Source organism: Ctenopharyngodon idella, chromosome 14 (assembly GCF_019924925.1).
Source record: "Ctenopharyngodon idella isolate HZGC_01 chromosome 14, HZGC01, whole genome shotgun sequence".
Lineage (NCBI taxonomy): Eukaryota > Metazoa > Chordata > Actinopteri > Cypriniformes > Xenocyprididae > Ctenopharyngodon > Ctenopharyngodon idella.
The window spans coordinates 22,073,338-22,142,890 of NC_067233.1; the positions used below are offsets into that span (position 1 = coordinate 22,073,338).

At 37.5% G+C, this 69,553-nt stretch overlaps 8 protein-coding genes, 1 long non-coding RNA gene and 2 other non-coding genes across 15 annotated transcripts; 8 read left to right on the top strand and 3 right to left on the bottom strand.

The window, feature by feature from the left end:
• Positions 1–10,196: 10,196 nt before the first annotated feature.
• Positions 10,197–16,337, bottom strand: LOC127494103 (rab11 family-interacting protein 3). The gene is made up of 7 exons (XM_051859709.1): positions 15,321–16,337; positions 14,133–14,290; positions 13,396–13,664; positions 13,064–13,264; positions 11,852–11,974; positions 11,684–11,774; positions 10,197–11,593 (listed from the first exon to the last, which is right to left on the bottom strand). Exons 1-7 carry the CDS (start codon positions 15,409–15,411, stop codon positions 11,555–11,557), a joined length of 972 nt encoding a protein of 323 aa, XP_051715669.1. The 5' UTR covers positions 15,412–16,337; the 3' UTR covers positions 10,197–11,554.
• A 2,088-nt stretch (positions 16,338–18,425) lies between these two features.
• leprotl1 (leptin receptor overlapping transcript like 1) lies at positions 18,426–22,657 on the bottom strand. Of its 2 annotated transcripts, none has more exons than XM_051859714.1 (5): positions 22,513–22,657; positions 22,154–22,294; positions 21,635–21,710; positions 21,365–21,551; positions 18,426–19,683 (listed from the first exon to the last, which is right to left on the bottom strand). In XM_051859714.1, the coding sequence occupies exons 2-5, from the start codon at positions 22,167–22,169 to the stop codon at positions 19,567–19,569; spliced, it is 396 nt and encodes a 131-aa protein (XP_051715674.1). In that variant the 5' UTR covers positions 22,170–22,294; positions 22,513–22,657; the 3' UTR covers positions 18,426–19,566. The 2 variants fall into 2 exon arrangements, with proteins under 2 accessions (XP_051715674.1, XP_051715675.1); XM_051859715.1 differs by having other exon boundaries at positions 22,628–22,646.
• LOC127494102 (F-box/LRR-repeat protein 12-like) lies at positions 22,593–27,067 on the top strand. 2 transcript variants are annotated; one of them, XM_051859708.1, is made up of 4 exons: positions 22,593–22,706; positions 23,110–23,185; positions 25,747–26,417; positions 26,750–27,067. In XM_051859708.1, the coding sequence occupies exons 1-4, from the start codon at positions 22,651–22,653 to the stop codon at positions 26,943–26,945; spliced, it is 999 nt and encodes a 332-aa protein (XP_051715668.1). In that variant the 5' UTR covers positions 22,593–22,650; the 3' UTR covers positions 26,946–27,067. The 2 variants fall into 2 exon arrangements, with proteins under 2 accessions (XP_051715668.1, XP_051715667.1); XM_051859707.1 differs by having other exon boundaries at positions 22,636–22,798.
• A 197-nt stretch (positions 27,068–27,264) lies between these two features.
• On the top strand, positions 27,265–31,386 carry tmem107 (transmembrane protein 107). The gene is made up of 6 exons (XM_051859713.1): positions 27,265–27,860; positions 28,078–28,185; positions 28,331–28,398; positions 29,907–30,007; positions 30,319–30,415; positions 31,101–31,386. The coding sequence occupies exons 1-6, from the start codon at positions 27,672–27,674 to the stop codon at positions 31,153–31,155; spliced, it is 618 nt and encodes a 205-aa protein (XP_051715673.1). The 5' UTR covers positions 27,265–27,671; the 3' UTR covers positions 31,156–31,386.
• A 1,188-nt stretch (positions 31,387–32,574) lies between these two features.
• On the top strand, positions 32,575–38,004 carry aurkb (aurora kinase B). 2 transcript variants are annotated; one of them, XM_051859711.1, is made up of 9 exons: positions 32,575–32,692; positions 32,981–33,019; positions 33,156–33,195; positions 33,448–33,481; positions 34,272–34,460; positions 34,550–34,688; positions 34,764–34,912; positions 35,127–35,301; positions 37,500–38,004. In XM_051859711.1, the coding sequence occupies exons 1-9, from the start codon at positions 32,687–32,689 to the stop codon at positions 37,680–37,682; spliced, it is 954 nt and encodes a 317-aa protein (XP_051715671.1). In that variant the 5' UTR covers positions 32,575–32,686; the 3' UTR covers positions 37,683–38,004. The 2 variants fall into 2 exon arrangements, with proteins under 2 accessions (XP_051715671.1, XP_051715672.1); XM_051859712.1 differs by lacking the exon at positions 32,981–33,019 and having other exon boundaries at positions 32,623–32,692.
• Positions 38,005–41,293: 3,289 nt separating this feature from the next.
• On the top strand, positions 41,294–41,376 carry trnal-cag (transfer RNA leucine (anticodon CAG)). Its single transcript has one exon. It is a non-coding gene; the product is annotated as a tRNA-Leu (tRNA).
• Positions 41,377–42,282: 906 nt separating this feature from the next.
• Positions 42,283–42,365, top strand: trnal-cag (transfer RNA leucine (anticodon CAG)). Its single transcript has one exon. It is a non-coding gene; the product is annotated as a tRNA-Leu (tRNA).
• Positions 42,366–45,996: 3,631 nt separating this feature from the next.
• LOC127494159 (uncharacterized) lies at positions 45,997–49,830 on the bottom strand. Its single transcript, XR_007924811.1, has 3 exons — positions 47,997–49,830; positions 47,821–47,879; positions 45,997–47,223 (listed from the first exon to the last, which is right to left on the bottom strand). It is a non-coding gene; the product is annotated as an uncharacterized LOC127494159 (long non-coding RNA).
• Positions 49,831–49,963: 133 nt separating this feature from the next.
• LOC127494158 (glutathione S-transferase P-like) lies at positions 49,964–53,122 on the top strand. Its single transcript, XM_051859816.1, has 7 exons — positions 49,964–50,100; positions 50,822–50,857; positions 51,464–51,570; positions 51,715–51,802; positions 52,129–52,232; positions 52,534–52,635; positions 52,730–53,122. Coding segments are annotated over exons 1-7 (627 nt in total). The 5' UTR covers positions 49,964–50,099; the 3' UTR covers positions 52,919–53,122.
• On the top strand, positions 50,051–57,745 carry LOC127494157 (glutathione S-transferase P). 2 transcript variants are annotated; one of them, XM_051859815.1, is made up of 7 exons: positions 50,051–50,100; positions 54,846–54,881; positions 55,776–55,882; positions 56,018–56,105; positions 56,950–57,053; positions 57,142–57,243; positions 57,338–57,745. In XM_051859815.1, coding segments are annotated over exons 1-7 (627 nt in total). In that variant the 5' UTR covers positions 50,051–50,099; the 3' UTR covers positions 57,527–57,745. The 2 variants fall into 2 exon arrangements, with proteins under 2 accessions (XP_051715775.1, XP_051715773.1); XM_051859813.1 differs by lacking the exon at positions 50,051–50,100 and adding an exon at positions 54,245–54,375.
• Positions 57,746–58,436: 691 nt separating this feature from the next.
• fnta (farnesyltransferase, CAAX box, alpha) lies at positions 58,437–67,803 on the top strand. Its single transcript, XM_051859812.1, has 9 exons — positions 58,437–58,659; positions 60,200–60,285; positions 60,637–60,751; positions 61,273–61,377; positions 62,070–62,196; positions 62,278–62,426; positions 62,891–62,953; positions 63,248–63,425; positions 67,184–67,803. The coding sequence occupies exons 1-9, from the start codon at positions 58,526–58,528 to the stop codon at positions 67,349–67,351; spliced, it is 1,125 nt and encodes a 374-aa protein (XP_051715772.1). The 5' UTR covers positions 58,437–58,525; the 3' UTR covers positions 67,352–67,803.
• The last annotated feature ends 1,750 nt before the right edge of the window (positions 67,804–69,553 follow it).

The following is a 69,553-nucleotide window of genomic DNA, read 5'->3' on the forward strand; positions in this document are numbered from 1 at the left end:
CATTATGCAAATTAGTTACAAACATATAAATATAAAATAAGCTACAGACTGCAGTAAATGATGTTCTTCCTCAGTATTTTTGTCTTGTTTTCCAGTATAAATATCCAAAAATTCTTAAATCAGGATACATTTACTGGAGAAGCAAAATGAAAAAAATATCAAGATTATTTGAGTTTGAAAGAATAAATATCGTTCAGCGGGGTCACTTGTTATTAAGTTTATTTTTATGACCCCACTGACTGAATTTTATTGCACTGCATAACACATATTATAAAATGACTGACCTTTTTAAGCGCACCAGTGGCTTATTGTATTGGCTGATGATAATAATTCAGTGTGGATGTTGTGCGATTATTGTGCTTTTGTAGCTCATTAATGTGAGTATTTTTCCAGCAGCAGGCAGAGGGTAAATTACAGCGCTGGCTGTGAGACGACTGACTACACAATGTTCCTTTCAGCGGCTGGCAGCGCGTGTTATAAGACCCTCAGATCCTGCACATTAATCTTGGTGGTCCTGAATCTTGAGGTTTCCTTCATGAATTTGCTCATAAAATCAGTGTGTACATGAATCTCTCAATGGGGCGGCAGCAGAAGCACGTCAGAAACACTATTCTCAGACGCCATAAAGTGAACTCAGTAAATGCGGGAAGGTTTAGCTAATTCTGCATCTGATGGCGTTTCCATACGTTTGACTTTTATGACTCAACTTTGAAACTACAACACACACATCAGCGGGATATGCTAATATTTGCAACTTTAAATGTAGAGCTGTGTGATAATATAGTTACATTCTGCAATGATATATCAAGAAATCTGCAGCTGATATTTGCTATAACTGAAATGTTAAATCTACCGTCAGTCTGGCATGACCGACCTACACACGCGTGTGATTTCTGCAGGTCATGTCTCATCGAGGGATGAACTCTGTGTCACGGTAGCAGGTGTGACATCACCACAGTTGCAACAGTGTAACGTGGGAGGTGACCCTTGACCTTAAAAGGTCAGGAAAGCGGTCAGTAGGTCAATGAGCAACAGACAGCGTTAAACACGCTCACAGATGACCTGTGAGAAACTTCTGTCCGGTGTTTATACAATTCAGAACCGTTTGACATCCTGACGGCGGAGTGACAGCCAGCAAAACCTGATCTAGAGATGGCAAATGTACCAGTAAGTCAATGATAACATCTTTTTAAAAAAATAAATAAATAAATAAATAAATAAAATGCAACACTTTTCTGCAATATCAGACACCACAATAATACAAACAAAATTGGCTTTGGCATGTAAATAACTAATAACCACTGTAAATAAAAGTCACTGAGCAGCTGAAACATCAGACACCAGATAAAGTTAATAGACAAACTAACTTGTGAAAGTCTAGTCTGAAAGTTTAAAATGGTTTAACAAGCTGTAAGTTTGAAGATACGCTTTTGAAATAATTTTAAAAGCTTGACGTTTCAAGGTTTTCACTTTGAAGTAAGTTTGAAGTATTTTTAAAAGCTTAAAGTTTAAAAGACAGACAGACAGACAGACAGACAGACAGATAGATAGATAGATAGATAGATAGAACGATAGATGATAGATAGAACGATAGATAGATAGATAGGATTGATAGATAGATGAATAGAACGATAGACAGAACGATACAATGATAGAACAATAGATAGACAGAACGATAGAAGGATAGATAGATAGATAGAAGGATAGATAGATAGATAGATAGAACGATAGAACAATAGATAGATAGATAGATAGATAGATAGATAGATTCAGTTAATATTTTTATTTAAATTATTATTTTATTAAACCTTGTAGACCAAGTTGGAAGAACACTTCATTTCCCAGAATGCATCACCTGTGTGAAATTTCTTTGTTCAACTTCTTGTGAACGTGGCCAATTCAATCCAGATTTCAACTTACAAATGAACGAGAGACAATTCTTAAATTTTGAATGTTGCACAGATCAAAATCACAACATTTGAGACTTAAGATCATCTCACATATGATGCTGTGAGTGACACGAAAGATCAACTCCGTTTGTTATGATAAACCAGTTCAATCATACAAATATTAAAGTCCCCCTGTGGTAAAAAAAAGTTTTTAATGTTGTTTATATGTCTATGTGGTGTTTTTAATATGCTTTAAAGGGGACCTATTATGCAAAATTCACTTTTACATGGTGTTTGGCTATAAATGTGTGTTGGCAGTGTGTGTACACAACCACCCTATAATGATAAAAATCCAACCACTCCTTTTTTTTCATCCCCATAAATCATAAGCAGTGTCTCAGAATAAGCCGTTTCCAGATCCCTGGCAGTGTGACGTCACATTAGCCACAGGCCCCGCCCACGAATGTTGACAGACTCTGCCGTTTTAACATAGAACCGCCCTGAGCGAGTTCACAGCGAGTTGTACAGTCTGCCATTGCTGCACTGACGAGAACGCCTCCCAAGCGTTTTAGATGTTCTGTAGCTGGATGGATTAATCCACAAAGCTCTCTCCATTTACTCCCAAAATCTGAGCCGCTGAAGACAAGGTGGATTCATTTTGTTTTCGAAGAAAATGGTCCTTCAACTCTACCAAAATTCATCTGCGTGAATCATTTCACACCAGACTGCTTTGTGAACGAATGTCAATACAAAGAGACAATACAAAACAGAGATTGTGCTAAAAATTTGTTACTAAAGGATGGATCAGTACAAACTGTTCGTGATCCAGCTTACAGTCTCCAGAGTGATACTGGATACGGCAGTAATGAAGGTGAGAACACTTTATTACAGTTCATCGGAGTTGATTTACAGATATAAAGTTTACCAGTTTATTAAGCACCACCCGAAAAGGCATAAGGACTTTATATATTTGTTTACTGTTAGTTGTAACGAGTGTTTCTGTGTAATTCGCTGTGTATGTTGATGATAATGCAAAGGAGAGAGAGAGAGAGTTTATGCATAATATTTTAATGCACACTTGCACTGTTTTATTCAGCTCTTACAGAGATTTTCTAGAGTGAAAACGGACGCTTCAACTTTTGTGTGAAGTACAATAAATGTCATAAAACTCATTGGTAAAGTCGAACGGGTCCGGTACAGCAGGCTTGTGCTAATATAGTGGATAAAAACAAGAAGACAATATAAGTTATAACCGTAACTGAACTTAACTATACCTGTTCTATCTCCATGCAGCATATATTCGCAGTTTCTGACATTATAGTGCGTCCTGACTGAATCCTGACACAGGAGAACGAGCTCTTGAAGCTCCGCCCTCTTAGGCCAAGCGCAGCAGCTCATTTGCATTTAAAGGGCACACGCTGAAATGGCGCGTTTTTGCTCAACCCCAAAAAGTGGCAATTTTAACATGCTATAAAAAATGATCTGTGGGGTATTTTGAGCTAAAACTTCACATACACACTCTGGGGACATCAGAGACTTATTTTACATCTTGTAAAATGAGGCATAATAGGTCCCCTTTAAGACAAGCCATGTGCAAATTCATTAGTCAACACCATTGCTGAGTACTTTCTCATGCAGTGAACCAAAGACAGTCTCAAAAACACGGTTCGAAATCGCTGGTGTTTCTTACATCACAACCTACCTTGTAACCAATCACGTCAACGTGCCGGCGGGCTTTAGCATATCATTAACTATTACCACTCTGAAGAAGGCAGCTGAAATGGGAACATGGTTTGTGTAACATTAGCAACACATTATTAGCTGTTTGATAACGTAGTGAAGCAAAAGGCTAATCATATTAATAACCGTTACATGTCTGACCTTATAAAAATGATACCATTGTGCAGCGTTTACCTCAGTAAGTTGACCAAGTGGATCTCTGAGCTTGTGCGAGTGAGTGGAGGCTGAGCTAATTAGCATATTCATAGATCTGTGCATACTAAATGAAGCAAGGGTGTAGAGTTAGATTCAAGCTATTTTAAGGCATGAAAAAATTTATAGGAAAAAAAACATTCAAATATGTCATTTTGGTGATCAAAGATGAGTTTTAAGGGATAAAAATTATTGACTACAGGGGGACTTTTATATTTTCACTCTTAAAAATAAAGGTCCCAGTGATGCCATAGAAGAACTATATTTGGTTTCCCAAAGAACCTTTCAGTGAAGTTCTTAAAAGAACCTTTAGTGTAATAGAAAGATTCTATGGATGTTAAAGGTTCTTCATGGAACCATCGATGCCAATAACCTTTTAAGAATGTATTAAAGCAAAATACAGTTTCATGGCTGAAACAGAAATATTTCTGGCATCAGCCGCCAGTGGCAGGTGTGGCAACAAGTTAATTTTAGGCCCTGGTTCTGCCGTTACAGATCTTTACCAGCCCACAAAAACATCACAGAGGAAATTCTCCTCTTTTTCTCTTTGTCTCTCTCTGCGTCTAGCTGTGCGCCGCTGAAAGCCGTCAGCAGATATTTGAGCGTATGAACTTCAGCTGAGAGACGTGATAATGGATTTAAGAATTACCTGCTGTACAGAACACAGATATTTCTGTCTTTAACTGTGATACACACTCACACACATGCACAAATATTATCCTACACGCCGTCTGTGTTTGCTTTGCTCTGCGAGAGTGTGAGACGCAGGTTACGTGAATAAAATATTACGAGTTTCGGGGCTGAATGGAGCTTTGTTGTATTAAAACGGTAAAATGTTTCCGGTTCAGTCGTCGCCTTCATATTGAACTGTGGGTTTAGATTTGTGCGCAGCTATTTTTAGGGCTGAACTGGGCATGTATGTGAGATGGTCTGTCTGTGCCGAGACTTTAACGTGTCTATAACACTCGCTCATGATCTATATTCACACACTGACAGGTCAGTTAGTCAGAGCCCAAATAGTGAACCCAAAATGACCCTTTTACAAACTTCTATGCTTTGATATTAGTATTATGAGAGATCAAAATGTCCTTGCCCTTTTGAGTTCACTGTAAATTTACCATTTGTTCTTACTTAAATTGGGATGTAAAATCCACTTAGTAACTACTAAACATCTGTACTTTATTCGGCTGCACCATTTGTTTTTAAGGCAGAACTTTCTGTAATAGTATTAGGATTTTCTGTTGATCAGTGCCAAAAAAAGCCATGTTAAATCCACTGTGATTCACACATGCATAATCACAAAATCACAATCACTCCTTGAATGAATGAATGAATGAATGTCTCTCAGGGTCACAGATCAACAGCACACGCTTTTGATTAAACAGTTTCAGTGCAGGGATATGACTGAACATACAATATGTGACTACAAAATACACGTGATCACATCAACGAACAAAACGCCAAAATACTGAACTGATGAAACACTCACAAACCTCATTCTGTGTTTGTTGGGTTCAGTCCAGTAGTAATGTTTTCTGATTTTGTTTTCACATATTTCACAAACACAAACATCAGTTTGTTCCAGAAACTCTGAGCTCAGTGATGGATGATGCACATTTTGAGATATTGTTCTTGATTGTGCGTGAGCTAAAAGGAGGTGTTTACAGGTGAGGGACAGTCAATATATGATACACATCTACAATAAATATCACAAACACACAAGTTTGTGTACTTTGTTTCCAAACATAATCTGCTCTGTTCACAGTGTTTGTGCAACTGTGCTGATTTTCCTCAAACATTCGGCTCAGGGTTTGATCTAAACCTCCAGCATGAACTTCTGCAATTAATTAAATGTCAACACTTATCATCTGAGGACACTCAGGCTGGTAAACACTTTCAAACTATCATTGGTCCATGGTGATGATGTAATAGGTGGGTGTGGTTCTGAGGCCCCGCCTTCTTTAAGGTGTTGAGGCCTGTTCACACCAAGAACTATAAAGATAACGATAAAGATATAGTTCTAAAAATCGTTCTAAATATAAAACAATAGCAAACTGCATACCACAGCTATAACGATAATGATGATAAATGATACTTTCAGAACGATTTTTTTCCAGCCGTTGAACGATAAAAACATTGACAGCCAATCAGAATCCATTCTAATTTAAGGGCTCGCGCATTTAAAACGGCAGACGACATTGCGGAGAAGTTAATCGCCGAGGTCCAGAAAAATCCACCACAGTTTGACAAGTCAAACCCCCTTTTCAAGGATACTTTAAAAAAAATGGATATATGGAAAACAATTGGTCATACCCTCGCAAAAAATGGTGAGAAGTATTAACAATGAGATCATTATGCCAGGCTAGAAACAGTGTAACATAAAATGACCTCAGGTATCCAGCGCTAGTTTCTACAACATTGTCCTGCTTCCTTTGAAGTTGCAGGGAAAAAGACTACGTGTTGTTTTTATTCCACTATATTGACTTTGTGCTAAATTCACTGTTAGATTAGATCGATTACACTAGCTATTCACTCGAAACATAGCATGCTGAGGACATCTGCTGGTTAAAGCTGTGTAAATGCAACAAGAACAGCAAAAACATGTTGTACACAGTTTGAAACCGCAGCGCACGAACTTAGAATAAACAGACCGTTATCGTTCGTTGGTGTGGACGCAAATATAGTTATCGTTATAGTTATCTTTAATTATCGTTCTTGGTGTGAACGGGCCTTTAATCTTCTCCGGTTCATTCTGATCAGTCGGTCGAAAAACATGAACACACTGGAGAGCTGCTTTTTAGTAGAAACTGAAGCTGTGACTGGAGTGCCTTCATGAGTTATCAGAAATTTCCTACTTTCCACTTCTGAAGTCGTGATTACGTGATTAAGTGCTTTGTTGTCGGAAAGAACAGGAATCATGGTGGACACCAGGTTTATTCTTGCCTATTTATTGGGAAAATCTTATTAAAGCCAAAATTATATAGCGTCCCATTCATTGACATCCATATAAACATTCACTGCGCTATCTAGCTAGTCAGCTTGCTGACGATTCTGGAATTTCGGTCAAATACAGGCTATTTTCACTGTGTATAAAACATACAATACACTTCAAATGATTATTCATATATGTAAATATGCACTACTGTAACGACAAGACCAGGCGATGTTGCTGTTGTGGAAAAAAATAATAAAGAATACAATCACAATCGTTCACCCCTCCACCATGTTTAAAGTTTATGACATGCCCAACTCTGAAACTTGGGTATCAAAATTATACCCGAGCTTCCCACTGGTAAATACGACTTGAGAGGGTGTTCATGTCCAATTTCCAACTAGGAAAATCGTATTTAACAATTCCGATAGCACGTGAAGGTAGCTCAAACACATCCACCATGCTTTCTTAAATGCTGTTTTCTGACCGTTGTCATTTTTGTTGCGTGTTTATTTTGTTATTGAGACTTGAGAGGAAAGCATGCAACACATTCATCAGCGCATGGACGATGTCGGGATGTTTTGCTCACATACTTCAAACCAAAGACTTTATATATAGAAAAATGGTGAAACACACAATATGGCAGAATATGTCCCGCCTTCTAAATAATAGCCAATCGCTAATTGGTAAAGTCATCGCATCACTGCAGTGGCCATTAGAAGCTCCGGTTCCTATAGAAACAGTCAGACGCGCACTTTCTATAAAGACGCGCTTAGGACTGCGCATGCGCAATAGCTTGATCCAGCCTGAAAAATAGTTTTTTGTCATGATTGGAGCGTTTAGAAACAAAATTTATGATTGTTGTCAGATTTCACTGTTGATTTAAAATACGAAATTTAATCAAAAGCTTGGCAAACAGCTTTGGAGAATTTGATGTTTCCCCATTCAAAGAGATAGGCGCTGCATTTGCATGACCGAGAGGCGTTTCTAAGATGGCCGCCGATTCAAACTACTTGTGGACTTTGCTTCAAACTTATCGCTGCTTTACCATGTATTGTGGGGTTTCATGTGTGGTTTCAGTACCTTAGAGCGGCTGAGACATGAGCTGTGCGTCATCTGAAGGTTCTGGATCCAGTCACTGTTCTCCACCGGAGCTGCTCCTGTCAGTTTGACTGTTTGAAAGGGACTCAAACCTGTAGGTAAATGCGGTTACACAACATGAAGTTCCAACATCCACCAGCAGAGGGCGGGAGTGACGTCTCTATGACAACTTCATAACAGTCCGACACATTGATTGGATCGAAGGAGTCGCTCCAAACATCTGTTTGAGATGGCAGCTTTATTATTGATATAAGCGTGTGGAAGCAGCTCTCCATAATAATATTTTTGAATCATATACAAAAGTCCTGTTCCCTAAACACAAGAGACTTTGAAAATCCCTGACATCACCGGGGAAATCAGTCTTACAAGACATGTCTGTTTTTCTACGTAATGAAGGTAAGAGGCATCCAGACTCATTAACCCTTACAGTCCTGGACTCTATTCACATCTATACTATTACAGATTCACAGATGGAGAGGACAGCTAAATGTATATGTAAAGAGGTTTCAGCACATGATTTGTATTATAAATTGCCTTTGGAAAGGATTCTGTAGTAAATATAATGCCACATAAACAAAAATAAATGACTGAAACTGGTTATCCTGTACAGCGTAAAGGCCCCGTTCAAACACAACATGTTTTTCCATTTCACTGTGCTACACTTCCATTGTTTTTCTAAGTAAACACCAGCTAGTCGGATGTAATGGTGTTGAAGCAAACCTACCGCAGTTCAGATCCAATAGTCCAATGTGAAAATAGACACGTGATATGTCCTCATTTGCATAACTAGCCTTCTGATGGAAATGTTTCACATAACCCTCTGGTGTTGTTCAAAATAAAATGTTTTGACTTCATCGGAATGGTACGAAAATCGATGACTTTTATGGAAATAAAATCAATAATTCAGCCACAATGCAGTAAAAACACAGACACCAATGAAGGAGTTACACTCTAAAACATCGAGAGTACAAAACAGACAAACGCACTCACACACACACACACACACACTATCATACACGCACAATCTGGTGTGGCTGTAACAGTATGGCAAAATTGAGGCAGAAGACTCAAATAAGAGGTTGAAATCAGGTTGATTAACTTCTGATAAAGTATTCCTGTTCATTTTTGTTACATTTTGATGTTATGTGTAACAAAATGTCCTCCTTTGTGTTCAGGATTGACCAGTAAAATTAATGCAAATACGGACAAAAAAAAATCTAAAACTTTACAAAAAGTTGTCTTTAAGAATGACTAAATATATATCCAAATCCACAAATTAATAAAATAAGTATTTATGTCTAAAAACAAGCCTTTTTATATAGAGCTATATAGGAATCTTGTGGTTAAACAATGGGATTACAGAAGTTTTTCTTTTTTTACTCCCACCAGATGGCACTAATCTGCCTTCAAAAATTGGATTTTAAAGACATTGGGCCCTATCATACACCCGGCGCAATGTGGCACCAGGCGTTTTTTTTGTGTTTTTTGCTAGTTTCAGCCTGACGCAGTTATCATTTTCACGTCCTGCGTCATGTTGTTTAAATAGCAAATGCATTTGCACCCATCTGTTCGCCCATGGGTATGCAGTTCAGGTGCATTGTTGGCGTGTTGCTATTTTGAGGCAACTGAAAACGACTGCGCCATTGACCAACAAAAACCTGGTCTAAAGTCAATGGCGCAGTATTTTTTTGTTATCTAAAGAGCACGTTAGTAATATGCACCTATAGGCGCATAGACTCTGCTTGTTACACACACAGGGATGCACAGCTGCAAACAAACATGCCAAATATAAAAAAATAAAAGGATTACAATGTAAAGATTATTATTGTGTGCATAAAGATAAAAATGCTTTAGTGGAATCCGTAGATGGTCTGCTCTTGCGCTTTAACCTCGCACATGAGCAGATCTGTTTTTTCGCTAGACAAGCGTTCAATTTTTCCGCTCGCAAATTCCACCATGTGAATAGCAAATTATATGAATAGCAAAAACTGGCTTTTAAAGAGAATGGGAGATGAGACTCTGATTGTTTTATTGCACGTTACGCCCAAAACACACCCATTACTCATTAAGAGACTAGGTACAACCCTTTTGGACCGTGTGCCGGGCGCGCCAACCATTTTTTCCATCGTTAAACTAGCAAAAGTGGATTTGGACACGCCCTAAGTGCGGTTGCGGCGTGCGCTTTAGACCATGCGCTTAGATCGTCAAAATCTGGCCCATTGTCTCTATTTTAACATAAAAATACTGCTTTCATTGAAAAGTAATTAAAAAATATTTGAAATTTTTTAAAATTGCTTTCAATGGGGAAAAAAAATATAACTGTAGCATAAATATTAATTAGTACCATGAAATTCTCTCAAAATACAAATTAAAAAAATGAACAAAAATATATTACATTGATTTTACTGAAAATAAAAAAGTTACATTTCAGGTGTTCGGTCACAACTAGTGTGACCCCCAAAACTAACAATGCCAGAAGGTTAATCAGAATGGTACAAAAGCAAGTAATTATGTCTGAAAATACTTTTATAAGCAACTAGGGATTACGCAGCACTATTTGCATATAGGCTATACAGGCATCTAGTGGTTACACAGTGGTATTACATACGGTTTTCTTTGTCTTCCATGCATCGGATTTTAATAACTTTAACACAGTATTAAATAATATGAACGTCTGATGTAAGCGCTGACAGACTTTCCTATACACAACAGTAAAAGTGTATTGGAGACTGTGTGATGTTAGTGTTGAACGATGAGTTTGTGCTGTGCTTTATGGATCATTGAGAAACACATTCCTGCTGTCAGACACAGATGACGAGACAGTACGAGTCAAGATGGATCAGAGGTGACTTAAGGACAGTGACATCTGCTTCAGTCAGGAGCTCCAGCATTATGATGACTGTCTAGTTGTGCTCAGATATGGAAAGATGTGAAATACATTACAGTTCTTGAGCTGCTGCTTGAGGTTTGGTGTGACTGTCAGTGGAGGAACATCACCCTCTAGTGTCTGAACACTCTCACAACCACTGATAACTGTGTGCATGTGCTGGTGACTTCATATAATCTATTTAACAAACTGACACACACACACACACACTGTTCAAAAGTTTGGGATTTAAAAATTTATCAATTTTTAAATTTATCAAAATTTACCAGAATGATTTCTGAAGGATCATGTGACACTGAAGACTGGAGTAATGATGCTGAAAATTCAGCTTTGATCACAGGAATAAATTACACTTTACTATATATTCACATAGAAAACCGATATTTTACATTGCAATAATATTTCACTATTTTTTCTGTATTTTTTTATCAAATAAATGCAGCCTTGATGAGCAAAAGAGACCCTTTCAAAAACATTATTCCAAACTTTTGTATCATAGCTAAACAACTCCAACCTTACACTGGTCACTTGCATAAAATTAATAAACCTGATTTATCATTTAGGGTTTATAGTAATTCGTGTGACTTAAATTGTCACTGAACCAGAGAACAAACAGCAAAACAGGAAACTAGACCACAGAACAGAACAGAACCACTGACCGGATCATGATGGACTGCGACGGACACACAATAACAGGAAGAATAACTCGATCTGAACATCTCCCTTTTTTCATAAACCCTACAACAATGATTTAAACTGGACTACAGATGGGTCAGTGTGTGTGATGTGAAGCTGTCGTCTGTGTTTGGATCCTCACGGGGGTTTGAGGTGTCCATCTGCTGCCCACTGGCCCTGACAAAACCACATACATATTATAAAACTATGGTGTGTATTTCTTCAGACAGGGTTAGTGTGTGTGTGTGTGTGTGTGTGTGTTTGTACCTGCTGTGTTGTGAGTTTAAGCAGGTCTTCATACAGTCTTTTCCATCGGTCCACCTCAGCCTGGAGGTCAGATATCCTCTCATCATCCCATCTTTGAGGAAAAGAGAAAAATCATAGCACATTTATAATATAAAATAAAAAATAAAATAAAATAAAATAAAAAGTGACCTTCTGATGGGTTCTGTGGGACAGTCAGAGTTCACAGTCTTCCTGACAGCATCCAACTCCACCTGTAACCTGTTCACCTGCAGCTCCAGGGACTCCTTCTCACCTGACAGACAGTCCTTAAACCTGCACACACACACACACCTGCTCACCTGCAGAAAACATCTTCATTTCCCTTTTTGAGGGGGCTGTTCACAGTTCACACGCATTCTAGCATTCAAAAACAACTGGACGGAACACAATAAAACACAAGATGTGGGTCAGCAGAACGAAAAAGTGCAAGGTCTAGAGACACTTTTTTTTTTAAGTTGAACTTATTTTATCTTGAGCGGAATGTTTTTAGAAAGATGTGTTTTAAAAGACGTGAGCGCAACAGTGGAAGACGTCCGTCTAGTGCGTGTTTACATTGAAAAACAATGGAAAAGTAGTGCACTTGAATCTAAAAACGTGATTCGTGTGACATATGCTCATTTTCAGCAGTTTAAAAATGAGTGAAAAGTTATGGAAGGAATAAAACAATTTAAAAGATAATTTCTACTTTTTATCTCACAATTCTGACTTTTATTCTTGTAATTCTGACTTTTTTTTCTCGCAATTGCGAGATAAAAAGTTGCAATTACCTTTTTTATTTTTTATTCAGTCGCAGAAACAAGCTTTGCAAAACTTTGAATCATTTGAGCCAATTGCTTCGCAAAATGATTCACTGTTTCGAAACTCTCGAAAGGCCACAGGCTGGTCAGAACGGTATAAATGCAGCAAAAACTCAGCCCAAACATGTATAAAAACATCTTTTACAATCTATTAAATGCAATTAACAAATCATCTAATATGATTAAAGATTATAATGTGTGATATTTTGATCAGTTAATCAGACTAATAAGAGATTTTTAACTACAACTCTTCCTTTATATTATACAAAACCATCATAAAATTTCAACAAATTTATCCGAGATCAGGTAAAATCTTAAAGAGTCACTGGTTTATGGGTTCACAAAGATCATCGCCCCCTAGTGGCGAACCATTAAAATTTCGTAACAGTTATGATGTAACGAAGCCTCGTTTACTGAAATCACTTGACTTTGGCAGTCTGATATGTGCTCCGAATCACTGGTTTGAAACAAACAATGTGCAAAGGTTTCAAAGCTTCATGAAGCGTGTTTTGAAAGCGCCCATTGCTATGAGTGAAGTGTGTTTATGAAATGGAGCAAACGTAACCTCTTCACGCAGCTCATCCACCTCCGCTGCTGCTCACACAGCCACTCGAACTGTTCGGCCGTTTCACGGAGTTTGTCGAGACTCTCTGAATTCTCTCGCTGCAGTTCCTCCACCGTCCTCTGGTGGGCGCTGTGCTGATCACACAGATCCTGCCGCAGGGCTTCATGCGACATCTGCAGCTCCACCAGCTCCAGGGATTTACTGATCAAGCAAAAAATACAGGCGTGAGAAAATGTGTCTGTCATATGACACTGCTGTGAATGTCATGTTTTACATACAATAGCTGTGCGTAAAAGAATCAAGTTTCTTACACGTTTCATGCAGTGAGATACCTGTTTAGCTGCATCTCTAGGTCTTCTACTAGCTGTGCCTTTGACTGAGTTTCCTTGTGGAGCCGCGTCTCCAGGACCTCAGCTTGCTGGGCTCTGAGCTGAGCCTCCTGGTGCAGCTCGTCCACCATGCCCATCAGCTGCATCTCTGAGCCCTGCAGCTGCTGTAAATCACAGCTCACCTGCTCCAGCTGCAGACACAGAAGTGACGAGTCTCTCCGCCTGTCCTCCGTCACAGAGAGCACACGCTGCTGCAGGACATCAGCCTGTTCCTACACACACACACAGGTTATATATGGAGTGCTGCCATACTGCACAGTATTTACTGTATACTGCATACGTTTTAAATAGTATTGAACTGTGTAATATTGCTACAATAAGCTTTTAAACAAAATAACTTCCCCTCCTACTTGCAGCAACATCTCTTCTCCTATGACGTGTTTACTGGCGCAAGGGCGGGGCAACCTGTCACTCACATAAGCACCGATAGCAAACCACAACCATCCAATCAATCCCCGCCCTACATTTGTTCTTGTTTGAGAAGCCGTTTCACTTGGTATATGTCACAATAGGGAAGAAAAGACGAGTGCAACTTTTGTTTCATGAATTTATAAGTACATATTTTGTTAGTAACTACTTCATATACAGTGTACAATCTGTCACAGGAGCTCACGCGTTTCATCAGAGCGTGGCGTCCAGCGATCATCTCACATATTAATATGGTTTGTGTTCGGCTGTACCTGCTGCTGCTGAAATCGCTCCAGCAGTTGCTCGTATTTGATGCTCAGCTCAACGCAGATCTGCTCCTTATGACACACTCGCACTGACAGAGCCTCCATCTCCGCCTGCAGAGCCTGCTGCCGCTCTCGAGACACCAACAGCTCGCGCTGCAGCGCCGCTGCAACACACACGCGCGCGCGCGCATGCGCACTGCATTACTGATCAGAGATCGCTGCGAATCCGGGGAAAAACTGCTAAAACAACTGAAATCACAAACTAACCCTAACTAGTCATTTTAGTTGTGTGCATGACAAAACTGCTGAAGCATTTCAAGCACAGCTGCGCATAATGAGAAATTGTGTAAAAATAGTCAAGTAAAGAAAGTTATATAATGAAAATAAACAAGTAGCCGCCTAGCCTAATTCCAACAAAATGCTAACACTTTACAATAAGGTCCCAAAACATGAACTAACAGTAAAAATACTTATAAAGCATATATTAACCTTAGTTAATGTTAATTTAAATAACTTATCTGTTAATATTATTTAAAGGACCTGAGCTAGCATTAACATGAACTATCCCTTTAATACAGTTGTTCACCCAAAAATGAAAATTCTGTCATCATTCACTCACCCTTAAGTTGTTCTAGACCTGTATGAGTTTCTTTCTTCTGTTGAACACAGAAGAAGATATTTTGAAGAATGTTGGTAACAGTTGCTGGCCCCCACTGACTTCTAAAGTATGGAAAAAAAAATAAAAAATACTATGGAAGTCAATAGGGACCAGCAACTGTTTGGTTACCAACATTCTTCAAAATATATTCTTTTGTGTTCAATAGAAGAAAGAAACTCGTACCGGTTTGGAACAACTTGAGGGTAAGTTAATGATAACAGAATTTTCATTTTTGGGTGAACTATCCCTTTAAGAAATTTTAATAAATACTGCAACAAAAGTTTTGCTCATTGTTAATGTTAGTTAATGCATTGATGAAAGTTAACAAATGGGACCTTATTGTAAAGTGCTGCCAACAAAATATACCAGTGCTGCAAAATAAGTCAAAAAAATTACAGAATTAATACATTTAAACAAAAATGAATATGGCTGTTTTCAGCACACTTGTTAAGCTGATCTACCTGCATCATCGTAACTGGTTTGTGTCAGTCTAAAACTTGGTTTCCATCTTTGAATTTGATCATTTGGACACTTACCTTTCTCCTGAGACAGTCGGATGCATTTTGCAGTGAGATACTGAATCTGACCGTAATCTTCATCTCTGTAAACTCTGAAAAATCTCCTCATAACCTCCAGTGTGTTCTGGTCTGATCTGTTCGTCTCTCAGTCCTTTACTGCAGCTCTGAAACATGTTGATGGATCTCTTTCGCTTCAGGGGGAAGAAAATGCTCTTTCTTTCTCTTCAAATATTCAAATGTACACACACACACACACACACACACACACACACACACACACACAAACTCTCATGAAACCTGTCAGGAATGTGTCCCACTCATATTTCAGTGCAAAACCATTTAAAATAATATAGCTGCAAGCAACAATTAAGGGGCCTAGCATAAAAAAAAGCATGGCGAGTTATGCAAGCATGGCTGGGAGCTTCAGAGCAAAACAATGAGTAATTAAAGACATTTTTAGATTATTTTAGTCAAAATGGCTGAAAATTTACAAATACAATCACTCGTAATATGACTAAATTGTTTATCACTTTTGACCATTAGGTGGCGCTGTTACCAAATTGATGTTGTGTGGTCAGCGTAAGGGGACAATAGCTGCATTTCCATTACCCTTCAAATTGTGCAAATTGTAATTTCGAATTGAAATTACGCTCAATGGAAACACATGAATTTCGCAAAAACTCCCAAATATCGCAAAAAGGTTTTTATGCTCGCATGAGATGGTTTTTCAGGCAATTCGAAAAAGAAATATTTCGCAAAACTGCAATGGAAACAGTTTTTTTTTTTGCATTTACAGGTCACCTGACGTACAGTCACGTCATCATTCTGTAAAGATAGCAAATAAAGCTCTCAGAAAGAAGTATCTTTTAGAAAATGACTTATCGCAAGAGGAAAATGACTCTTCACAAGAGTTTTAGTCGCATAACATCGGTTAACGGAAACGCCGTCATTTCACAATAGTTTTTTATCGACATTTAGAAGATATCGCAAAAGTTTTGCGCAAATCTGTAATGGAAACGCGGCTGCTGACAAATGCAAAGTTTGGTGGCAAAGTGTTGCTGAGTTACAGTCTCAGAATCAGCTTGGCATCATGCCAAGCTGATTTTAGTAAAAAAAATCATACCAACGGTCTAGGAGGAGTTTGAAAAAATAGTTTAAAAAAAAAAATTCAACATGGTGGACAGAAAGCTTGACCGAGTATGGCATAACTGTTATCATTGTTCTCATTATGACTCAACACTGGAATATTAAAATATAAAATTAATCAAAAGCTAACATTTATTGAAATTTCATTCATCGGCATGGTTCCGATGACACACACCAATTTTCGTAATGATACGCTAATGCGTTCGTAAAATACAGCATTTTATGACAAAATTCAAAATGACCGATATGGGAAAACTGGGTATCATTCATCTCACTGAATTAAATGTTCATGATTTTTGGGCAAACGGTCCAGAATTTATAAGCAAAAATAGACAGTTTTCATATCTCTTGATCAGTAGGTGGCGCTGTGTCGAAATGCTGCCCCAGGTCATGCTTGGTATGCATTTACGTCACTTTCCCGCCGGAACACGCTCCCTCAGCTGGACTGAGTGGCAAAAGAACCTGCTGCATGACTGGATTTAATAGAGGAAACTGCGAAAATGCGACTAAAACAAACGATTACACTAAAGGTTGGGCTCGAAAGTGTTCCTTATAACATGTCAAAGAAACCTAATCCATGGATATTGACATGCAGCCAGGAATCGTGTTTCCTGACAATATGTGCCTGATTTCGACGCCGGGGAAATACATAAAGCAAATCTGCCTGTGAACGCTTTATATAAATACAATATATATATAGGTCTAAATCGGAGTTATCACTTATATCAATGTTACATCGTCATATCGTCCAGCCATAAAACTTGTATAGTTTTTGTCAGTGTTTAGTTAAAAACACCCAATTATGCAGAATATAAGATGGTAAATATTTAATTGATGAGTTGTTAACACAATATATAACAATACAATATATAGGGTATGATTTTACCCCCAAATCCAACATTCTGACACAAAATGATAACTGCAAATCCATGTTTCTCTGCCTGAGTCCAGCTGTTTCTGTGAATTGCAGTGACCTATTTGCTTCTTTTTTCTGTAGCTTTCAGCAGTCTGTAAAACTATACCTCAGATTTTGTGTCAAAGCTATTTGTACAGTCAGTAGCAAAGCTCTTTCCCGTTTTGGATGTGTTTTGTGTTTATTCACGCTAAAAACCAATGCTGCCACTCAGTCTTTTGCCACTCAGTGGGCGGAACCGCAGTCCTAACGGCCGACGGTGACGTCACTTTGGCCTTCTCTTCATCAAATTTGTTTGTGCGTTATTTAAGAATGGTTGGGTTAATTAAAAAGCTTTTAATAACTTTTTGCCAGCATGGTTTAAAGATGATCTAGGTCTAGGAGGAGTTTGAAAAAGTAGGTTTTTTGGAAAATTCAAAATGGCGGAAAATTTAAGAATCGTTAGATCAAATCGTCTTGATCAAAGGAATCACAGAAAAAATAATTTTCTGTGCATTGTGGCATTATTTTCTTGATCATTAACCACCAAATAGTCATTACTGTGATGTAAGAAAATATTAATAAATAAATAAATTATATATATATATACATCATGTTACTATCTGTTGTACTGCCTTAATGCTGACTTAAATAAAATAAAAAAAACATGGTACTACATTAATAACAATCTAATCAATCACCACTGAATAAAGACAGCTACAAAATTTATAAGTAAACATCCAGGTACAGTAATCAGAATTTGGGGTGAAGCTGGCATGCAAGTCTTTGCATGTTTTGTATTTGATTAATGCAAATGTAAATTATTCATGAAATCTGAGGTAAATCTTGCAGGTGTTTCTGTAACGAAGGCATGTTGCAGCGACTCTCCCTCATTCCACACATACTGACAGAAGAGAAAACCTGCCTAAGGCCTTTGTGTTTCAAGATTTTATGTATTATTATTTGTGTGATTATTAAAGGATTCGCTTTCTCTTCTGATTAGCGATGAAACTAATGAGGTCGCCAGCAAAATCTGAACAGGAACAGTGAGCAAAGGTCAGAGGTTGTGTACAACAAAAGTAAAATTCTTTTTCTTTTTTTCAAAAATGGCATTTATTTAAAAAAAAGATCAAGAGGGGGGAAAAGTCACAATGTTACTTGTGCCGTTTCTGCACAAACAGTGAGATATAAAATAACAGAACATCTCTTCAAAGCGTTAAAGTGAACATGAAACTGCATTTACAACCCATTCAACCTCTGAAATCTGACAGATTTTGTGAAAAAGTATACTTGATTTTATCCATGAGGAATCAGGAAGTGGTGAAAAGTGTCTCTACATCAGTTTAAAAGTATTACATTTTGATTAAAGATTATGAAGGCCAACTTTTTTTTTGTAATAATCATTGACAATAAGAGCAGAAATGTGTGAAAGTCAGTTGGGTCCATGTTGATTTCATGTTGACTTTAAACCCTCAGCGTCTGGAAACACAGACCAACTGCTTCTTGATTAGTTTCGGGGAGATTTATAGAAACTCGCATGATCATTTCTTTATTTTTGAATTTACACCTTAAATGATGAATATAAGCTAGTCTACATGCTTTTAAATCAAACGTGATCTCAATTTCATAGTTAGCTGATAAAGTTACTGATTTTTTTGTTTTTGTTTTTTAAAGAAACGTGTCTGGGAAATCTGGAAATCTCACAATGCCAAAAGCATCACTATGCAATAAAAACAAACTAACAGAATCATTCAAATCAACATGAACATAATGAGCTTCATTCTACAATCTCATGTTTAATGCGCCATCAAAGAGAAAACAAGAGAGACAGGAACAAATAAATAAGTTCTGAATAAAAAAAAAGCAAAGCTGGTAACAGAAAAGACATCAGAGTCATAAAGCTGAAGACGGATGAGACGCTGAAATGTTTCCGGTTTCAGAAAGAAGCTGTGCGTACGTACAATGAAATGCTCGGACGAAACAATCTGACGTCACCAGTGTTTGTTTGACCACCTGAATTCAGTCGTGCATGAAATGAAAAAACAATAAAACAATCTGATGTCAGACAGATCTAAAATTAAACAAAATTATTGCACTGATTTCTTGCATCTATCAATGGGCGGCAGTTATAAATAAAAACGATAATGTCAGAGTAAAACAAACTGCTGTAACAGTATCATAGTGACGCTGCATCGCGGAGAAACAGTCCAGACGCGGCGCCGCGCTTCACCACTGCTGCCAACTGAAGTCATCGTTCGACCCGAAGACCAGGAAGAAACCCAGGATGGTGGCGAAGATGACGATGTTTCCCGTCAGGACGAGTGCACAGGCTCCCCACTCGATCTGCAGACAATCACATTAAATATTCAGGCAACCATCTGGAAATCAATCCCATTAATCCATGCTTTCACATTTTAAAAGTCAAGGTGACATCAAACGGCCTGAGATCACTGCTTGATGTTTATAGGGCTGGATTGACAATATCGATTAACTGATCATGAATGAACGCTCCATGTGTGGTTTGTTTCACATGCTGCGCCAGACTTTTCTTTGTGTCAGGGCAACAATTCAATAAACAATCAGTTTAAATTAAGTGACTGTTTTGCTCTATTTCGCCAACGAAAATAGTTCCAAACAAAGCCATCTTGCGTCTCTGCAGCAACGCACAGGTATTTTGTTAATGAATCTGCGTGTTTGAACAAACTGGGTGAGTCAATGATTCAATGACTCATTTATTAAGACAGTGACTTGCCGCCACCTTCTGGTGGTTTTTGTTTCATATTTAAAATATTTATTTTTTTCTATCATTTCTATATTCCAAATTTTATATTTCAAACGGTAATCTCACAACAGTATTTACGCAATTTTAATTGCAGTGTAAATGCATGCACAAGTGCTCCTTAAAAAATATAAATCGCCCCCTATACCCTTAAATAGGAAGGGAACAGCCATTTGTAGTGGTGTCCGAAACCATAGTGGACGCTATCGAGTGCACCCATTCAATACCATAATGCACCGCAATAACGAGTGTACAACTGATGTACACACAATGACTAGATAATACCCATAATGCACTGTGAGAGTCACACATCAAATTAATTCCCACGTCTGACCAGAAGAGAGCGCCCGCAGCTGAATCATCCATCCTTTCGTTCATTTTCCAAACCGCTGGTCCAATGTGGGTACAGCGTAATATCATACAAGTATAAATTCATTTTTAATTGATTATTAATTAAGGTTTATACATGGTAGTTTCCATGACAGACTTCAAAATGAATCGTTTCATTACTACTGGAGCTGCCAGTTTGCTAAGTTTCAAATGTTTATTGAACAGCACAAACTATGCAAACACTCAGTGTCCGAATTCACTCACTCGTTTTCACTTTCACAACTATATTAGTGGATTAATGTAAGGAATAGTGAATGAGGAAATAGGGGGCGATTTCAAACACAGCCCGTCACTTACTTCATTCCTGAATGAATCAGCCATTTTGAACGAATCGATTGAATCAATGACTCACTCATTAAGACAGCGACTTGCCACCACCTACTGGGGGTTTTTGTTTCACATTTAAAATATTCTATTTTTTATCATTTCTATATTCCAAATTTTATATTTAAAATGGTAATCTCACAACATTATTTATGCAATTGTAATTGCAGTGTAAATGCATGTACAAGTGCTCCTTAAAAAAATATAAGTGCAGACAAAAGGTGAGACAGAGACAACATCAGCAGAACAAAATATGAAGGAGAAATGGACTGATTTTCCTGCTATAGCAGCGTACATTAGCTCTGCTAATGCCTGGTATACTCACTTTGTGGTCATGTATGATAATCTGAAAGCAGCTTCCTAATGTCCCAGTAACAGCTCTATTGTAGATATTAAACCCATGTTTGCCTTGATAATCAATTCCTCAATGAAAAAATCATCCCAACATTTACTCTTGTTGAACATGCTGTTCCACCTGACAGAACTCAACTGTGTTTCATGTTGACTTTAACAGGAAGGTCTGATATTTACCACAGCGGCGCGGGCGAATATGACGGGCAGGCCGAAGGCCGACACGACGATCCCCGTGGTCAGGAATATGGCCAGCTCTTTGCAGGCATTACTAGCCGAGTCAGTGTCGTCCACCACGCGTCGAGAGATGCAGTACGGGATGGGTGACAGGATGTAGAAGAAGAGCAGGAACAGAGGCCAGTACTTACTGCACAGAAACACCAGCGCATGAACAAGCAGCACACACATGCAGCAGATCACATGACCACCCCAACATCATGTGACACTTACTTATAGACGGGCAGAGCGCAGCCCAGCATGAGGAACATCAGGCCGATCGCTCCTCCAAACGACAGACTGATGAGAGCTGTGAGAGAAAGAGCAGATATAAGTTTTAAATGTCAATGTTATTTAGACTTTAAAACTCCAAATAAATAAATATGTGTGTATATATATCTATATACATACATATATTTATACACATATATAGTTTTAAACCCTGACATATATATATATATATATATTTATACATACACACACACACACAAATATATACATACAAATATATATATATTCACATGTCAACATTAATGGATGTTTCCAAGTTTATAGGATTATAGAAAATAGGTCACAAGTATATTGAGAATTTATGTATATATTTATGTGTTTCTTTTATATATTTTCAATTCAGATAGAGGTGGTTTGTTTGTGTCTGTGTGTTTCGATGGAGGATGTAAATCTGCGGCCGCTAATAAACATTAAACATCTTTCGTTTCATTACTACACACTCACACCGCTTAATGTGCTCACCTTTAATTCCCGCCATTGCGTAGATTCATAAACACACTAATTAACAGTTTGAATAATTAAAGCTAAAGAAACTCTTCGCGATTATGATCCTCTGCAAGGCTAGCGCTGCCCTCCACACTGCGCATGCGCCGAACTAGACCACTTCCGGTGACCGCAAAACAACACAACAAATCAAACATTAGACGAACAAGTGTAACAAACAGTATATATTACAATAAAATTACTGGCAGATATACTTATTACATGAGAATATTTTTAAACAAAGATCGATGCAATGTTAACAACACATTATTTCCTACAGAAATTATTTTTCTAAACCCTTTTCATTTCAGTAGTCGTAGAAAATTAAGATATATTACAGCTGATTGATCCGCAACAGCTCTCAAATAGCTTATAACATAAATATGACAATTCTAAAGTATTGTGTGCAAAAAACGAGTAATCATGCAACACAGCAGCCTCTGCAGGACGAACCGGAAACAGCTTGTCACCGGTAAATGTGTCCGTCAATGTATCAGAGCGTTTCTGAAGGTTCCGCACTGAAATGGCCGCGGTGAGATGCTGCAATCTGGACTTTTTTCCTGAAAACATTTTAATTGATATTTTATCTTATTTAAATGTGCGAGAACTCGTGCGCAACTCCAGGTACAATATCGCGTCATGCTCGACTGTCGTAAAATAACTGTGTTAGTTACACGTGAGTGCAGTTCTGTCGGTAACAGTGTTTTATGTTTATGTTTTGTTTTTTATCGCATATAATGTTTTATAAAATTAATTGATTGAATGATGATCATGTAGAAACATCAGTTACCACTGATTTACTGTGACAGCTATGAAAGATTCTGTCGTTTCAGTCACATAATAGACGGCGATCAGACAGCCGGAAGTCATCAAACACAAACAAACAAAAGCGTGTAATTTCATAAATGAATATGAATATATGTGTGTGTTTGTAGGGTGTGCAGGCGCTGGAAGCAGCTGGTGAAGGACCAGAGACTGTGGAGAGCTGTCGATCTGTCCGCGTGGAAAAGGGTGAGAGTTTTGTTCGTCAATTCAAGATCTTTATTGTCTTGTTTTTATTGTTTTTGTTTTATATTACCATCTGTACTTTAGTTCAGGGGTTTTCGAACTGAACTGGGGCCCGTTCATTATATTTTAGCGAATTTATCAGAGACCTTACATGTAAGTTTTAGGTCTGGATGTCCTGTAAAGAGCACATTCAGGGCTTTTCAGAGATACCAAATGTTTGGACGTTTCACCATGATCACTCCCTCTCCTTGGTCTTTAAAAATGTCTGACATTAATTTAGTGAACAATTTTAACACCCTTATGGAAATATGATAATATTTTGTAGTTATCATTCAAATCTGACTAATTTTCAAATTGTTTGTCATAAAATCAACATTTCAGGAAAATGTTATGGGGTTTCAAATCAAAATTTGACTTTGTTACAAAACAGGACATTGATTTCATACATGACCTCTGTAGAGGACACCAGGACTTAAATCATGTTTATCAGGCATTTTGGGAAACACAACAAGTGAATAGCGAAAGAAATTATATATCAATATTCCTATGAAATATTAGATATTATTATGAAAACTTACCAATTATTACTCCAGTTATTACACTTCTTTTTTCATTACATGTTGCTTCAAGAACACATTAATATGCAAATTACATACAGTGTGTAGATTCATTGTACATAATGGGAAAACACGTTTATGGCCATTTTACTCACATATTGCATAAAGTAAAATGATACGTCAAATCATTCTGTTATATCTTTAATAACATAGTTGAGAATCATCCTTATACAAAGTTTGGTATAAAAAATACTAAAACCTAAAAATTTATTGCCAGTTTAAAAAAGAAAAAAAAAGAAATTCCCATTGTTTTTAGCTTTTCATATCTTATTTTATTTTTAAAAAACTGAGTCCTGGTGTCCACTACAGAGGACATAGCATAACATGAATAAAATATCATTTTTCTATCATTGGTTCTTCATATGTCAAACCCTTCTGTTACTAGGTAAAGCAAGATTTGACCAAATCATGTGTTTTTTAGTTCATTGGTTACTCAATATCATGGGGCTGTTATATTTAGATAGTTGCCTTAGCTTTCTCTAAGTTTCATTTCCCCTTTTGTTATATTCAGATCCAAGTTTTGGGGACAGTTAGGTTTCAAAAGCATGTAAATGTTATTCCTGCAAGGAAAAATAAATGTTATGAATGTTAGATTAATTTCATCACATATATAATATAATATAATATAATATATATATTTATACCCCCCAAAATATTGCTCTGTATCTTCATATTTTCCATAATTATTGTAATTTTTAACCATGAAGATAACAGGTTTGACTATTTTTAAGACCATTTAGCCTTTTCTTATGTTCATGATTTGATTGTTCATGTAGCAAGTGCTTCTGATGAAGTAAAACATTTTGTTTGTCATGATTTTTCTTTTCAGCTGACATCATCAATCCCTCTTATTTCCACATACAGTATCTCACAGAAGTGAGTACACCCCTCACATTTTTGTAAATATTTTATTAAATCTTTTCATGTGACAACACTGAAGAAATGACACTTTGCTACAATGTAAAGTAGTGAGTGTACAGCTTGTATAACAGTGTAAATTTGCTGTCCCCTCAAAATAACTCAACACACAGCCATTAATGTCTAAACCGCTGGCCACAAAAGTGAGTACACCCCTAAGTGAAAATGTACAAATTGGGCCCAATTAGCCATTTTCTCTCCCCGGTGTCATGTGACTCGTTAGTGTTACAAGGTCTCAGGTGTGAATGGGGAGCAGGTGTGTTAAATTTGGTGTTATCGCTCTCACTCTCTCATACTGGTCACTGGAAGTTCAACATGGCACCTCATGGCAAAGAACCCCCTAAGGATCTGAAAAAAATAATTGTTGCTCTACATAAAAATGGCGTAGGCTATAAGAAGATTGCCAAGACCCTGAAACTGAGCTGCAGCACGGTGGCCAAGACCATACAGCGGTTTAACAGGACAGGTTCCACTCAGAACAGGCCTCGCCATGGTCAACCAAAGAAGTTGAGTGCACGTGCTCAGCGTCATATCCAGAGGTTGTGTTTGGGAAATAGACGTATGAGTGCTGCCAGCATTGCTGCAGAGGTTGAAGGGGTGGGGGGTCAGCCTGTCAGTGCTCAGACCATACGCCCCACACTGCATCAAATTGGTCTGCATGGCTGTTGTCTTTGGGCCCAATTTGGACATTTTCACTGAGGGGTGTACTCACTTTTGTGGCCAGCGGTTTAGACATTAATGGCTGTGGGTGAGTTATTTTGAGGGGACAGCAAATTTACACTGTTATACAAGCTGTACACTCACTACTTTACATTGTAGCAAAGTGTCATTTCTTCAATGTTGTCACATGAAAAGATAATAAAATATTTACAAAAATGTGAGGGGTGTACTCACTTCTGTGAGATACTGTATAGAGACACTTTTCGCTATCCAATCAATTCACTATGAGTAAAATCAAGTCCCGTCCTATTTTTCTCCCATCCCGTTTTATTTATTTCACTGCGGTTCATCTGTTCTCGTGTGTTTTAGGTGACGTCTCGAGTGCTATGGATTTTACTGCGTCAGTATCTGGGTCATGGACTGCGACATCTGCGCCTGCGCGGCCTCCTGCTGTCTGCGCGCAGTGGCGCCTTCCTCACAGAGTCCTGGCTGCAGGCGCTGCGCTCAAAGTGCCCTCGTCTGCGCAGACTCTGCCTGCTGCACGCAGACCTGCGCGGTTTAAGCAGCTGCCGCCTGCTGCCTCCTTCATTAGAGGTGCTGGAACTGCATTTTTGTGAAGTCCCGTCTGGATTCTTTGCACAGGATCCCTCTGGATCCGCGGCAGACGCCATAGAAACGCTCATCCTCGACAACGTGCCGTCTTTCTCTGACCAGCACCTGCGCAGTCTCAGCTCGTGGCAGCGATTAAAGCGTCTGGAGCTGCGCGATCTCATCCGCGTGACCGTAGCCGGTCTAAAAAGCTGCGTCCCGCCTGGCGCGCAGACGCTCGCGCACCTCAAACACCTGGAGCTGGAGACGTGCAGCCGGATGCAGATGGTGGCGCTGGGTCTGGGCGAGGGATGGCCGGGTTTGGAGCGGCTCAGTTTGGGCGGGAAGGAAGTCAGTCCGGGCCTGCTGTCTCTCAGCCGCCTGCCAGACCTGCGCTCGCTGCGTCTGCGCACATGCAGACTCACGCAGATGATGGTGCTCAGAAGCTGCAGGTTGGTGGAGAATAATATTTACAAATATTATTACAATTTAAAACTAGCTGTTTTCTATGTGAATATATAGTAAAATGTAATTTATTCCTGTGATCAAAGCTGAATTTTCCTTCAGAAATCATTCTAATATGATGATTTGATGCTCAAGAAACATTTATGATTATTATCAATGTTGAAAACAGTTATCTTATTTATTGTTTGCTATAACTTGCATTATGAGTAGATAACTTTGCTCTCCTGCCAAACATTGAGAAAAAAAAAAAAAGAGAGAGAAAAACTGCATTGCCAGTTTTTTGAGGGCTGTAAACTGACGTGTGGTTTGATCGGCGCAGGTGTTTGACGCAGCTGCGCCTGCTGGAGTTCATCGAGGTGGAGTTTGTAGAGGACGAGGTGACGCAGGACGAGACCGACAGACCGCAGCCGAGTGAAGACGATCCCGCGCCGAGCCTCAGGTGCGCGCTGCGCTCGATGCTGCCCGGATGCGTCACGAGTTTCACCAAATGCACGCGCACCGTCAACAAAGACTGACGCTTCTCATGAGGACGAGCTGGTGTGAACTGACTGAAAACAAACACCCTCGTCGTCACAAACCAGTTTTTAGAAATGCAGAGAACATGATTTTAATGTATAATAAATTATGTCTGAATACAGTGAATGCTTACTTTTTTTTGCACTGCCTGTTATTTAAATTACTTTAATGGAAATCTAATGAGAAGTACAAATACATTGTTGATTGGCTGCTGGCCATGTTTTTTTTAAGTATCCAAGACATATTAGAGGATATGTTAGGAAATCCGCCACGGAAGATGCATACCAATTTTCAACATCATGGATTTTGTGGAGTTATAATGGTTTTTAGTTGTAGCGTCCCCTATTGGTGTAACTGTACGAAACTTGATGTGCAGCCTCAGAATGTCCTGTTGTCTTTGTGTGTCAAGTTTCGTTAAGCTTGGACATTGCAAGCTTGTTAAGCAGCTATAGGTCAGCTTGTCTAAAATGGACGTTGTCTGACCAATTAACTTATAACTTTGCAATGCTTTGACGAATTAAAGTTCTTTTTGGTAACTTTTTGCCAGCACCATCCCTAGCTGCTGTGTGCCTATTTTGGTGAAGATTGGATTAACAGCCTAGGAGGAATTCGAAAAAGTAGGTTTTTAGGAAAATTCAAAATGGCGGGGAACTTCTATAGGCGGAAATGAAATCGGAGATATACACTTTGTAGGGCTTGATTCGAGGATTTAGGGTTCCAAAGTTATGAATTGCCTTATTATAGCGCCACCCAGTGTCAGTGTGCTGTGTGTGTGTGCGTGCGTGCGTGCGTGCGTGCGTGCGTGTGTGTGTGTGTGGCGCCTCCGTGCCGGCAGGTGGCGATATGAGCGCAGCGCTGCTCGAGGAGGAGACCGTTGCTGTAGTAACGCTGACGTGCGCGTCTGGGCTGAACATGTGAGTGTAAATAAATCTTTTCACTAAAGTTCATCTTCACTATATGATCCCTAATAAAGCAGAAGTGTCATTTAAATAACTGCAGCACACATTTAAACGGTTTCGAACAGATTTAGAGACAAACCGCGACTGTGTGATGGGATGTCTTGTCTAATCTGTGATGTTTGTACAGTTGCTGTGTTTGTGAGTTATGGATGTGTTGTTGTTGATACTGTAGGTGTGTTTATGTGAAGGCGGGATGTCTGCGGTAAAGAGTCTCGTGCCCGCGCGCTTCCTCACGCTCGCCGCGCACCTGGTCATCATCATCACCATCTTCTGGTCCCGCGTGAGACACACACACACACACACACACACACACACACACACACACACACACACACACACACACACACACATAGATCTAACATCTCTGCTCAAGAGAGTCACATGACAGAACTCAGACTGTGTGTGTGTGTGTGTGTGTGTTACAGGAGAATAACATCCGGTCATGCCTGCCACTGGATTTCACTGAAGAACAATTCAGAACAGAAGATACACGGTAAAACACACACCAGTTCAGTTCATATTCACATTTTTATTTGTCACACACACAACCGTATACAGTACAGCATGCAAGTGAAACCGTTCTTATGACTCTCCCTGCATAAAATAAAAATTTATATAAGAATGAACACTGGAATAGAGCAGACATAGGAAAAAAGTGAAAGAAAGAAAAGACATGGGAATAAAAATAAAAAGAAAAGAAAGGGGACATTAACAAGCATAACATAAACAATAAACGGGAAAAATACGAGAAAAAATAAAATAAATAGGACATAGAAATAGGAATAGAAAATGTAACAGCAATAGAATTTATGTAAGAAAAACATGTTAATAGAGCATACATAGGAAAAAAAAAATTAATAAGCATATAATAAACCTGAAAAATACAAGAAGAAAACTTAAATTGGACATAGGAATAGAAAAGTTTACATAGGAATAGAATTTTAAGAAATAGGAAACATGGGAAAGAAAATGGAAATAGAACAAACATACTAATAAAAATAAAGAAAAAATAATAAACAAGTGTAATAAACATGAAATACAAGAAAAAATTAAATAAACAGGGAAAAAAAGTCGAAAATTTAACAGGAATAGAATTTATGTAAGAAAAACGTGAATAGACGGGGACAGTAAAAAAGTTTTTTTTTTTAAAAAAAAAGGAGAAAAGAGCATAAAAGAAAATACAAGAAAAAAATTAAATGAATAGAACAGGAATTGAAATGGAAAATTTAACATAGGGATAACGTTTATGTAAGAAAGAACATGATAATAGAACGGACATAAGAATAAAAGTAAAAAAGAGAAATAAAAGGGCATTAACAAGCATAACAAACTATAAACAGGAAAAATACAAGAAAAAAATAAAACAGGACATAGAAATGTAACAGGAATAAAATGTATGAATTGTAAAAATAAAAAAACAAAAAATGTAAGAATTAACATGTTAACAGAACAGACAAAAAAACTGAAAGAAAGAAAGAAAAGAGCATAAAAAAGAAAAGAGCATAAAAAGAAAATACAAGAAAAAATAAAATTAATAGAACATAGGAATAGGAATAGAAAAACATAGGAATACAATTTTACAATTTTATGTAAGAAAGAACATGGTAACAGAACAGACATAAGAATAAAAGTAAAAAAAAAAAAAAACTTTTTTTCCTTTTATTTCTGACCCTAAACCTAATAAATAATAATACAAGAAAAAAATGAAATAAATAGGATGTGGGAATAGAACATTTACAGATGAATATAGGAAACATAAGAAAATGGGAATAGAACGGACATAGGAATAAAAAGAAAAAAAAAACAAGCATAACATACAAGAAATACAAGAACATTTACAAACACATGTAGAAAATAGAAGTATATATACTGTATATATGGCAAACAGATGGTGTTTTTTGCTGGATGTAAGTGTTGAGTCGATCTGATGATGCTCTTGTAGTGTTAGTTTTCCTGTAGTAATATCTGACGCGCACGTGTGTGTGTGTGTGTGTCTGTCAGGCTGGTGGTGGCTCTGTCTGTGACTCTGGCTCTGTTCGTGATTGAACTGGCTGGATTTCTCTCGGGAGGCTCCATGTTCAACAGTAATCAAGCCGTTCTGTGTATCCTTACAAATCATCCCGTCATGTTTACGGGAGTGTCAGTCCAACACCTCAAGTAACAAACTGAAGAATTAATTTCTGCTTTTAGACACTCTGCAATGTCTTTCCCCATAGCAAGTGCAACGAGTTAAAATAAATGTTTTTTTCTGGTGATCAACATTATGTCACAAATATTGAATCTGAAACAGAAGAGCTGTGTGTGTCATCACCTGTCCTGATGGATTTACATTGAATAAATCTGTGAAGTAAATGTAGAGGATTGTGTTGCTGTCATCTGATTGGCCGTGGTGTTTCTCTGAACGTCTGCTCAGCTCTGGTCGCTCACTCCAGCGCCAGCGTCAGTCTGTCCTTCTTTGTTTTCCAGCAGTGGCCCTGCTGGACCTACTGGATCATATTCAGCCTCTGCAGGTCTGTCTTCTCATCCACATTATTATTTATTAATATTAAAGTTATATAAAAGTTAATATTAAAGAGAGTCTCTTTGCCCTGCCCTCAATCACTGTAGTTGTATCTGAGACTGGAAGAGTTTGGTGTGTGTTGTTCATGTCGAGAAGACGCTGTTTTCTGCTGCCAAAGCAAATCCACTTTGATGAGATTGATATGGTAAAACCCACGCCATAGTTACTGTTCGTATCGCTGTGTATCAAGCGCTGAGATTCAGATATGATAATGAGCATTTGATTTCTGACCAATCACAACAGACTGGGCTATCTGAAGGCGGGGCTTAGAGAGACCGAATCTGTGAACAAACCATTTCAGACACTGAGAAAAGAGCTGATGCTGCAATGGATATTATGAGAGAATTAAAGTGTTTTTGATCTTGGATGAATGTGAACCTGTTGTAGGAGACTTTTAATAGCATAATAGGGGCACTTGAAAATCATTTTATAAGTATTAAGCTTACCTGTATCTCAAAAAGGTTTGACTAACAAGTGTCCAAAAAATGCATGATTGTAAAATATAAATGCATTATTTCTACATGATGCTTTGGTATATTAAAATGGTTAATGTAATGAAAATGCCATTTTACACTCCATCTGAATGGAGATGCGTTAGTCATAATTCATCATTTGTGTGTTTATGTCTGTGACAGTGTGTTTCCAGCGCTCTTCGAGTTCATTCTGCTCATTTCACTGAAGTCAGTGTGAAGATTCTTCAGCCGAGGCCCTCGAGGACATGAAGACCCTGCAGAAGAAACACTGATTACACTTTTAATGTGAGAGTTTGTCACAGATAGAGATGGTCCTGTGTTCTCGTCAGTGTTTTACAGAATGTATCACACGTCAACTCAGATTTCAGGTGGAGAAATGTAGAGATTTGTAGCTGATTATCTTTTCTCTGTGTTATATAAAGGAATTAAACATACATTTTCACAGTGAGTTCGTGTGTATTGTTGTCTTTTTTAGTTTTTGGGACTTTTTATACAAAGAAGTGTTACACATTTATTGAAGCCTATTTCTGTCACATGAAAATCATGTTTTGGTAAATCAATTGTTACACAAAAAATTAAAAAATTATGACTCAAAATCTAGAAAATATGTCATTTAAAGGGTTAGTTCACCCAAAAATGAAAATAATATCAGTTCTACACCCGTAAGGCCTTCGTTCATCTTCGGAACACAAATTAAGGTATTTTTGATTAAATCCGATGGCTCAGTGAGGCCTGCATTCAAGGCAATGACATTTCCTCTCTCAAGACCCATAAAGCTACTACAAAACATTTAAATCAGTTCATGTGAGTTCGGTGGTTCTGACGAGAATATCTCCTATCAAACGGCTAAACTGCTGAAATCACGTGACTTTGGCGCTCCGAGTCACTGATTCGATTCGTAAAGCTCCGAAGCAGTGTTTTGAAATCGGCCCATCAATATATTGTTAAAAAGTCGTTATTTTGTTTTTTGGCGCACAAAAATATTCTCGTCGCTTTATAATATTAAGGTAGAACTACTGAACTCGCATGAACTGTTTTAAATATGTTTTTAGTACCTTTATGGATCTTGAGAGAGGAAATGTCATTGCTGTGAATGCAGGCCTCACTGAGCCGTCGGATTTCATCAAAAATATCTTTGTGTTCCGAAGATGAATGAAGGTCTTACGGGTGTGGAACGACATGAGGGTGAGTAATTATTAATGACATTATTTTCATTTTTGGGTGAACTAACCCTTTAATGTTGAAAAGATGTGATTAAAAAGTAATAATTATGAGATGACTATTAATTTCGTAACTATAACTTAGTATCTCATGTTTTTGGCTTTCTATGTTATCGTTTCGACTTTTTATATTATAATTACGATTATCAAAGCATTTTTTGTCTCTTATGTGGCGGAAATCCAGAAAACTTCCATTACATTTACAATTTATACATTAACGGTAATATATATTTATGTTGAGTACAGGGACAAATGTACAAGATATATATATATATATATATATAAATTTCACACAGTATTAAATCATGATGTATGTATATCCCGTTGTTTGTGTAAAATCTCTGAGGCGGGGCCAAAGTGATTGGCAGGTCTCGGCCCAATGAATGTTCTTTTTAGTAGGCCAATCAGCGAGACGTTCATGGCGGTTGGGCCAATAGCAGAACAACTGGCTTTCATTTTAAATCCAGGCGGTTGAGAGAGAAAACGGAAGAGCAGAACCGCAGACCAAAGAACAGAAGAATCATCATCATGCAGGTATAGTTATCGCATATTAATAATCTCATTTAATTATAAGTGCATAAATATATATTTATGAGTGTATGTAGGAGATGTGAGTGTAGCGGAGGGATTGATCTGTATCAAAGTCTTAAGCGTCATTGTCCGAACGAAACTATGAGTACTAAATCTACTCAGACGTATTAGTAATATTTGTATTTTTTTGGATTACCCATATGTGAGAGATCTTGTTTTTATTGATGGAAGTACTTTATTTGTTCAGTGTGTTGAGTTTGAGATGTCTTTTGTATGTTTTTTTTTAATCAGAATAAAGAGAACAGGGAACCCAGAGCTCTGCAAACACAGGTGACACAAATACTAACTTGACATTTCTGTTAATTTTAGCGAGTTATAGTGCAGTTTACAGAGATCACGTGCTCTTCTATAGCTGGACGTCACTGCTGTGTGTCTGATGCTCATGTTGTGTGTGTTTGTGTTTCAGGCTGCTGGTGAGATTAATCCAGACACACACACTGTTACAGGTAAAACCTTAAGAACAAGAGTGCCACGAGCAAACCTTCCTTTATAAACTCACTATAGAGATGTGGATGTTTGCAGTATGGGTGCTGTGGTGGTTTGACCTTTCTGCAAAGTTACTTTATTGTCTGGCAGGTGAAATTGTTTAGTGCACTAGATTATACATTATCTTAATTCTAATAGATATACTAAAACTATTTTTGTTGCATTGGATTTTTTTTTTATCATGGTCGCTGATAGATTTAGTTGTCTTTCAGGTCCTGGGAGAGTTCCAGTAAAGTCAAGCTCAAAGTGAGTTCACTTTAAAATTAATGCATGAATATGAAGGGTTCACAACAACTTGAGTTTGCTTTTGGGGTGTTTCATCTTTTATTCCTGCTGAAGATCATGTGAATGCATTAAAAAAATGGAAATGTGAACCCTTAAAGGGTTAGGCGACCCAAAAATTAAAATGTATCCCATAATTTACTCGCCCTCAAGCCATCCTAGGTGTACATGACTTTCTTCTTTCAGATAAACACAATCGGAGTTGTATTAAAACATATCCTGGCTCTTCCAAGCTTTATAATGGTAGTGAATGGTACCTTAGACTTTGAAGCCTAAAAAAATGGCATCCATCCATCATAAACGTAATCCATACAGCTCCAGGGGGTTAATAAAGACCTTCTGAAGTGAAGCGATGCGTTTTTGAAAAATATCAATTTGCATAACTTTATAAACCATGATCACTGGCTTCCAGTAATGGCCGTCTGGGTGAACTAACCCTTTAAGTAAACCTGGTTAACTTCAGACTTCACTGAAGTTAATTACATTTACTCGAGAAACAAAATGACTGTTAATGTTTCTGAGAAATTGATCACGGTTAGGTGAGTTTATGCTTTAAACGAGAACAAATATCTGCAAAATAAACTTTTGTTTGTTCCTTTTTTATGCATAAACTCACTTGATCAGATTCTAAGAAAACAAGATTTTGCTTCTCCAGTAAATGTATGTTGATTTAAGTATGTCTAGATGTTTTTACTGGAAAACAAGACAGAAATACTGAACAAGAACATCAATTATTATATAACTGCTGTTCCAGAAAATTCACCATGAAAGACTTCGACATTGGGCGTCCGCTCGGAAAGGGCAAGTTTGGTAACGTTTACCTTGCGAGAGAGCGGAAGCTGAAGACCATCGTGGCTCTGAAGGTTCTGTTCAAATCTCAGATGGAGAAGGAAGGAGTCGAACATCAGCTGAGGAGAGAAATTGAGATCCAGTCGCACCTCAGGTGTGTGTTTGAGTTTTGTCAGGTGTGCCGCTGTTACTTCCTATAGAAGCGGTTCATGTGGTGATCCTGATCTGTGTGTGTGTGAACAGGCATCCAAACATCCTGCAGTTCTACAACTACTTCTACGACGACACGCGTGTGTATCTGATTCTGGAGTATGCGCCGCGCGGCGAGATGTATAAAGAGCTTCAGCGCTGCGGACGCTTCGATGATCAGCGCACCGCCACCGTGAGTGATCAAACACACGCCTGTTATCGTCTGTTGTGCGTCGCTGATGTTGACGCTGATCTCGTGTGTTTCTAGTACATGGAGGAGTTGGCCGATGCTCTTCACTACTGTCACGAAAAGAAGGTGATTCACAGAGACATTAAACCAGAAAACCTTCTGCTGGGCTTCAGAGGAGAACTCAAGATTGCAGACTTCGGCTGGTCTGTCCATGCGCCGTCGCTACGGTAACAAACATCCCATAATACAAATATCCCATAAAATAAGAACAAATATCTGATCCCAATTTTTTGTTCTTGTTTTAAGCAGAAACTTAATTTTGATAAATTTTTCAAAATAAAGCAAAATTAAAGTAATTTTGCTTCTCAAGTAAATGTAACTTGATTTAGGAATGTTTAGATGTTTATAGTGAAACTCCTCATCTCTGACCGTGTGTTTCAGACGCCGCACCATGTGTGGCACGCTGGACTATCTTCCGCCGGAGATGATCGAGGGTCACACTCACGATGAGAAGGTGGATCTGTGGTGCATCGGTGTGCTGTGTTACGAGTGTCTGGTGGGAAACCCTCCGTTCGAGACAGCCAGTCACACGGAAACATACAAGCGCATCACTAAGGTCTGTGTCGAGAAATACATTTATTATACTCTCTTATTTCTACTGAAAATGCTTTTATTTTTGTGTGAACAAACCATTGCTGTCTGTCAGCAGAAGTGCTTCAGGTTCTGAGGACTGGTTTCTTAAAACTCTTCTTAAGAAGTTAAGAAGTTTCTTAAGGAAAATTCAAAGAAATTCTTAATGCTCGCAAGTGTGAATTCTTAAGTTTTTAAATATTTTCATAAAATTGTGTTGTTTGTTTTTTTTAATTTTGTGGAGTTATTTGAATTTTAAATTTCTGCAAAAAACAAAAACAAAAAAAAAACAGGCAGAATGCTATCTAACGAGCCGTAACTGACGAAAATTATTGCCAGTTTTACCCTTCTGGTCAAATATTGCACTGCAAACATCATGAAGAATAAAATGACCATGGTATAAGCGGGATAATCCTGTGCATTAAAGGTGCGGTAAGTGATTTCTGAGAATTGCTGTCAAAACACGCCCCTACCCAAAAGGATCACATCTAGATAGCTCCACCCCCCAAATTCACGAACACGCTATTCAACACAGGCACCTCCCACTCTGAGTGTATACGCCCCTTACTGCTGATTGGCTACAAGTGTTGTGGTGCTCGGTCCGATCCGCTTTCAAAAGCGTTTCTCAGAAATCGCTTACTGCACCTTTTTAAACTATTTTAATGCACGATGTGGAAGCAAAGAACCGCCCGATGTGAAGCGGAGGGTGGTTTCCTCCACTAAGTGCATTAAAATCATGGCGTATGCATTTTGATTCTTTATATATAAACAATGTTGTCCAATGACTTGTTTGCATTATTTAGGTGTCGTTTTATTTATTTGTAAGGCAATAGTTTTTGGGGGGGGTTTTTTAGTATAATGAAAGTTGGCCATAAAATTTATGAATTTGGCACTGGTTCAAACTAGGCTACTGTACTGTATATGTTTGATTTATGTCGAAGTGTTTGGGACATGGCTTTTAATGGTGAGACTTTTGTAATCAGGCTCTCAAATCATATAAAAATTTGGATTTAGATTTATCGGCCAATATATTGATTATTGGCTTTCAAATATATAGAATTATCTATATATGAAGAGTTTGGTTCCAAAACGCGATTAAACGGCATTTTTAAAAAAAAATTGAGTTTCTGCCAAAATCAGTATTGTATCTGGTTGGTATTAAAGTCATTTATTAATTTTACTCAATGCGATATCCGTCGTGTTATTGTCATGTTTCTTTCCAAAACGCGACAAACGCCAGTCTCCCTTCTCTGCAGAATGCAATATATCTGCTCAACCAATCACAGCGCACCATTCCACGCACTGTAAACAGTAATGGCGGCGCTCTGAATACACCCGGCATCCTAGTTTTCCTTATCTGCTTTGTACTTTGTGATCAACAAAAACAGAAAAATGAATAATTTTGATGACATTGATGAACCTGTGGTGGTTTCTGCGGTGGGGAAGAAAGGCAAGTCATCAAAATGTAATCATTTATGAGATGAGGCACTCAAGTTTTTTATAACATTAACAAGATGACTCGTTGAATTCATTTTGGGAGCGACGACTGAATGTATTTTTAGAATGTCTGTATATAAGATTAGTATTGACAAAGTTCAGAGGCTGTCATATATGTGAATCAACTTACTCTGTGTATTTTCAATATGAAAAATAACATATTGATGGATTTATTGCATTTTGGGGGAAAATAATACTTTTTTATAATAAACTTTTGAAAATCTAAATCTAGATTTTAATTTTTAATGTTTTTATAACCAAAAGATGCTATGTGAAAGTTACATAACAGAAAACAGTAATGTATGTATATCCATTAGGTAATGAAACAGAAAACAGTGGTTTTCATCTGGCCACTTTCTTGGTAAAGAAAACAACTTTTTTTTTACTCAAATTAATCAAAATGGATTTATAGCGTTTTGAAACCAAACTGTTCATATATATTTTATATACTATATATTATGCATCACTACAAATTGGAGGTTATTTATGATTTTTAAGAACATTCTTTTCAGGAATTCAAATTTTTAAGTTTAGTCTTTGTGTGTTGTGTTCCTTTCAAATTTTTGAGAATGCAAAATATTCTTAACTTGATACCTGACTGCTATTTTATTTTTTTTCTTTAACTTTTTATTCACTGTTTCATGAAGTTGAGCCCTGCTCATAGAGTTTCTCTTGTGTTTGTCACAGGTGGATCTGCAGTTTCCTAAAGTGGTTTCTGACGGCGCTCGTGATCTGATCTCTAAGCTGCTGCGTCACAGTCCGTCCATGCGTCTGCCGCTCAAGAGCGTGATCGAGCACCCGTGGGTCAAAGCAAACTCACGCAGAGTTCTGCCGCCCGTCTACAACCCACAGGCCGTCCCAAATCACTGATGAGATCTGCTCAAGGACCTGTTTGAGACATTCAGGAATCTGCTGGTCTGAGTTCACCGGTGGTTTGTGCTATGCTGTCACAAAAACGTGTGTGTGTGTGTGTGTGTGTGTGTGTGTGTGTGTGTGTGACATTAATTGGTTAAGATCTTTGACCGTTAATGAGCCTGATGTTTGATGTAAACAAACTCTAAGGTTGTTTTATTGCTCTTTTACACTGTCTTGTATAGCTGTAGTTCTCTGCTCTGTTCTTATTCATGTGGTTTTACTGTCTTCTATAAATTAGTGTCTTGTCAAATTATATTAAAATAAGAGCTTTCAAGGAGTTTGGTGTTGTGGTGGTTTGATTTGCACACTCAAGTGTTTGTTAAACTCGTACTGATGCATTCAGATCTTCACCAGTTTTGTATGTTGGTGAAAATGTGGCTTACAGATTTCTTTTGAAAAAAACGTTATCTAGTCCTCATTCTGTTTGAGTGGTCATTTAACTTTATAACCATTAATAGTGCATTTTGCAGGATCAAAGTGTAGTTGTGCATTGATTCAGAGCCTGCTGGCTCATTCAGAATTTCTCTCATATTCTTTATGCTCTTGTTGTAGAAATGTTTTGCTGGTATACAGTGTGCAAGAAGAACACATCCTTTCTTGTTTTTTGTCAGAACATGTCTATTTCATCTTTTGCATACTTTATACGTAAATGCTTGGGTGTTTCATGCTCGTGTGACTGTAAAAGCCTCTTAGAAAGGAGTTTAGAGAGACTGAATCCTTGATCGAACCGTTGAAAAGAGCTGATGCTGCAATGTATATTATGAGAAAATTAAAGTGTTTTTGATCTTGGATGAATGTGAACCTGTTGTAAGAGACTCAAAACAACATTGGAAGCCATTGGAAAATAGCATAATGGGGCACTTTAAGATGGAGAGACTTCTACATCAAATCTATGCAGGGTTAAATGTCTGATATGTTGTCATATGACAAATTATTAATATTAGTTCTTGTTAACAGTCACTTCAGTTGTTGCTGCGTCTAGAAGTTAATTAACTTTTTATTTATTTTTTTTATTGTATTTCTATTTGATGATTATTCAGGACTAGTTCATCTTATTTTAAGCAATAGTTTGCCCAAAAATCATAATTTATCAAACCCATAAGACTTATTTCCTTGTGTGCAGCACAAAAGGAAGAAATCCTGAGCCACGGCTTTTTCCATACAGTAAATAATTGGTGACTTAAATGGAAAGAGCATCAAAAATATCCATCTGACTCATGGACTATGAGAAATTTGTGCATTATTCCTTTAAGAAGATTTTTGCTTGTTTGTTTCACAGGTTTTGTGATGTCAGATCAGAAATGAGCTTGATCATGATATTTCATTTATTTGTGAAGTGTAAAAACTCAAACTCAAAAAAATCTGCTGAGCTGCAGAAACATGAATGTTGAGAATCAGTGCGATCAGCTGTAGTAAAGGGTTTTTTGAGTGAAATTTTGGTCCATAGATGGCGCCATTTCATTTCACAAAGTGCAAATCTGCGTTCATTTAAAACTCGAGGCTGAATTATGTATGTATAGCCATATAAAAAGTCAGTAGATGGTATATTTCATGTTAGACAGTATATCTGCAGCAGTTTATATGTAGGATCAGAGATTTGCTCTTGCAGGGTTACTCTAACAAAATATCATATGTGTGAAAATATGAGCAATTCAGATGTTTTTGCTTGCATTTTCATTTATATGTATTTAGACATTAAAGCTATGCATTTTCATATAATTATTATCAATTAAATGATTTTAGAGAGAATGTTTTCTATATAAAATCTATTGAAGAAAACAAATGTTGTATTTCATTTATCCTGAGCACATCACACAGCTCTACAAGCGAAACTCAAAGTCAGTGTTTCACCATTCACAACCCATTCTGCTTCCTAATGTGTATTTTTGAGTATATATTGAGTGTTTTATATCAGAATGGAGTCAGATCTGAAAAACTGTCACACCAGGATTTGAAGAAGTTCTGATGCAAACTAGACAAACAAGTAGAAAGAGTAAATAGCCTACTGTATGTGCATTTATTGAAGTTTTGCATAATTTTGCAGATTAATGTGTGTTCTTATGGCTGCTTTGATGTCTACACATTATAAAACTGTCTATGTACAGCCGTTATCATAAAACAAGCCCTGAGGTGGAAGACGGCCTCCTTTTCTGATATATCTTTTGATATCAAATGTTTTCCCATTTTTTTTTGGCATCATACAGTCTTCCTCTGAGAGCTTGTTTAAAAGTCTCTTTCTTTAAACGTGTCACATGATCATGGTCTGACCCTCAGGAGTAGCTGCAAAATATTCTGGAGAAGTTATTCATGATGTCCCATGGTTCAGTTGTGACATTAAATATTATGCAATGAGGCTGCTAACAATACAGGTCTAAGTTGCCATATGCAATGACTAAAGAGCTGTGCTATTTGTGTTAATTTTAACACAACATTCTCACGCTTTGAAATATTATTTTAGCATAATCAGATCCTGAAATGAAGCATGCATTTGATACTATTATTTAAAACCATTTTATTATATGTCAATAATATATCAACAGAAATGCAGCTGTCCGGAAAACAGTTCAATATGTAATATTTAGCATCTTGCATATGGTTGATAAATCACATTTATCACACTGCATTTGACTCAGAAAAGAGAGGAAGGGTGACCGTGAACCTCAGCACACAAACAATGTGTGTCATAAAGCAGCTAATTTACACCAATTTAAGTAACTTTTATATTGTGTCTACACTTAACTAACAAGAATTTATAGCTTCATTCATGTGATAAAACACATCCAGATGGTTTTAGAAGGCTGTTGCTATAATCAATCACACCCCTCCTGACCTCGTCACATGCTTTTTTCAGGCAGATGTGGCGCCATCAGGATGATGTTTGTGGACCAGGCCAGCAGAAGAAGAGCTTGTGGTGGGTTATTTCATGAATAAAGGGAGATTTGAAACAACAGTAGACCTAAATCTTAAACATTTTAAATGTTCCCCCAAAAAAGCTCCACAGATCAGACATTTGGTGTGCTGGTCTTAACTGGCCACCAAGCTGGTTTCCATTAGGTTTCCATTCATGTCAATGAAATATCATTTTCCTTATATCATATGTTCTCAAATTTATTTTGTTTTATTTTTGTAATGTGTTTTGTAAAGTCAGAATTTTGTTAAAATATTGTTTTTATCTTATTGCTATTTACAGTGGTTACTATTTACTATTTTTCATATAGTGTGATTTTTTTGTGAATTGCATTAAAACATCATAATAATTATTAATTACAATACAAAAACGTATAAAATGCATTCTCCCCGTTTTTTAATTAATAGATAATTAAAAGTTTCAAAACGGCTTTACTGAATATAAAACTGCTTTATTTTTTAAAGCATGATAAAATAAACTCAGGGACTTTTATTATGAAATGAATGTACGCATGGCACGTGATTTCCGCTTCTGGCTCACAGTCGCAGCCGTCAGTTGCAACTTGCAAGTCTCAAAGAATAGAAAGTATTTATAAATACACCGACTATAAAAATCTTTAGTCACTTCTGGCCTAATTTTGCTATAGTTAAGTTCGTATGTCAGGATGGCCGAGCGGTCTAAGGCGCTACGTTCAGGTCGTAGTCTCCCCTGGAGGCGTGGGTTCGAATCCCACTTCTGACAAGCTTAGTTTTTCTTCATTGAAATAAATCCTGTAACATAATGCTACTATACCACACAACACCAGCAAGTCCTGGAGACGCTGATGGAACTGTTACCAATCTTACAGAACATCAGCACATTTATTTTTAGGTTGTGTTTGTATATGTTTTGGTTTGTCTCCAGAACATCTAGGCACAGGAAGTTTTTTTTCCCCACAGGCTATTTCCCTCTTGAACAGTTAAATGCCCTCCAAGTGCAATACTCCACTGTTCAGTGCAATATCTTCGTAAAATGTATTAGTCCTATCTATTCATAATATTATTCACAATACTGTAAATATGTTCATTATCTGTACCTGTTTATTCTAACTAAATCTATCTGTCTTTATATATATTTTTTATTTATTCTAAAAACAATTTTATGTTTTGTTATATTTTTATGTGTGCACTGACAGCTTCAATACCAAGTTAAATTCCTTGTGTAAATTCCAGTGGCAATAAAGCTATTTCTGATTCTGATATTTTTACCTCTAAACTAGGAAATGTCCCCGGTTTTCATTAAGGAAACACGTTAGAAGAAGCTGTTCCAAGATGTTTTAGCAGGCCATACGCTTCGTAACAATGTCAAATTCATGCTATCTTTATTTAGGTCAGGTCAAGTCAATTAAATTTATTTGATTTAAATTGCTCTTTTCACAGTCCGTGTCGTTTCAAAGCAGCTTTACTGATTTATGCTCTGCAAAATAAACTCAGGGACTTTTATTATGAAATGACTGCACGCATGACGCGTGTTTACTGTTTCTGGCTCACAGTCGCAGCCGTCAGTGTTCGCGCTTTTTGCAACTTGCAAATCTCATAGAAAGTTTTTTAATATGCCGATTGAAAATCTTCATAGTCAGTGAAAGACCTACACTGCAAAAGCTCATATGTCAGGATGGCCGAGCGGTCTAAGGCGCTACGTTCAGGTCGTAGTCTCCCCTGGAGGCGTGGGTTCGAATCCCACTTCTGACAAGCTTTCTTTTTCATTGAAATAAAGTCTGTAGCGTTAATGCCACTATACCACACAACACCAGCAAGTCCTGAAGAGGCTGGTGGAAGTGTTACCCATCCTATAGAACATCAGCACATTTCTTTTACAAGTTGTGATGTATATGTTTTGTCTACATTGTACTTCAGGACACACCCAACCATTCAAATATACAAGCTCCCCCTTCCCCTTTTTTCCCCTTTGTGGCCTCACAAAGATGCAGGCAAAAAGCACTGAGCTCAGATTGCAAAACACCATTCAATACCCAGACTAATGTTACAGCCCTTGTTTAACATTGGTTCCCTTTCTGTGGTGCTCATTAAATATTTAGGTACAAATTGTTGGGCATTTTTAAATGAACTCACCTCAGCTGGAATGAGAAATGTTACTGGAGTAACACTGTGACAGCTAGCCCCAGGCTCCCTTATATATAGCCTAAAAATTAAGTGTTTTCTATACTTTTGTGTGATATCTTCATCTTGTTTAGCATGCTTGCACAGAAAGATTTTGTCATTTCATTGTGACCAGTGAACTTTGAACAGCTCAGCCTCGGAAAGGGTTTGTTTAATGTGTGTGGGTGTGGAAGAAACACAGCACTATAGTGTATAATGTAAATATCACATTAACCACTTAATAAATAACGTTAACATCAACATACTGTAAATAATGTTTTAGAACTAAATTGTCAGGTTTGGCCGTCACTTTTAAATATGACTGAAGTCCATTCATTTTAAACGGAGCGAACAATGTGCATATAAATATTTCACAAGGATCCTGAAAGCACAGTTAACATGATAGTCCGGGTATTGAATGGTGTTTTGTCATCTGATCTCAGTGTTTGAAGCACGCTTTCTGCAAGTGCTGTGACTACAGTGACGACAGACAAGAAAGAAAGAAGCCTTGCATGTATGAACATCTATTTTTCCTGCCTGAATGCATGGGTGTGGGCCGAAATGAACCTCTCTATACATCACACGACAGTCTTTACTGAGCATTAATAAAGATAGAGATGTCGAGACGTTCATTGCACATACTTTTTCTTATAGAATATACTTAGAACCTGGCATTGATAATAGTCATTGCTCATGTTTGTCTGTTTCTGACCTCTGTTAACCCTTTGATGCATGAATAGAGCTGTCCAGTTAGAAGGTCAATCAGAAGACTAACTTACGAAGCCCCACACATAACATACAGGAAAAAATAGAAGGCTAAATCGTGCGCACGATTTATAAATTAAGGGAACTAATTAGTAAATCGTCCTCAAGATTTAGCAAATCGAGGGAACGAAATACAAACCCGATTCCAAAAAAGTTGGGACACTGTACAAATTGTGAATAAAAAAGGAATGCAATCATTTACAAATCTCATAAACTTATATTTTATTCACAATAGAATATAGATAACATATCAAATGTTGAAAGTGAGACATTTTGAAATGTCATGCCAAATATTGGCTCATTTTGGATTTCATGAGAGCTACACATTCCAAAAAAGTTGGGACAGGTAGCAACAAGAGGCCGGAAAAGTTAAATGTACATATAAGGAACAGCTGGAGGACCAATTTGCAACTTATTAGGTCAATTCGGCAACATGATTGGGTATAAAAAGAGCCTCTCAGAGTGGCAGTGTCTCTCAGAAGTCAAGATGGGCAGAGGATCACCAATTCCCCCAATGCTGCGGCGAAAAATAGTGGAGCAATATCAGAAAGGAGTTTCTCAGAGAAAAATTGCAAAGAGTTTGAAGTTATCATCATCTACAGTGCATAATATCATCCAAAGATTCAGAGAATCTGGAACAATCTCTGTGCGTAAGGGTCAAGGCCGGAAAACCATACTGGATGCCCGTGATCTTCGGGCCCTTAGACGGCACTGCATCACATACAGAAATGCTACTGTAATGGAAATCACAACATGGGCTCAGGAATACTTCCAGAAAACATTGTCGGTGAACACAATCCACCGTGCCATTCGCCGTTGCCGGCTAAAACTCTATAGGTCAAAAAAGAAGCCATATCTAAACATGATCCAGAAGCGCAGGCGTTTTCTCTGGGCCAAGGCTCATTTAAAATGGACTGTGGCAAAGTGGAAAACTGTTCTGTGGTCAGACGAATCAAAATTTGAAGTTCTTTTTGGAAAACTGGGACGCCATGTCATTCGGACTAAAGAGGACAAGGACAACCCAAGTTGTTATCAGCGCTCAGTTCAGAAGCCTGCATCTCTGATGGTATGGGGTTGCATGAGTGCGTGTGGCATGGGCAGCTTACACATCTGGAAAGGCACCATCAATGCTGAAAGGTATATCCAAGTTCTAGAACAACATATGCTCCCATCCAGACGTCGTCTCTTTCAGGGAAGACCTTGCATTTTCCAACATGACAATGCCAGACCACATACTGCATCAATTATCAATCATGGCTGCGTCGAAGAAGGATCCGGATACTGAAATGGCCAGCCTGCAGTCCAGATCTTTCACCCATAGAAAACATTTGGCGCATCATAAAGAGGAAGATGCGACAAAGAAGACCTAAGACAGTTGAGCAACTAGAAGCCTGTATTAGACAAGAATGGGACAACATTCCTATTCCTAAACTTGAGCAACATGTCTCCTCAGTCCCCAGACGTTTGCAGACTGTTATAAAAGAAGAGGGGATGCCACACAGTGGTGAACATGGCCTTGTCCCAACTTTTTTGAGATGTGTTGATGCCATGAAATTTAAAATCAACTTATTTTTCCCTTAAAATGATACATTTTCTCAGTTTAAACATTTGATATGTCATCTATGTTGTATTCTGAATAAAATATTGAAATTTGAAACTTCCACATCATTGCATTCCTTTTTTATTCACAATTTGTACAGTGTCCCAACTTTTTTGGAATTGGGTTTGTAGTAAATCGTGCCCAAGATTTAGCAAATTGAGGGAATGAAATAGTAAATCGTGCCCAAGATTTAGCAAATCAAGGGAACAAAATAATAAATCATCCTCACGATTTAGCAAATCGAGGGAACGAAATAGTAAATCGTCCTCATTATTTAATAAATCGAGGGAATGAAATAGTAAATCGTCCTCAAGATTTAGCAAATCAAGTGAACGAAATAATAAATCGGGTGCATGATTTAGTACTTTTTTCCTGCATGTCATTTGCGGGGCTCTGTACTTTTGAAAGAGTTGGTCAAATAGAAAGTATAGAGGTATTGGTGTACGACCACTTTTGTCAGCCATATTTAAATGTACATTTACACTTAATCATTTAACTGACACTTTTATCCAAAACAGACAGATTAGGAAAATGACTTTGATACCACTGAAAGTCTATTTACCCAAAACCTTTCAAAACATTCATGAAGAGAGCGTATAATAAATCCATGAATCGACCGGTTTAACCCAAGTCTTCTGAAGAGACATGATCACTTTATATGAAGAACTTATTTGATTTGTTGGTAACCAAACAGTTGGTCACCATTGACTTCCACAGCATTTTTTTTTATTATTATTATTACTTTACTATGGAAGTCAATAGAGACCAGCAAAAGTATGTCCATTTGTAAAAGTTGTCATGTCATGTCCTGACGTCTTGTCATGTTGTTCAGTCTTACTAACTTGTGAATATCAATGCCTTAAATCAGAAGTGGAAAATGGAGAACTAGATTTCATGATAACTTGTATCTGCAGGTGAGCAGAGCAATAACTTTTTAGTGTATTCATTGGAAAATGACAGTCATTTCAGAAGTCAGTGGCCGAATGCAAATACACTTACAGTACACGTGTATGTTTGCTATATGGTGTGTTAGGGTGACTCTGCCCTTCTAGTGACTGGAAGAACCAGTTCTTGATTAATCACTGCAAACGCGGCCACAAACACTGATGAAGATTTACATACAGATTGAATTGTTTGCATTGGTTTTTCCTTTCGCTGTTGAAACATGCAAGTCACAGTGAACAAAGGAAAAGGCTAAAAATGATTAAAGCCAAACAGGGCAGAGTTTGCATGCTACTCGCAAGTTCTCCCTAATTTAGGCCTAGAAAACAAATCAGAATTTTACAGTATATTAACTTTTTTAACATTCCTCCATAGAGCATTTTGTTGTTAAGTGCACAAACACATCCATCTTATTTTTAAAGTATGAGTGAATGTGTCCATTTGAGGCCGTATGAATCATGCAGACAATCAGAAATCATAGTAACCGGATAGACATGTGAAATTATAATTGACTGATGACCTAGATATAATGCCTCTTAGCTAATTCATTTAAAGACCATAAATGTGAACATAAACAGGCATTGCAAGCACATATTTGAAATATCATACCTAATATTTATTTGGCTCCCAAATGTTGAGACTACAGTAACCGTATACTCCTAGTCTGTTTATGCTGGGTTAGCTAATAATAGTAATCTCTTGTGCTCAGAGCTGTTTCCCAGAGCAACAGGAGACAGAAAAACATTATGGGAAAAGCTTAGCATAAATGTGTTAATGATTTAACACAGATCATATTAATAAAAATACAATGCAAGACATGAGGAAACATATAAAAGAGTCATTTTCAGGAAATGGTGCAATTTGTGCTTGAAAGCCTTAGGAAATTGTTTAGAATTTAATTTGGAAAAGTACATTTTTCTCATGCACTTACATAGCAGGATGCGTCTAATATTATTATCATTATTGGTCAACAGATATGCATTTTTAATGGACTCTCAAATCCTCAATTCATCATGAAACTGAACAAATGTAGGGCGGGGCTTGATTTTGTCTGTGAGGAATTGATTGGATGGTTGTGGTTTGCTATTGGTGGATCTCATGTGAGTGACAGGTTGCCCCGCCCTCGCCATCAGAGAAGAGAAGCTGCAAGAGGGAGGGGAAGATATTCTGATTCAAGATTACCAGGAACATGATTTAACAAAATGATCACTTATAATAAACACTGCAATATTCCATAAAAAACAAGAATTGTAAGTTTTGATTTCATCTCCTCTGTCTCTCGCTTCTGTGTATGTCGTTAAACAGCTTTTTGGCCAGCTAAACTAGGATAGAGAGACTTGAATCTGTTCCAGTACGATGAAACAAAACTTGACTGTGAACTAGGTGAGATGACAATCAAAAACCCCACTTGACCTGAACTGTCTCTACTTTCCTTTTGTACTTTTTCTCAAAAAGTTGGTTGTCTCCCAGCATTTTAGACTACAGAACAATGCAAAAAAGCAAAAAAAAAAATAAATAAAAAAATACCAACAATACAATACAATAATACAATAATTTATTACACTTTTTTATTTGCACGTCTCTGTCTGTGCTGCATGGGTTTACAGCTGCTTGGCCTGATCTGGATGAATCCCCGATTGACCAAATACTAAAATAATATGTGAGTTAATTCTCCATGATAAATGTTGTTGCATAACCACTGCTTTCATTGGCAAGTGACATGATGACTTTATACTTTACCTCACTTCAGAGTCAGGAAAAGCAAAATATCTCCAGGAACTGCTTGAAGACCTTGCCCCCTATTAAAACATCCACAACAGTTATGATCGAATCACATGTGAATTTAAAAGGCTTAAGGTTAAATTTAAGTTTTTAAGTGCATGCAACTCACAGCTCACACTTATGTACACACTTACTCCAATGCATTTTGTTCAAATAAAGTGACATTTAATGGCTGTAGCTCCTCATAAAGATTATGGTTTTCCTGCTTGAATGTTGATTATTTTCCTCATATTCTCCATTGTTCAGCTCCTCTCTTCCCAGTCTGTCAGTAACGCTCTGTTTAGTTCCTGTCTCTATGAAGCCCCTCCTTCTGAAAAGCACAGTGTGCTCTGATTGGTCGGCTGGAGCAGTGTGTTGCGATTGGTCATTAGGGAAATGTCCCGCCCCTTACCATAACTGCCAGTTTCAACACACTACTAACTAACTCAACCAGGCCCCGCCCCTTTATTCTGTGTATGAATTATTTAAATGAGGAATATTGTGAAGAAAACTTTCAGGGAGTTCAGAAACACTGACGCTGATATAGAGAAGAACTCCCGCTGGAGGGACTTTTTCAAGCTCAAACAGCAACATTACACACTAAAGAAACATGAAGATGGAGAAAGGCATTATAGGACCCCTTTAAATAATGTCTGAACTCTTTTCCCACTGATCATGTAAATGGATCAACTTGAAGGCCTACATCCAGACATCTTCATTTTACACTGTCTACGCAATTTAGATTGTGTGCTTTATACATTAGTCTTTAAACTTGGTGCATAATGGTGATTCTGCACTTTTACATACATGTCTGTATTCACCTCCACAATGAGGACTGAACAGGAAGAACCGGTTTTTATGAAACAACAGCAAAAACAATCCCAACGACTGACTGACGACAGGAGGTGTGCGGACATACATGCATGAGCCCAGACAAGTAGTGAATATCTGCCAGATTTAACAGATACATGTATAGATTATGTTTGGGTTGCATGACAGCCTTTTCTTTCATATTGTGCCGTATATCTGAGTGAAACGCTTCTGGAACAAGAACAAATGTAGGGCGGGGTTTGATTTTGTCTGTGGGGAATTGATTGGATGGTTGTGGTTTGCTATTGGTGGATCTCATGTGAGTGACAGGTTGCCCCGTCCTCGACATCAGAGAATAGATGTTGATGCAAGAGGGAGGGGAAGATATTCTGATTCAAGATTACGAGGAAAATGAATGATGTGCACGGATAAATCATTAATAATAAATACTGCAAAATTCCATTATTAATAGTTCATGATGACTTTAAACATTGCATTTGACGTTCCTGCTTCAAACTCTACAGTGCCAAACCCTGGTTTGTTTACATCTGGTTAGTTACAGTAAGTAATCTCCAGTGCTGAACGCTGTTACCCATGTGTGATGAGTAACAAGCTCCTCTGAGATAAATCATGAAGAGAAGCACTGATAGTCTCTTCAATGCAAGCAATAAAAAAATCTCTGTCTCTCATTTCCTGAAGCTGTTTGGCCAGCTGTCTAAAATGGATGATGGAGTCTTGACTCTGTACCAGACCAATGCAATCAAAAATACTTGGCATGCAACGACAATAAACAAACTTATCTGACCTGAACTGTGTTGGCTTTCCTTTTCTCATTTTCTTTCTTTCCTTTGGCTTACGAAACTATGAAAAAGACATGCAAACTAAACCATAATAAACCAGATTCAATCCCAAATGAGGAAAATGCCAGTAACTACAATTCTACAAGTTATATCTATAGATATAATATATAATATAGTTCTTATAAGTTCATGTGCTTTTATAAGGTCTAAGTCCATGCAATATTTTGAGGTAGTTGATTTGTCTAGGACATTTCATTGTGTGTGATATAATTACAGACATTATGATAATACAATAATTAATTAAATCCCTCACTTTATTTCTAAAAAGTTACATTTAATAAAGTTCAGATGCTCCAGCCAGAGCATATTCCTAAAATGCTTCTTTAAACACTAAACTTAATCATATTTAAAGTTACATGTACTACAACATGAATGACTGCAATCAATCATACTCTTTTATTAGTGTTGTCATCATGAATGCAGTAGACATACAACATACAGTAGACTACAACATACTTTGCGTGCTAACAGGGCGCATGCATGACTCATCAAAAAACTTAAGGCTTATAAAAGGACCCTCGTGCACACTTCTGTTCACTGCACTTCAGGAGCACACAGCCTACAAACCACACCCGATCCTACTACACGAGTAAGTACCTTATGACTGTTTACAGCTCTCATTCACTTTTGTGTTCACCTTCAAGTGCATATGATCATGCTTTAGATCTGCCATATGTCAGATGCATTGCTTGCTAATATTTGCATTGCGCTGCTGCAACAAATGATTCACAGCGTCTGAAGATATTCATAGAGCTTAAAGGGTTAGTTCACCCAAAAATGAAAATTCTGTCATTTATTACTCACACTCATGTTGTTCCACACCCGTAAGACCTTCAGAACACAAAATTAAGATATTTTTGATTAGTTTTTTTTTTTTTATCCTCCATTGAAAGCAATGAATTTACCACACTCAGTGTCCAGAAAAGTAGTAAAAACATTGTTAAAATAGTCAATGTGCGACGTGCTGCTCACGTGACCAGAGCCGGCCGATACTGAGCCATATGTGCTAATTCTTATTTTCATTTTGCATGACTTTTTTCATCGTATGTATATATGTGAGCAAATGTGACCACAATGAATGGAGGAAAGTGTTACGTAATGTTCAAATGCTCGTGCATGAGGAAAAAGACAAGGGCGGTGTGAATGGAGCACTACTAGTATGCAATTCAGTAAACAATATCGTGCAAATCTGCCTTTGCGATCGCTGCTGTACATTCCATCTGATTACTTCCTTTTACGCTGCTTTCACATGTTCTGCAGTTTCCTCTCTTAACTGTTTTCCTGTTTTTTTTGTTTTTTTTTTTTTGCAGTGGCTCCCTACACACTCACATACTTCGCAGTCAAAGGTTTGTATGAATTGCTGTTTCTTTAATCTTGTCACATGATGCATGTCTGACCCTTCAGAAAATTCTGGAAAAGTTTTCGTGACGTGGTTCAGTTGAGACTGTTGGAGCTGCAAACAAAAGAAGTGCAAGTTTCATGAAACACAAGCCAAATGCAACTATTAAAGAACTCTTATATTTTAGTAGTTGATTGAATTTGCATGCAACTTTAGCAATATTTGAAATATATGTATATTATAACATAGCTTATTATTTAAATTTATTATTTTACTAGACGATGCACAACTGCATGAATACACTCTCTGTTCAGAGAATGAACAGTTGAGTATTCTCCGCTCCATTGATAATCTTTGGTTGTCCAATCAGACATTTGTCTGAAGTCATTTGCCCTAGATAGGGGAGGAGGAACGGCAGTGAACTTCAGCCCACATGCACTCCATAACACAGCTCCTCATGAATCGTGGAACGAGTTTCCTTTGTCTAAAGCAGTGTTTGCATTATCACTGAGTCTAATGTGCACTTTGATGCATATGATTACACACTAAGATGACTGTACAATACTGTTGCTATAGTAACGCCCCCTGACCCCGTGTCATGTGCACCTTACAGGCAGATGTGGTGCCTTGAAAATTATGCTGGCAGACAAAGAGCAGCAGCTGAAGGAGCACCTGGTGACCTTTGACGAGTGGGGAAAGGGTGAAATAAAAGCCAGCTGTGTGAGTTTTGTTTTTATATAGGATTTACCCTTTAAATTTTACACCGGAACTGTTGCAAATGTAAATAATCTATGCATGGTTTAATGCAGTTTAATGTAATTCCCTGGTCTGTATATTGATAGTGTGTTACTTGATTTGTTTTAGGTCTTTGGACAGTTGCCCAAGTTCCAGGATGGTGACCTGGTCCTGTATCAGTCCAATGCCATGTTAAGGCATTTGGGTCGCAAACATGGTAAAAAAAAAAAAAAGTTAGATAGTTGACCAAAAAATGAACATTCTCACCTTATTTACTCGCTCTCACGTTGTTCCAAACCTCTATTAATTTCTTTCTTGTGCCGAACATAAAGGGAGATATTTTGAAGAATGTCTGCAACCAAACAGTTGTTGGTCCCCATTGACTGCCATAGTAAAGAAAAAATACTATGGAAGTCAATGGGGACCAATGGCAAACTACTGTTTGAAATCTTTATTATTGCATGATGCATACTGTCTTTTTTTTTAAAATCCTATGCAGTATGTAGTACAGAACTGTTATAATTGATCCTTTTACACATTCAGGTGCATATGGAAAAAACGACTGTGAGGCTTCTCTTATTGACATGATGAACGATGGAGTTGAGGATCTGCGCCTAAAATATATTAAGCTGATTTACCAGGAATATGTGAGTACTGTAAATCTCACAGACATTCAGATATCAATCAGATAGTAATCAGCCTTTTGAGCCATTTCAGAGCAAATGCATGGTTTCTACAGTGATATGACCCTAGACATTGATATTATTGTTAATCCCTCCATATTCTACTACTTGTACTATTCTGAATGATAGCTGAAACTTTTGTATTACTAGCACTTCTCATGTTTATTGCCTCTTTAAGATGAATCACTTATATTCCTCAACTGTAAGTTGCTTTGGATAAAGCATCTATAAATGAATAAATGTATTATTTTGTCCTCATCTGTAGGAGACTGGTAAAGAAGCGTTCATCAAAAATCTGTCCAACCAGCTCAAACCATTTGAAGCCGTTCTGGCCAAAAACAAATCTGGATTCCTAGTTGGTGATCAGGTGAGACATCCAGAAGAAATACTAGAAGAGTAATCGATGTAATTTAGTACTTGGTAAATTCTGTTCCCCATCTACGTTTCGTGTCTCCTCACAGATCTCATTTGCGGACTACAACCTGTTCGACCTTCTGCTGAATTTTAAAGTCCTTTGCTCCACCTCTCTGGACTCCTTCCCAGAGCTCAAGAGCTATGTGGATAAGATCGCTGCGCGGCCCAAAGTCAAAGCCCTGCTGGAGTGTGACGACTTCAAGAAACTTCCCATCAATGGCAACGGCAAACAGTAGTACTTCAGCCCTAGAGAACACTGATCAAGCAATGGCACTTGCTGTTAAAAGGCCTTAACGGGTGCTCTGTGATTAGAAAAATATCCCACGTCTTTATATGAGTATGTATTTTGTATGTTTAACTTTTTTTGATAGTTTTTACCAACAAAAACTAATGTATCAACTATTATTATTATAAATAAAAACAAATTTAAACATCCAGAATGGTTTCATTGGTGCTTATATATTCTTTGTTATAGAACAACTCTATACCTGTATATAAAACATGTTTTAAATTGCATTAAAATAACAAATTTATTAGAATTCATTAGAATTATTTTGAAGCACTGTCATGATGAGCCCTACTAGATATGCATGTTTATAAATCGAAATGATGTAAATAAAATGGACCAGTGATGAGCATTTGTTACTGAGTTGATCATATAAAAATATTTATATGTTTTATATTACATTTTCATATTATATATCAATATAGTTATATTAGATATTTATGTATATTATTTAAAATATGTATTATATATATTGTTTTAAAATATTTTATATTACCTTTTAAAAAAAAAAAAATAGTCATAACTATAAGATAAAAGTCGAGATTATTAGATAGCCATATGGAGCACCTAAAGGGACATGGTGGTGGAAAAAAATTTGGGATGGGAGGAAAAAATATTTTTTAAAGCGTTTGCGTTCCCTCGCAAAACTTTGTGTACAAAAGCAAAAGACGTTGGACTGCGGAGTGGCTACAGAAGCTGAAATCTACAGGTAACACTAATACACACTAAATACACATAGTCACGCAATGCTGATGTTGTTAACTTGAGAACAAAGTATAACAATATTAATAATCTGCACGGTTTGATGTGATCCAAGCTAAGTGATTATTAGATTTAATCACCATTGACAGCGCGATTTATTGTGTTTTTTTTTCTCAGTTGGTCAGAACAAAAGTGGCAGACATGTTACTTACTCCTTCAGATGACATTTTCCGGTGAAAATTCTTATTTTGGTCATACTTCCAAGAAGCAGAGTCTGTGATTCCAAAGCAAACATTAGATTCATCCGCGCTGAGGTGCCGTGTCGATGCACAACCCACGTAAAGATGCTAATTCCGCAAATAACTGCAAATGCAGGTTTCAAACAGAGATGGAGACAAAGAGGCAAAACTTACAGACTGCAGCTTTAAACAGCAAACGTAAGCATATTCATTGTTAAAGTTACAGGTACTACAACATGAATGACCCACTGGAAGTCAATCATTCTCTTTTATTAGAGTGTTGTCATGAATGCAGTTGTAAGCAGCCACAACACACTTTGCGTGCTAACAGGGACTCATCATGACTCATCAAAAAAAAACGTAAGGCTTATAAAAGGAGCCTCGCGCGCGCACTTCTGTTCACTGCACTTCAGGAGCAGCTCGCGCACACAGCTTTCAAACCGCACTCTATCCTCCTACTACACGAGTAAGTACCTTATGACTGTTTACAGCTCTCATGCACTTTTGTGTTCACCTTCAAGTGCATATGATCATGCTCCATATGTCGGATGCATTGCTTGCTAATATTTGCATTGCGCTGCTGCAACAAATGATTCACGGCGTCGTTGCAGTCAGTCAGTGTGTCTTAAGATATTCAGAGAGCTTAAGCTGATATTACATAATATACAGCTATTCAGCGCATGCATATCAAAACTGAGCTGCATTAGCACTGTAATATGTGTTATTCATATTTTCAAGCATTTTGCATGACTTTTTTCATCGTATGTATATAATATGTGCGCAAATGTGCAAGTGTTACATAATGCTCAAATGCTCGTGCATGAGGAAAAAGACAAGGGCGGTGTGAATGGAGCACTACTAGTATACTTCCTTTTACGCTGCTTTCACATGTTCTGCAGTTTCCTCTCTTAACTGTTTTTCTCCGTTTTTTTGCAGTGGCTCCCTACACACTCACATACTTCGCACTCAAAGGTTTGTATGAATTGCTGTTTCTTTAATCTTGTCACATGATGCATGTCTGACCCTTCAGAAAAGTCTGGAAAAGTTTTCGTGACGTGGTTCAGTTGAGACTGTTGGAGCTGCAAACAAAAGAAGTGCAAGTTTCATGAAACACAAGCCATATGCAACTATTAAAGAACTCTTATATTTTAGTAGTTGATTGAATTTGCATGCAACTTTAGCAATATTTGAAAATATATACATTATAATATAGCTTATTATTTAATTCTATTATTTTGCTTACTGCATGAGTACACTCTCTGTTCAGGGAAGGAAGAGTTGAATATTCTTCGCTCCATTGATAATCTTTGGTATGTTCTCTGAGGCCGGCCAGCTCTTGGTTGTCCAATCAGACATTTGTCTGAAGTCAATTGCCCTAGATAAGGAAAGAGGAACGGCAGTGAACTTCAGCCCACATGCACTCCATATAAATTGGCAAATTACAACACAGCTCCTCGTGAATCATGAATGAGTTTCCTTTATTGTCCGTAAACACCGTCTAAAGCAGTGTTTGCATTATCATTGAGTCGAATGTGCACTTTGATACGTGTGATTACACACTTGCTCCGTCTCATTTCAAAAGCTGCGTCCACATTTGAAGGCTGCATCCATCATCGAGGCGGTCTCATTTAAGAAAAGATTGCAAAGTAAGAAAGAAAGAAAGTACAGTATTTTACACCTCATGAGAAATAACAAATTTTATTATGTTTACTTTTCTTAAATAAGACATCCTTGATGACGTATGCAGCCTTCAAATGTGACCTCCGGAGGATGCAGCCTCCGGAACAAGATGCAGCTTCTAAGATGATTGTAGAATGCTGTTGCTATAGTAACGCCCCCTGACCCCGTGTCATGTGCACCTTACAGGCAGATGTGGTGCCTTGAAGATTATGCTGGCAGACAAAGAGCAGCAGCTGAAGGAGAACCTGGTGACCCTTGACGAGTGGGGAAAGGGTGAAATAAAAGCCAGCTGTGTGAGTTTTGATTTTTATATAGAATTAATATTTGAATTTTGCACTGGAACTGTTTTATAAATGTAAATATTTTAATGTGGTTTAATGTTATTCCTTGGTCTGTATATTGATAGAGTGTTATTTGATTTGTTTTAGGTCTTTGGACAGTTGCCCAAGTTCCAGGATGGTGACCTGGTCCTGTATCAGTCCAACACCATATTAAGGCATTTGGGTCGCAAACATGGTAAAAAAAATTACTTACCCAAATATGAAAATTCTGTCATTTATTTACTCGCTCTCATGTTTTTTTTAACACTTTAATGCATCTGAATAAAATCAAGCTTACTTAAAGCTGCAGTGTGTAAACTTTAGCGGCATCTAGCGGTGAGGTTGCGAATTGCAATATAGAGAAGCTACGGTGGCCAACACAGGACTAAGATGTCGTCGTCTGAGACAGCAGAGAGTAGCTAGTCAAGCAAACGTGCTCTGTAGAGCAGTTTGTCCATTTAGGGCTTCTGTAGAAACATGTTGGCGCAAAATGATGACCTGCAGTGTATGTAGATCGAAATGGCTCATTCTAAGGTAATAAAAACATAACAGTTCATTATGTAAGGTCTTTATACAACACTGAAAACATAGTTGTATATTGTATATTATATTGCCTTTCTGTCAGTACATCCTCCTAAAATTTACACATTGCACCTTTAAGTTTGTTTTATAATGACACCAGGTTTGACATTAACTTTTTTTGTTCAGCAGTCACTGTGTAGTGGTTTTCCAAAGTCATTAGCCACACAGCATTTTCACTGACCACAATTTTGACATCAGTACCATGGGGAAAAACTGCCATATGGATATTTTTAATATCATCTCATAATTTGGCAGCAGGTTTATTAGGCTGCTGTCACTTTAAGAGCTGACGCACGGATCCATTATACTGTTACACATGCGTTTTCTTTCTCAACTGTTTACGTTCACTTCAAACATAAATTCAACCTGCCAAAGTGGCTAGTAGGAGTAACTGGGTTACACGACACTGCTGAAATACTCCCGTAATACATATATAATTGATCCTTTTACACATTCAGGTGCATATGGAAAAAACGACACTGAGGCTTCTCTTATTGACATGATGAACGATGGAGTTGAGGATCTGCGCCTAAAATATATTAAGATGATCTACCAGGAATATGTGAGTACTGTAAATCTCACATATTGTAAGTTGCTTTGGATAAAGCATCTGTACATGAATAAATGTATTATTTTGTCCTCATCTGTAGGAGACTGGTAAAGAAGCATTCATCAAAGATCTGTCCAACCAGCTCAAACCATTTGAAACCGCTCTGGCCAAAAACAAATCTGGATTCCTAGTTGGTGATCAGGTGAGACATCCAGAAGAAATACTAGAAGAGTAATCGATGTAATTTAGTACTTGGTAAATTCTGTTCCCCATCTACGTTTTGTGTCTCCTCACAGATCTCATTTGCGGACTACAACCTGTTCGACCTTCTGCTGAATTTTAAAGTCCTTTGCTCCACCTCTCTGGACTCCTTCCCAGAGCTCAAGAGCTATGTGGATAAGATCGCTGCGCGGCCCAAAGTCAAAGCCCTGCTGGAGTGTGACGACTTCAAGAAACTTCCCATCAATGGCAACGGCAAACAGTAGTACTTCAGCCCTAGAGAACACTTTTCAAGCAATGGCACTTGCTGTTAAAAGGCCTTAACGGGTGCTCTGTGATTAGAAAAATATCCCACGTCTTTATATGAGTATGTATTTTGTATGTTTAACTGTTTTTGATAGTTTTTACTAACAGAAACCAATGTATCTATTATTATTAATAAAATTATTATTATAAATAATAATAAAAAAAATAAACATCCAGAATGGTCTCATTGCTGCTTTTATATACTTTGTTAAATTGCATTAAAATAACAAATTAAAACAATTCATTAGAATTATTTTGAAGCACTGTCATGATGAGCCCTACTAGATATGCATGTTTATAAATAGAAATGATGTAAATAAAATGGACCAGTGATGAGCATTTGTTACTGAGTTTGATCACATAAAAATATTTATATGGTTTGTGTTGCATTATTATATATCAATAGTTATGTTAGATAATTATATATATATATATATATATATATATATATATATATATATATATATATATAATTCAAAATATATTGTACAACATTGTTTTAAAATATTCTATAATATTAGCCCTTTTCTTAAAAAAGGTGAAATTATGACTTAAGTCATAACTATAAGATAAAAGTCGAAATTATTAGATTAAGAAGTCGAAATTCTATACCAAGTCACAATTACGACATTATAAATCAAAATCATGACAAAAACCCGAAATGATGACATGCTAAATCGTAATTTTGACTTTTTATGTCACAGTTGGGATATAAAAAAGTCAAAATTGTGACTTTTATGTCATAATTATGAATTTTAACGCAATAATTCTGACTTTTCATCTTATAAATATCACTTAGTATGTCATAACGACTTTTAATGCCATAATTATGATTAGCAAAAGCTCGGAAATCTTCGAGACTTTTATTTTGAAAGCGTTCTGAATCAGGCGTGTCTCTGTCTTCACGCATCTGTCAGCTCTATAGCCATCTGCACAGTTAGCAAGGTGCAGTTTCTACAATGTCTTCTGTTGAAGAAATGTCCAACTCCTTGGTGGAGAATTTGGAGGAGGACGGAGTAGAAGAGGAGAACACGGTGGAGGAGGCGGAGATGGAATATGAGGAGCCTGTTAAAGGAGGTTATGTCTTCTACAGGTGAGGTTAGCAACTAGCTTAGCATGATAACTGAATGAGTGTGTGTGTGTGTGTGTGTGTGTGTGCGGCGAATCACTTCAGTTACAGATGTTTAATTTATTTATTCTCCAGTTTATTATGTTGAACGTCAGCTTTTAATGACGTTTTCTATTACATCTAATTCGTTAAAGCACCAGTGTACAGGAGGCTGTATTAGTTATGTTTATGAGTGATTCACATGAACTGAATCAGCTTATAAAAGATCTGATTTAAAATGGTATGCAAACTCGTGAGCAACATTATGTAAATAGTGTAATAACCACTAAAGATGTGTTCTTATGTCACTTCAGAGTGATTCATATTTACTTGAACTGAATCAATACGTCAGAATGATTCATTTGAACTGAATTAAGAGAATTGAGCAGGATTTAATCAATAAGTAGGCTTTTTGATCACCCACAGATGTTTTGTTATGGCCACTTTCATTTCTCTCTTTTTTTTTTTTTTTTTTTTTTTTTTTTGAGTGATTCACATGATCTGAATGAAGAGTCTTTGTAATCCTGGGCTAAAGGAGTCTTTTTAATCCAGATCAGGACTATTAGAGTCTGTTTAATCCTGATTTACAGTAGGTGTTTTCAAAACTAAAAGGAATTTTCTCATAATTGATTCATCTATTCTGAGTGATTCACACAAGATGAATCCATGAAATTGAGCCTAAAGAAGTTTTTTTTTTTAATGCTGAAACTTGTTTGATGTTCACTTTACCCATTTTTTGATTCAAATTAACTAAATACACCTGTCAGAAGTTTGAGAATGAAGAGATTCAAATGAACCGTTTTCTTTATTGATTCATTCTATTGACACTCTGTGACCGCCATGATGTTCTTTGTCACTTCTCTTGATTTCTGCCTGATTCTGAATAAAACTTGCGGAAGAGAATCATGACGTTTAATATGAACTGAATCAAAATAAATGGGTAGGATTAAAAGAGCCTTAGTTGTCATGAAATGGATTTTATCCGTATTGTGATGTACATCTGAGCGAAACAGCTTCTGGAACAAGAACAAATGTAGGGCGGGGCTTGATTTTGTCTGTGAGGAATTGATTGGATGGTTGTGGTTGGCTGTTGGTGGATCTCATGTGAGTGACAGGTTGCCCCGCCCTCATCATCAGAGAAGAGAAGAGATGCTGCAAGAGGGAGGAGAAGATATTCTGATTCAAGATTACGAGGAACATGAATTTAAAATAATGATGTGCACCGATAAATCATAATAAACATTGCAATATTCCATAAAAAAACAAGAACTGTCAGTTTTCATTTCATGGTGACTTTAATCCAGATGAAAACAAACAACGTTGGTTTCCATTGATATTATTCTTGATGGCAGCTGATTCAAAATAAATGTCATATAGAGTCATATCACATTCAAAATACAAACTGAATCACTTCTTTGGCTTTATTAATTCAAAAGAGGTCCATTTGAGTCTTGGTGAAATGAACGGGCCCTTTAACTAGCAAGTCTGTAAACTGTCATATAATGTGCTTGTTTTGTTCCTTTAGGGACAGAAAAGAGTGGGCCGATCTTGAACCCGTTCCTCAAGATGATGGACCGAACCCTGTGGTGAAGATCGCTTATTCAGAGAAATGTAAGTACCTTTTATTCAATGAAGCTTGAACCAAAAACTGCTCTATTTTTAGTATCACACATTATCAGTCTCAGGCCATTGATTCCTCATCACTTTCATGTCTCACACTTTTTCTCTTCTCACATAATAGAATAATCTCAATTTATGTCCATTGTTCTATTACATGCCCATTTAAGTAGTCATGTGATGATTAATGGGATGTTAGCCGTAATTATCACAAAATAAACCAATTTTGTGTGATACACGACCCGATCATGCTGTCATTGGGTTTATTCAGGTTAATGACTTACTGTATGCTATTAGTTGCTCATTTATTAATGCAAATGTTTAATGTTTGTCTGTCATCTGCAGTCACAGACGTGTTTGACATGTTCAGAGCGCTTCTGAAGAACGATGAGAAGAGCGACCGAGCGTTTGCACTGACCGCTGAAGCCATCGAGCTCAACGCCGCCAATTACACAGTATGGTGAGATAACTGATAATTAAATCAGCTTATAAATGTGAATATGTTACAGTAAAAATTGTAAAATATTATTACAATTTAAAATAGCTGTTTTCTATGTGAATATATAGTAAAGTGTAATTTATTCCTGTGATCAAAGCTGAATTTTCAGCATCATTACTCCAGTCTTCAGTGTCACATGATCCTTCAGAAATCATTCTAATATCTGATTTGCTGCTCAAGAAACATTTATTATTATTATCAATGTTGAAAACGGTTCATATTTTTGAAAAAAGGAGTCTTTGATTAATAGAAAGTACAAAAGAACAGCATTTATTTAAAATAGAATCTTTTTCAACATTATAAATGTCACTTTTAATCAGTTTAATGCATCCTTTGTTCAATAAAAGTATGTGCATAACACACACACTATCTCTCAGTCTGCACTGGGTTGCAGATTTAAACATCTGGTTGCTTTGGTCTGTAAAAAGCTACAAAGCAAGTGCAAGAAACCTGCATTAAAGTGTGACTTTTGATGTCTGTAGGCACTACAGAAGAGTTTTACTGCAGGCTCTAGATAAAGACCTGAGAGAAGAGATGAAGTATATCACAGCCATCATAGAAGATCAGCCTAAGAACTACCAAGTCTGGTAAGTCCATCTCAGCCTGTATGTACAAATGAGTTTGAAGCCTCCATTGTAGAGATTTCTTCACAATATTCCTCATTTAAATAATTCAGACTCAGAATAAAGGGGCGGGGCCTGGTTGAGTTAGTTAGTAGTGTGTTGAAACTGGCGGTTATGGTAACGCTGCATTCATACGGGGCGTCAGCATTAACGCTTGACGGAAGGCGTGTCTGAAGCTTGTGTTGACGCGACTGTTGTAGTGATAACAGCCAATCACATTACTTTCCGGAGTTGCATGAACGCAGTTGGCTAGCGACTGCTCTAGAGTGTTTGTATAAGGTGATCTGATTGGCTGACGCCTGCGTTGGCGCTTAAAAAGTTGAAAAATGTTCAACTTCTACCGCTTGCAACGCGAGTGAAGCGACGCGACGGAACCCACAATTCAGTTGGGCAACACATGACGTCACCCAATCAAAGTAAACGAGAAGCGTTAAGGCCGACGCCCTGTGTGAATGCAGCGTTAGGGGCGGGACATTTCCCAAATGACCAATCATAACACACTGCTCCAGCTGACCAATCAGAGCACATTGTGCTTTTCACAAGGAGGGGCTTCATAGAGACAGGAACTAAACAGCGTTACTGACAGACTGGAAAGAGAGGAGCTGCAACAATGGAGAATAATGATTATTTATTAAACTATTTGTGCAAATCTTCAGGCATCACAGGCGGATGGTGGTGGAGTGGCTGAACGACCCGTCGGATGAGCTGCAGTTTGTAGCAGAAATTCTCAGTCAAGATGCCAAGAACTACCACGCGTGGCAGCACAGACAGTGGGTCATCCAGGTACAGATTCACAGCCTCGGTGTGGCGTGTAAACTGTTTGCTGATCTGCATCTGTTCATGGTCTGTCTCTGTGTGTCACAGGAGTATAAGCTGTGGGACGGAGAGCTGGAGTATGTGGAGGAACTGTTAGAGGAGGACGTGAGGAATAACTCTGCATGGAATCAGAGACACTTCGTCATCAGCCACACCAGCGGATACTCCGACCCTGTCATCCTCGACAGAGAAGTGCAGTGAGTCTTATTCATTGACACTACCAAACCAGAGGTTTTTGCTCAAAGATTCTTGTGCAAAAATACCAATGATCACAAATCATTTTTGTTTTGGTTCTTAACTAAAAAATTACAATAATGAAAAGTTTAAACTGATTTCGTCCATTGTTCAAAAGGAAATCTATGTATATTTTTCACTGTATACCATCATTAACACTTTATAATGCCTTTCATTTACATTTACAAAGATTTATATAAAATAAATCGGATCATTAGAGTCATATGAATCACTTAAAGCTGCTTGTTTGAAGAAGACACAAGTGTGGTTACTCTCCAAACAAATACTGCAAAGTGTGAATGTTTATTTGCTTCCACCTGCTTTTAAAACAACAATTTCTGCAGAATTCACATGTAAAGACTATTATTTGTTACTGGTACGTAAAAATGGCCAATTAAAACCATGCAACGCCTCTCTCTGTCTTTAGGTACACACTGAAACAAATAAAGAAAGCTCCTCACAACGAGAGCGCTTGGAACTATTTAAAAGGGTGAGTGCTGCAAAGTCATCTGATTTCTCTTTCATACATACAACCAGCAGATGGCAGATGATCACCATTAACAGAAAAATATAAACAGTTTTCACTTAAGAGTCTGAATGAATGTAAAAATATATGGACAAAGCACAACATGGATCATTAATAGTATTTGCCAAGGCAAGCATTACTATTGCTCATATTGGAAATGCATAAATACCATTTTTTGCATGACTTTAAACATTGCATGTTTATTTTGATTTGTTTATCTCAGAGCATCATGATGTATGTGTCGGTTCTGTGACTCAGGATCCTACAGGATGGTGGTCTGTCCTCGTATCCTGGACTGCTGGAGCAGGTGACAGAGCTTCGGGACTCGTGCAGTTCTCCATATCTCGCCGCCTTCCTGGTCGACCTCTATGAAGACGCTCTGGAGACCAACAACTCCAGCCATGACCAGCGTGAGGCACTCAACAAGGCCTTGGAGGTGAGCTGTGACTTCACACATACCAAAAACAAGGGCAGTGTTTACATGTGCATGTAAACTTGCTTGCTGTGAAGTTACCATTTTGTGTGTGTAGCCACTGCTTTATCGTTGAATAATCATCAAAGATCATCATTGATGCAAAACTGCTGTTGCAAAATGTACATAATGTGCCTGAGTGCAACATTACTATAAGAAATGATTTTTTCATCATAAATATTTCATTAGCCTATATCACATGTAAAGCGTTTTCATAAAGAATATGTCGTTTTTTCCGTTGGCGTACACTCTAAAAAATAATGTCGGCTCAACAAACAAAATTAACGCAACAGTTTATCAATTTTTTTTGAGATATGACAACTTCGAGTGAATTTACGTTCCACCAACAAGCTACACTGAGTTAGAGGAACTTAATTTGTAGTATAAACACAAATTTTTAAGTTGATTACTCAAAAAAATTAAGCATTAAACACTAACAGGTCTTTCCCTTCACTTAAAACAAATAAATTAATACTTCATTTCAACGTTTATTCTCCTTATCCAGTCCTATGCAAAGCATGCTGGGAACTAGAAATCCACTGCCTAATTTCCAAAGTTATCAGGGCAATTTAATTACGTTACTACAACTTTAATTTTTTTTAATTCAATATTTAAATTTGAGTTTAAATTACAGACGAATCGATAAGCTTATGTAATGATCACCAGTATTATGTCAACAGAACTCAGCAAAATGTTAAAAGGTTTAATTAAAGCTATAAATTAGAATTTTTAACTTGCAACCATGCGTTTATTTAAGTTAACAGGTCCCCTGAATTACTTCTTAGAGTGTAGTGATTATGTTTCATCTCTTGTAGCATTCAGGTTCACTCACGGATATCTATATTTCATAGAATCTGTTGAATATTTCACAGTTTGGTGGTTCGTACAAAACACTAGACATCATCCATGTCCAATGATTAAGGTAATTAGAGACTTTTGGAATTCTGTCTTTAGCTGAAAGCCCTGGTCTTTAAATATTAACTCAACACAACTTTAATAGATGTTAATTAATTATTGATCTATGGTTCCATTTCAGTAAACTAAATGCATATAAAACATTACATGCCTGTCTCCGCACGTCAAAGAGCTTGTCTGCACCATGAAGAAAGGAAAGTCGGAACAGAGAAAGTATTATTCGTCTCTTGAGTATTTCTCCGTGACAGGCCTTGTGTTTTCCTCTGCAAATGTGCGGATGTTGTCTGCATTGAGGTTAATGAGATTTCTTTGCTGTGGGTTTCTCATCCTGAGCCGCCATGATGATGATGATGGAGTTGAAAATGATTTTCTGTTTTGAAATTGAGGCCATGTGCATGTGTATGTGTTTAAAAAAAAAAGCTGGTTCAACCTTTCAGCTGCAGTCAGACTCACAAGCATATGAGATGAGGAATATGAAAGTGTTCAGAGGAAGAATGTCCACGGATATGAAATGGATAGTTCTTCTATGCCAAGACAAAAATTAAACTTTATAGTAATGTGGAGTGGATGGTATTCAATGAATTGCATAGTTCTAGAACTGATTGTATTCTCTTACCGAGTCCTCACATGATTGTAGAACCAATTTTATTTTGGAACACTCAGTTCTAGATTGGAGAACAGAACAAAATCTATCATAAAGTCCTCACAGTTGTAGAGTGGATGTAGAAAGGATTCTTCATGATTCTAAAGAATTGTACATTGGAACTCTCACATGGTTCTAGAATGGTTCTAAATGATTATTTGATGTAACCCTCAAATGGTTCTAGAATATTCCCGAAGGCTTGCAGTATGGAACACTCGCACAGTTCTAGAAAAAATCTAAATGATTATTTGATGTAACCCTCAAACAGAATGGTTCTTTTGTGGAACTGTCACACAGTTCTAGAATATTTGTGATTGTTTCCACGGTAGAACCCTCACAACCGTTATAGAATGGTTCTATAGCGGAACCCTCACACAGTTCTAGAATATTTGTGATGGTTTCTACAGTGAAGCTTTTACAGTAGTTCTAGAATGGTTCTGAGGGGTTCTATAGTGGAACCCTCACGTAGTTAGGCTATAAAATATTTGTGATGGTTTCTACCGTGAAATTTTTTACAATAGTTCTGATTGGTTTATATGTGGAACTGTCACACAATTCTATAATATTTGTGATGGTTTCTATAGTGGGACCCTCAGAATAGCTCTAAAATGGTTCTGAGGGGTTCTATAGTGGAACCCTCACACAGTTCTAGAATATTTGTGATGGTTTCTATAGTGGAACCCTCAGAATAGTTCTAAAATGGTTCTGAGGGGTTTTATAGTGGAACCCTCACATAGTTCTAGAATATTTGTGATGGTTTCTACAGTGAAACTTTTACAATAGTTCTAAAATGGTTCTGAGGGTTTCTACTGTGGAACCTTCACACAAGTTCTAAAATGGTTTCGAGGGGTTCTTCTGTGGAACCGTCACACAGTTCTAGAATATTTGTGATGGTTTCTACAGTAGAATCCTCAGAACAGTTCTAGAATGGTTCTGATGGGTTCTATAGTGGAACCCTCACACAGTTATAGAATACTTGTGATGGTTTCTATAGTGGAACCCTCGGAATAGTTCTAAAATGGTTCTGAAGGGGTTCTATAGTGGAACGCTCACATAGTTATAGAATACTTGTGATGGTTTCTACAGTGAAGCTTTTACAATAGTTATAAAATGGTTCTGAGGAGTTCCTCTGTGGAACCATCACACAGTTCTAGAATATTTGTGATGGTTTCTATAGTGGAGCCCTCAAAATAGTTCTAGAAAGGTTCTGATGTGTTCTATAGTGGAACCCCCACATAGTTATTGAATATTTGATGGTAGTGGAGCCCTCACATAGTTATAGAATAATTGTGATTGGAACCCTCAGAATAGTTCTAAAATGGTTCTGAAGGGGTTCTATAGTGGAACCCCCACATAGTTGTGATGGTTTCTACAGTAAGACTTTTACAATATTTCTAATATGGTTATGAGGGGTTCTTCTGTGGAACCCTTGTGCAGTTATAGAATATTTGTGATGGTTTCTATAGTGGAACCCTCAGAATAGTTCTAAAATGGATCTGAGGGGTTCTATAGTGGAACCCTCGCATAGTTATAAAATGGTTCTGATGGGTTCTACTGTGGAAATCTCACAGTTATAGAATATTTGTGAGTGGAACCCTCGGAATAGTTCTAAAATGGTTCTGAGGGGTTCTACTGTGGAAACCTCACACGGTTCTAGAATGTTTATGATGGTTTCTACAGTTCTAGAATGGTTCAACTTCTGAGTGAATCTATAGTGGAAGCTTCACAATTCCTGAAAGGTTCTAGAAAGGATTCTGCTCATGTTTCTGGAGAATTCCTTATCAGGTCGAGCTAGAGAACGCTGACCTTTCCATGAGACTGTGAAGTGCAGAATATTGATGAGCGTAACCAGCAGATTTCCTTTCATAAGGTCTGAACTGGCTTTTACTGCTGCTCAGAGGGAGCCGGCGGTCTCACTGCTGTACGCAGGCGCTCGTTACGTGGGAAAATGTCAGAGCTGCATTTAGACTTCTACTCCCCTGTTGTTTTACACAGTCTGAAATATGTACAGTGTTCACTCAATGCCTTAGTTTAAATTCCATTTGTTTTGAATCTTCTCATCAGAATCTTGGTTTCCAGCATGCATAGTGTCCTGATACATCTCTATAATAAAAAGCCTTGATTTTGTGCTGCTCACACTCTCACACCTGTTCGTGTTTTTTAGCTCTGTAAGTTCCTGGCCGAGGAGAAGGACACCATAAGAAGGGAATACTGGAATTACGTGTCCCGCTCTCTCCAGAACACGTACGGCTCAGGTGACCCCATCCCCTCCTCTTCTGACCCGCCTCCTCCTTCCTCCCAGCAGCCCGACATGGAGCCCAGTGACCCCTGAGGAGAAGCACAGACCTGGACACTTGCTTAGAGGGAGGAGGAAGAAATACTGAGACATGATAGACTCTTTATCTTTGTATGAGTGTGCGCGTGTGCACAGCCACGCTTTAACAGCAGTGCTTGCAAGTCCGAACGGCATAAAACTCCAAGTAGCCATATGCTTAAACGCTCTCAGAGTGAGCTGTACAGTTACCTTACAGTGAATGAAATGGGCTGTGGGAGTTTGGCAGCAAATCATACCAGTCATACTCATGTTTTAGAGTAGAGTTTTTTTTTTTTCAGCGGTCAAAAGTGTCATTTATTAAAGCAAATACATAACTGACATGCTTCAGGTGTAGTCAGAAGCTTTTCTTGCCAAAGCATCTTCTGGTCTGTTACCAAACTCTGCTCAGACTGTGACTGTACACGCTTTTTGTATGTTGAGAAATAATAATGATTAATGCTAAAGCTGAACGACTTTCATTTTCTTTGTCTTGCATTTCCTGGTTGAAATGAGGATCTTGTAACTGTCTTGTTACAAGAAAAAAGTTGTCATGTTTGAAAGCGTCGCCTGTAGTGATTTATGGGCAGGTTTCAATATCATTTTTAGAAGATGGATGACTAACGTGACGCCTAAGCTTTTGGAAAATTAATTTTATACATCTACGAACATGCTTAACTAGACTAAAACAATTTGCGTTTATATGTACACTACCGTTCAAAAGTTTGGTGTCAGTAAGATTTTATAATGTTAAAAGATTTCTATTTCAAATACATGCTGTTCTTTTTAACTTTCTATGCATCAAAGAATCCTAAAAAAATGCATCATGGTTTTCACAAAAATATTAAGCAGCACAACTGTTTTCAAAATAGATGTTTCTCGAGCAGCAAATCAGCATATTAGAATGATTTCTGAAGGATCGTGTGGCACTGAAGACTGGAGTAATGATGCTGAAAATTCTGCTTTGATAACACGAATAAATTACATTTTACAATGTATGCAAATAGAAAACAGCTACTTTAAATTTTAATAACATTTCTCAAAATTATTGTTTTTTTGATCAAATAAATGCAGTCTTGGTGAGCAAAAGAGACTTCTTTCAAAAACATCCAAAAACCTTACCGACCGCAAACTTTTTAACGGTGCACTTGAGTATTACTGTAGTTATGATTAGTAAGCTGACTGCACTTCAGTGCCTTAAACACTGTTATTTTATCAAGGAAAGACTGTAAGGTTTAGTTCTTCACACAGTTAAATTTACTCGAACAATTAAGCTGTGTACATTACCGGAGGTAATGGGGAAAAAATCATTATCTTTGCCCAATAAATAAATGATTTCTAAAGGTGTTCACACTGACAGCGATTTGCACAGACCTAAAGTCATTTGTTTTTACAAAGAATCATTCATTTCTAGAGACAGTGGCCATGACTAACGATTTTAATCGCTGTCCAAGCGCTCCTTACACCGTTTACACAATTGATTGTAAAGCCTACTGATATCTGTTTGTTTTGATAACAAGACCAGAGGAAAACCTAATCATTCTAAAACATCATTTTTAATAAGTTTTAGTGTTTTGTTGTACATTTAAACCCTCATTGTCGTCAAGAGCAGCTTATTGCTTTGCTTTTTGGGCAGTACAGGTATGAGAAAATCTGTCCTTTATGGCTTCCTGTGAAGGGTATTTCTACTTCATTAACTGAAGCTACTGTTTGCTATGATGAGTCATTTTTGTTACTAAGCACAGGCTGTATTTACTCTTCCCAGCCGTGACTTCAGCAGACATCTGCGGGCAGAGACCGGGGTCAGATCAGGACAGCTTCCCTAAAGTACAAGGGGGTAATGATCCTCGTTCAAGGGCACTCGTCTGATGAAGAGCCCCGTGGCGGGATCTGAAGTGTTTATGGTGCAGAGCTCCTGGCAATGAGACCTCCTCGCTGTAGCATTAGAGCATTACAGTATTGAATCAGCACTATGATGATGTATTTTTGTAGGCCGGACTGTAAGTGGTTCCCTCGACCAAAACCCAATAAGATTTTTCCATTGGCTTTTGGATTATTGCAAAAAATCGTATGAATTTTGAAGCCTAAATACAATCGCCAGAAGATAATCACTAAACGTAGGCTATAAACGAACTACACCACGGTCACATGACTTCAACATCACCCTCACTAAGCTTCAACAACTCAGTCTTTATTAAAAAACATTTTCCCTAAAAGTTTGAA

Bases quoted from the DNA above. Each gene is read 5' to 3' on its own strand.
- LOC127494103 (XM_051859709.1), bottom strand. From the start codon at position 15,411: ATGAGGAGATTTTTCAGAGTTTACAGAGATGAAGATTACGGTCAGATT. The intron at 13,665-14,132 runs GTACAGCCGAAC...GTGTGTGTGTAG, and splicing joins AGCGATTTCAGCAGCAGCAG to GAACAGGCTGATGTCCTGCA. The intron at 11,975-13,063 runs GTTACGTTTGCT...GTGTGTGTGCAG, and splicing joins TGGATGAGCTGCGTGAAGAG to GTTTAAGGACTGTCTGTCAG.
- LOC127494102 (XM_051859707.1), top strand. From the start codon at position 22,698: ATGGCCGCGGTGAGATGCTGCAATCTGGACTTTTTTCCTGAAAACATT. The intron at 22,799-23,109 runs GTACAATATCGC...GTGTGTTTGTAG, and splicing joins GAACTCGTGCGCAACTCCAG to GGTGTGCAGGCGCTGGAAGC. The intron at 23,186-25,746 runs GTGAGAGTTTTG...CGTGTGTTTTAG, and splicing joins ATCTGTCCGCGTGGAAAAGG to GTGACGTCTCGAGTGCTATG.
- LOC127494157 (XM_051859815.1), top strand. The intron at 54,882-55,775 runs GTTTGTATGAAT...TGCACCTTACAG, and splicing joins CACATACTTCGCACTCAAAG to GCAGATGTGGTGCCTTGAAG. The intron at 57,054-57,141 runs GTGAGTACTGTA...CCTCATCTGTAG, and splicing joins AGATGATCTACCAGGAATAT to GAGACTGGTAAAGAAGCATT.
- leprotl1 (XM_051859714.1), bottom strand. The intron at 21,552-21,634 runs GTAAGTGTCACA...GTTTCTGTGCAG, and splicing joins TGCGCTCTGCCCGTCTATAA to TAAGTACTGGCCTCTGTTCC. The intron at 19,684-21,364 runs GTAAATATCAGA...GATTGTCTGCAG, and splicing joins TATTCGCCCGCGCCGCTGTG to ATCGAGTGGGGAGCCTGTGC.
- fnta (XM_051859812.1), top strand. From the start codon at position 58,526: ATGTCTTCTGTTGAAGAAATGTCCAACTCCTTGGTGGAGAATTTGGAG. The intron at 60,286-60,636 runs GTAAGTACCTTT...TGTCATCTGCAG, and splicing joins GATCGCTTATTCAGAGAAAT to TCACAGACGTGTTTGACATG. The intron at 62,954-63,247 runs GTGAGTGCTGCA...TCTGTGACTCAG, and splicing joins GCTTGGAACTATTTAAAAGG to GATCCTACAGGATGGTGGTC.
- tmem107 (XM_051859713.1), top strand. From the start codon at position 27,672: ATGAATTGCCTTATTATAGCGCCACCCAGTGTCAGTGTGCTGTGTGTG. The intron at 28,399-29,906 runs GTAAAACACACA...TGTGTCTGTCAG, and splicing joins TTCAGAACAGAAGATACACG to GCTGGTGGTGGCTCTGTCTG. The intron at 30,416-31,100 runs GTCTGTCTTCTC...TGTCTGTGACAG, and splicing joins ATCATATTCAGCCTCTGCAG to TGTGTTTCCAGCGCTCTTCG.
- LOC127494158 (XM_051859816.1), top strand. The intron at 51,803-52,128 runs GTAAAAAAAAAA...TTACACATTCAG, and splicing joins GCATTTGGGTCGCAAACATG to GTGCATATGGAAAAAACGAC. The intron at 52,233-52,533 runs GTGAGTACTGTA...CCTCATCTGTAG, and splicing joins AGCTGATTTACCAGGAATAT to GAGACTGGTAAAGAAGCGTT.
- aurkb (XM_051859711.1), top strand. The intron at 33,020-33,155 runs GTGACACAAATA...TTTGTGTTTCAG, and splicing joins CCAGAGCTCTGCAAACACAG to GCTGCTGGTGAGATTAATCC. The intron at 34,913-35,126 runs GTAACAAACATC...CGTGTGTTTCAG, and splicing joins GTCCATGCGCCGTCGCTACG to ACGCCGCACCATGTGTGGCA.